The sequence below is a fragment of the Arachis hypogaea genome, chromosome 4 (genome assembly GCF_003086295.3).
Source record: "Arachis hypogaea cultivar Tifrunner chromosome 4, arahy.Tifrunner.gnm2.J5K5, whole genome shotgun sequence".
Taxonomy (NCBI): domain Eukaryota; kingdom Viridiplantae; phylum Streptophyta; class Magnoliopsida; order Fabales; family Fabaceae; genus Arachis; species Arachis hypogaea.
Window position 1 is genome coordinate 101,769,579 of NC_092039.1, and position 62,737 is coordinate 101,832,315.

The 62,737-nt window shown below is 36.9% G+C and overlaps 3 protein-coding genes and 1 non-coding gene across 4 annotated transcripts; 3 read left to right on the forward strand and 1 right to left on the reverse strand.

Moving 5' to 3' along the window:
- The first annotated feature begins 568 nt into the window (after positions 1–568).
- Positions 569–2,208, forward strand: LOC112794354 (glycosyl hydrolase 5 family protein-like). The gene is made up of 2 exons (XM_025836403.3): positions 569–1,173; positions 1,669–2,208. The coding sequence occupies exons 1-2, from the start codon at positions 633–635 to the stop codon at positions 2,097–2,099; spliced, it is 972 nt and encodes a 323-aa protein (XP_025692188.1). The 5' UTR covers positions 569–632; the 3' UTR covers positions 2,100–2,208.
- A 12,519-nt stretch (positions 2,209–14,727) lies between these two features.
- Positions 14,728–14,831, forward strand: LOC112798346 (small nucleolar RNA R71). Its single transcript, XR_003199962.1, has one exon. It is a non-coding gene; the product is annotated as a small nucleolar RNA R71 (small nucleolar RNA).
- Positions 14,832–35,794: 20,963 nt separating this feature from the next.
- Positions 35,795–38,252, forward strand: LOC112795088 (MDIS1-interacting receptor like kinase 2-like). The gene is made up of 2 exons (XM_029297607.2): positions 35,795–37,754; positions 37,837–38,252. The coding sequence occupies exons 1-2, from the start codon at positions 37,424–37,426 to the stop codon at positions 38,202–38,204; spliced, it is 699 nt and encodes a 232-aa protein (XP_029153440.1). The 5' UTR covers positions 35,795–37,423; the 3' UTR covers positions 38,205–38,252.
- A 19,756-nt stretch (positions 38,253–58,008) lies between these two features.
- Positions 58,009–60,445, reverse strand: LOC112795090 (uncharacterized). Its single transcript, XM_025837048.1, has 6 exons — positions 60,298–60,445; positions 59,515–59,604; positions 59,269–59,323; positions 59,017–59,139; positions 58,244–58,300; positions 58,009–58,142 (listed from the first exon to the last, which is right to left on the reverse strand). The coding sequence occupies exons 1-6, from the start codon at positions 60,424–60,426 to the stop codon at positions 58,009–58,011; spliced, it is 588 nt and encodes a 195-aa protein (XP_025692833.1). The 5' UTR covers positions 60,427–60,445.
- Positions 60,446–62,737: the final 2,292 nt, after the last annotated feature.

Genomic DNA, 62,737 nt, shown 5'->3' on the forward strand with positions numbered 1-62,737 from the left:
TCATTTTAACATTTTTTAACAATTAAAAATATTTTTATTTTATTAATTCAAAAATAATTTAAATATACAATTAATTAGTAACAATTTATTTTTATACTAGTGTCAAAAATATTTAGTATATGAATAGTATTTTTCAATATATTTAAAGTGTTCAACATGCATATGTAATTTAATTAATGATTGCATATAATTTTAACTAACCGTCTTAAATCTAATGAGTTTGAATTGGTTTTTAAAAAAAATACTTATTTTTTTATTTTAAAAAAAATGAACAGATAAAAATTATTTTATATTTGAATAGATTTTTAAATTTTTTTAAATATTAAAAACATCTTTTACTTTTATTTTTTTCTAAAATAAGGTATTATTAATTTTTAAAAATAAAAATAATTTTTTAAAAAGATGTATTTAAATAAGTTTTAAATTGAATAAAAGTATTTTATTTAAAAAAAGTATTTTTTTTTTTACTAGAAAAATCAGTGCAAACTAGCACTACATCCCTGATAAATTAGCATAACATATAAACTTTGATTAATGCGTACACTAATGTGTTTTGCTAACAGGTTGTAGCACAGAGCTTAAGGAATGAATTGCATGGTCCAAGACAGAATGAAGCGGATTGGTACAAATACATGAGCCAAGCAGCAATGGCAATCCACCAAGAAAATCCAAATGTGTTAGTCCTAATCTCAGGTTTAAACTTTGATACTGAGCTCCAATTCTTGAAGAGAAAACCATTGAACATAAACATAGGCAACAAACTTGTGTATGAGACACATCTGTATTCTTGGACTGGAATTGGGACACTGAAATTGAAAGACATTTGGATCAAGCAACCATTGAACAGAATCTGTGCATTGAGCATTAGAGGGTTGGATTCTAGCGCTGGATTCCTTACAATGGGAGAGAATGCAGCACCATTGATCTTCACTGAGTTTGGCTTTGACCAAACTGGTGTGTCAATTCAAGATAACAGGTTCTTGACATGTCTTCAGACATATCTTGCTGGAAGGGACATGGATTGGGGTTTGTGGGCATTCCAAGGTGGATACTATGTTAGAGGTGGTAATGTTCATGTTGATGAGACATTTGGGGTTTTGAATTCAGATTGGAATCATTTGAGGTACCCTAATTTCACTGACAAGTTTCAACTTTTGCAGATGAAGATTCAAGGTAATTAAAGTGCTTTCTCTTTCTTGTCATTAAATAAATTAATTTATTTAGCAATTGGAGTTATGTGATTTAAAAACCCTTTTGCTGTTTGGCACTGAAAAAATATATTATTGTCCACATCATCTAGTAATAATTTAATGATACAAATCTTATTATATTTTATACCAACAATAATATATATTGAAAAACTATTGGATTTTTTAGTAACTTAATTGTCTAAACTATTAGGGTCTAAACTCTAAAATACTTGTACATACTTTCTTTTATTTTATTTATGTTTTGTTTTAATCAACAAGACTTTCTTTTGGTCTAGGCTCTACATTTAAGAAAAATACTACAAATTCAAGGGAAAAGTTATACCAAAAAAATTACATTAAACTACAATTTTTCTTCTAATTTTTTTTCTCAAATTTTTTTTTCCACCAAACTCATAGAATGTGTGTTCAAGGTGATTTTTATAATGATCTACACAAATTAAATCATGTTTGAATGCAGATCCTACTTCCAAGGCAGGGAATGCTAACATAATGTACTACCCTCTAAGTGGTCAATGTACAAAAGTGAATCAAAAGAATGAACTTGAGCTTGGTACTTGTGAGAAGAATCACCACAATAGATGGATCTACAACAGTGGCTCTCAAATAATTCTGAATGGCACCAATAAGTGCTTAACATCTTCAGGTGAAGGCCTTCCAGTAACTGTTTCTAATGATTGCAAAAGCAAGAACAATTCTTGGAGACAAGTGTCACTTTCCAAGCTTCATTTGGCCACATTTGATGACAAGAGTGGCAAAACGCTTTGCTTGAATAAGGATACTAACTCATCAACGATTGTGACATCAAAATGTATTTGCATAACCGATGATTCTCAATGTCTTGATGATCCTCAAAGCCAGTGGTTCCAGCTTGTTCCCACCAATGTGTAGATTAGGGTCAATGGGATTTTTATGTTTAATATTGCTAATAAGAAACTTTATATATAGAGAAAGAGTTGTGTTTTATTTGAATTTATAAGAAGCTTTACTCTTTCTTTTATAGTTGACTTGTTGAATTAATCTGTCATTACATAGCATTTAGTTTTAGCAAATCTTATTAATTTTATTCAACAATACAAGATTTACCCTTATTCAATGAGATATATAATGCATGCAATACAGCAATAGTGTAGCTTGTAATGTCAAATATAATCTTTTTTCAGTTTTTAAAGTAATATTCTAAATCGGTCTTCAAAAACTTTTTAGTTGGACAATTTAATCTTTAATAAATTTTAATTACTAAATTAGTCTCTGATCTTTTAGGTTTTTATTTTTTCAAACAAATTAATTTTTACATTAAATTTTAATAAAAAAATTAGACAAATTAACCTCTATTGTTATTTAATTTAATTACTTTGTTGGTCCTATAGTTTCGTAAAATTTTTAATTAGGTCTTTATACTTTTTTCTTTTTAATTGGGTCTCTGCACTAATTTTTTTTTCAATTAAGTCCATCTTAGTAGTAATTGGCTTAATTTTATAGGGACCCAATTAAAAAAAGAATTGGTATAGGGACTTAATGTTGAGTTGGGAAATTAACAATATTAATTAGTGATGACAAACATTATTTTTGGGCAAAATAAATAATTAGTGTTGATCAATTTTAATGACATATTACAAATTATTTATTTCATGTTGCAGGCCAAATTCATTTAAGCAGCCCAAATGGTATAAAGACAATATAACAAGGCTGATGGATAAAGCCCAAACAAAAGCAAAAAGATAGAAGCCAAAGAAATTAGATGGGCCAAAGGGTTACACACCAACACCCGATCCAAGCTCGATCTGGCTTCTTAATTTCAATTCCCTCCATGTTGCTCCAACCAAAGCAACGTTACCCTCCTCTCAGATCAAGTCAAATCAGCTTCAAAAAAAGTAAGAAAGAGAAAGAGAGAAAGAGCTTCTTCACCAAGCAAAACACCAAAGAAGCAAGAGAGAGAAAGGTTAAGCTTGATACACAGAAATCTAATCACAAAATTCAAACCAAATCAAGCTTAGGTTAAAGGTATTCCATCTCATCTTGCTCACATCAAATCTTCTTCTCTTCATCCATACTCTCTGTTCTATCCGAAAATGGCATTCAAAGAAAAAGTTGATCTCTGTTCTTCACTGCTACAAATCCACGGTCACAAGAGATTCTTGGGGACCAAGTTGCATCTCTATGGTTCAGATTTGGTTGACCATTGGAAAACAATTTCGGTTACTCCTTCATGGCTTTCGGTCAAGTTGGAAAAGTCAGAAGGAAAGGTTCCACTTTGATGATTGAGAAGAAAAAGTGAGCTTGTGGGTTGGTGAAGCTCAAGGCTCAAGATGTTGACCTTGGAAGAAGAACCAACGAACATGCAAGGAGATAAAAAGAAGCTTGTTGTTCATTCTGAAGGAAGGAGAGATAACCAGAAAACTTGAGGTGTTTGTTCTGATAGAGCTCTTTGAAGAAGTTCAACTAACTGGACAGTGTAACCTATTCAAAGGTGCATTCCGCCAGTATGAAGAACTAAATCAGAGGCTTGCTAATCTGGTTTTTCGCATAGCACAGAGGCTGTAGATGAAGTCAATATCCTTCATGTTTTACTGTTTGTAATGTGCTTTTCTAAGCTTATCCTTCTGTAATTTCTTGAGAGAAAAGGCAAAGTGAGAAAGCTTAAGAAAAAGCCATGAATTGAAAAAGGCTGAGAGATACACTTGAAAGAAAATCCTAGAGTTATTTTCAGATTTCTTTAGGTTAGTTAAGTGTCTTGTATCTTGTACCTGTTTGGTATCCCTTTCTTAGTTGGGTTAGCACTAAGGGTGAATAGTTAGGAGTTAGCATAGCCAATGTCAAGTTAGGATAGAACTTGAGTGTGAAATTGGTGTATGTAATTCTGTTAAATAAAGTGAAATTCCTCCATAATTGTGGAGGAGACTGGATGTAGGTTGCATAGCACAAGGCAACCGAACCAGGATACATGCTGGTGTTCTCTTTCCTCTTCTCTGCTAAGTTCTATTTTCTGATATTCATGAGACAAAAATAAATTGTCTCATAAATTTCCGCTGCTGAGTTCAAACAGAATCAGAATTGTAATTTTCTCTAAAAAGGTTCATAACAGCAATGTAAAAAGGAAGGCATAGATTCAACCCCCCATTCTCTAAGCCTACCACAACCTTCAATTGGTATCAGGAGCTAAGGTCTCAAGAATCAAGCTTAACCGCTTGGAGCAAAGATCCAATGGCGAACAACTTGGGCACAACCACAATTGCCTACACCCTCACTGAAGGTCAGTCAAACAACCGACCACCTTTCTTCAACGGGAAGAACTATTCCTACTGGAAAGAAAGGATAAAGATCTTCATCCAATCCATTGACTACAACCTATGGAAGATCGTTGTGAGCGGTCCAAAGATCCCAACAAAAATAAGTGCTGATGGAGTGGTGACTCCAAAAGAAGAAGCTGAATAGAATGAAGATGATAAGAAGAAGATAGAGCTGAACGCTAAAGCAATCAACCTTCTTCATTGTGCTATCAGCTTTGAAGAGTACCGGAAGGTGTCTAGATGCAAGACAGCCAAAGAAATCTGGGAAAAACTCCAGGTTACACATGAAGGCACCAAACAAGTCAAAGAAAAGAGGATTGATATGCTGCGAAAAGAGTACGAGATGTTTAGCATGAAGGATGGAGAAAGCATTGATAAAGCATTTGAGAGATTCTCAATCATAATCAACAACCTTGATGCTATGGGTACAAACTATGCAGAACAAACCTTGGTGAGAAAACTCCTTAGAAGCCTCACAAAAGAGTGGGAAAACACTGCCACTGTCCTAACCGAGAGTAACAATATAAGTCCCATAACCTATGATGAGCTGAGAGGAAAACTCCTTGCCTATGAAGCCACACACACAAACACAGACTCAAAGAAAAAGGGAATAGCCCTCAAGTCACAAATAGAACCGAAAGAGAGTGCGTCTAGTGATGGTATTTCAGATGACGAGCTTTTGTTTTTTGCTAGGAAATTTAGAAGGATGATGAAAAGCAAAGGCAAATACAAAGGTTCAAGTTCAAAGGAGCAAAAGATAGACTTGAGCAAGGTGACGTGTCATCATTGCAAGGAAACTGGACACTTCAAGTCAAACTGCCCAAAGCTCAAAAAGGAGGACAAAGAAAAGAAGGAAAGGAAGAGAGTACTCATGGCAGCTTGGGAGGATCTTGAAAATGACTCAAATGAAGAAGAAGAATCTGAAGGAGATGACAAGGACTGTTTCATGGCTGGAAACAACAATCTTGATGAGGTAAACTATTATGATTTGACCATTGAGGACTTGCATGCTATTATTGATGATCTTACCTTAAACACCTCAAAACTGCTTGACAAATACAATGAATGCAGATCTGAAAGAGATGTGTTAAGAGCTGAAAATGAGTTTTTAAAAGAAAAAGTGAAGGAAACTGAATGTGCTTTAGACATCATTGAAGAAAACAGATTTCTAAAATCTGAACTTGAAAAATTAAAAGGAAAGCACATTGTGGATCCTTCACATGAGTTAATTGCTGAAAATGAAAGATTAAATGACAAAATTAAAAGGCTGAATGGTGACTTAGCAAAATTTGCTTAAGGTTCTAGTAACTTGGACAAATTACTTGCAAGTCAAAAACCATTGTTTAAAAATCTGGTTTAGGCTACATAGCCAAGGAAGAAGTAGTTTCTAATATTTCCTCTATAAAGTTTGTGGCTTCTTCATCAAATACCAAAACTATACCAAACAAAGTTGGTGTTGAAAATGCTCCAACATTTGAAAAAAAATTTGATGAAGTATACACAAGTGAAACTGAGCATTCAAAAAAAACTGAACCGAGTTCAAACCGGCCAGGTTTGGGTTACATTTCGAAAAATGAGGATGCTTTCAAGAAACCACCATTTTACAACAAAACCTCATTTTCGAAAGGTAAAAATATTCAAAAAAAATTCTCGTGAAAAAGTTTTTGCAAAGAGGAATAATTATAACAAAAATCAGTTTGTCAGAAGAAATGCATCTCCTCCAAAAACCAGAAAATTCCAACCATTTAATCATTTCAAGCAATATAACTCACCTAAATTTCAGCAGCACACATCAGAAAATCATTGTGTTAATTGCAAGAAATTTGGTCACTCATATGCACAATGCTTCATTGAAAAGAGAGTTGTAGGAAACAAAGTTTACAATGTTGTTTGTGATTTCAATGCACTTGGGCAACCAAGATGGATTAACTTCAAAGGATCCAAATTAGTTTGGATACCTAAGGCTACTTGAAACTCTTCATGCAGATTTGCCTAGCATCCAAGAACAAAAAGGACATGTGGTACATGGATAGTGGATGTTCAAGGCACATGACTGGAAGGTCAACCTACTTCATCAAACTAAATAAGTATGATGGAGGTTTTGTGACCTTTGGAGATGATGGTAAAGGTAAAATCATTGCTGTTGAAAAAGTAGGTAATGAGCAATCTACTTTCATTGATGATGTACTTTTGGTTTGTGGTTTAAAGCACAATCTTTTAAGTATAAGTCAGCTGTGTGATTTAGGATATTTAGTTGTTTTCAAAAGGCTTGAATGCTGTGTTGTTAATGAAAAAACAAATGAAGTGATGTTTGTTGCCAAGCGTTTCAATAATATGTATGGACTTACTCTTGATGAACTAAAGGATCAAAATGTAGCTTGTCTTCACTCTAAAGAATCTGAAAAGTGGTTATGGCACAAGAGATTGGGCCATGCAAGTATGTTTCAAATAAACAAACTTGTAAAGAAAGAATTAGTAAGAGATCTTCCTTTGATAAAGTTTGACAAAGACATCACTTGTGATGCTTGCCAAATGGGAAAACAAACAAAAAGTTCTTTTAAACCAAAGGAAGACATCTCTACTAAAAGACCACTTGAGTTGCTACACATTGATTTATTTGGTCCAACAAGAACTCAAAGCCTAGGTGGTAAACATTATGGTTTAGTAATTGTGGATGACTACACTAGGTTTGGTTGGGTTTTATTTCTTGCACACAAAAATGAAGCCTTTTCGGCCTTTGAACCTTTTTGCAAGAAAATTCAAAATAAAAAGGATTTGAAAATCTCTTCTATAAGAAGTGATCATAGAACTGAATTTGAAAATAATTTATTTGAATCCTTTTGTGAGGAATTTGGAATATCTCACAACTTCTCTTGTCCAAGGACACCATAACAAAATGGTGTTGTGGAAAGAAGAAATAAAAGCATACAAGAGATGACAAGAGCTATGCTTTGTGAGAGTAATGTTCCAAAATTCCTTTGGGCTGAAGCGGTTAACACGGCTTGCCACATTTTGAATAGAACAATCATACGAAAATTTTTGAAGAAAACCCTTTATGAACTTTGGAAAGGCTACCCACCAAACTTAGATTACTTGCACATCTTTGGATGCAAATGTTTTGTTTTAAATAACAAAGAAAATTTGGAAAAATTTGATCCAAAGGCTTATGAGTGTTTGTTTGTAGGATATTCCACAACTAGTAAAGCATATAGGGTTTATCATCAAGATGCTAGAATTATTGAGGAGTCCATGCATGTTACATTTTGTGACACTAACTTGGTGCAAAGCATTTTGGAAGATTGTGATGCAGGAAATCAAGCTCAAAAGGAGGATGAAACTGCTCAAGATCATGGAAAAGAAAATTCTAGACAAGCTGAACTAGAAACAGCAGATGCTGAAAATTCAAGAGACAATTCCATTTTGTCTCATGAATCTGAAGGAAATTCTGCAGACAGCAGCACACGGAATCCCTTGTTGACTGAATCTGCCTCCAAGTCCACCAGACCTCGTGAATGGAGATTCTTGTAGAATTATCCTGAGGAATTTGTCATTGGAAACGTCTCTCATGGAGTGCAAACAAGGTCTTCCACTAGGAAGGCAAATGAAGGATCAAACATTGCCCTTCTTTCACAAATAGAGCCTCAAAACGTCAAGGAAGCACTAAATGACCCTTCTTGGGTTAAAGCTATAGAGGATGAGCTTCTTGAGTTTGAAAAGAACCAAGTATGGACTTTGGTTCCAAGGCCAAGTGGAAAGAAAGTAACCGGCACCAAGTGGATATTTCGGAACAAGTTGGGAGAAGATGGTAGCATTGCAAGAAACAAGGCAAGGCTAGTGGCACAAGGATATGACCAAGAAGAAGGAATAGACTTTGATGAATCCTTTGCCCTTGTTGCCCGAATGGAAGCCATACGACTTCTCTTAGCCTATGCTGCATATTGTGGTTTTAAATTATACCAAATGGATGTGAAATGTGCATTTTTGAATGGAGTGATAGATAGAGAAGTGTATGTGGAGCAACCTCCTGGTTTTGAAAATAAAGAGCATTTTAATCATGTTTTTAAATTATCTAAAGCTCTCTATGGTTTGAGACAAGCTCCTAGAGCTTGGTATGAGAGACTTAGCTCTTTCCTTTTAAAAAATGGGTTTCAAAGAGGCACCACTGACACAACTCTATTCATCAAGAACTCTGATGATTCTTTTATTCTAGTCCAAATATATGTTGATGACATTATTTTTGGATCAGCCAATGAATCCCTTTGTTCTGAATTTGGAAAACTCATGACAAGCGAATTTGACATGAGTATGATGGGTGAACTTAATTTTTTCCTTGGGCTGCAAATTAAACAAACTGAAAATGGTATTTTCATTCATCAAGAAAAGTATGCCAAGGAATTAGTTAAGAAATTTGGTATGGAAAATGCCAAACCCATGGGAACTCCCATGCATCCTAGTTCTAAATTAGATAAGGGAGAAAATGAGAAAGATGTTGATGAGACTAGGTATAGAGGGATGATCGGTTCTCTTATGTACCTGGTGGACGAAATTGTGATTTATACTTTCACACAACTCGAATAATTATACTCCTTGTGCTCGTATGGAATTTAGAAATTGGCACGAGTGGTCACAACTCCGTTCAACTAACCAGCAAGTGTACTGGGTCGTCCAAGTAATAAACCTTACGTGAGTAAGGGTCGATCCCACAGAGATTGTTGGTATGAAGCAAGCTATGGTTACCTTGTAAATCTCAGTTAGGCATATTAAATTTGTTTATGGGTTTCGAAAATAGAAATAAGAAAATAAATAATAAAAGGGATAGAATACTTATGCAGATTCATTGGTGAGAATTTCAGATAAGCATATGGAGATACTGTATGGCTCAAGGACGCCTACTCTCCCACTGCTTCAACCCAATCCTTCTTACTCCTTTCCATGGCAAGCTGTGTATAGGGGTTCACCATCAGCGGTGGCTACTTTCAATCCTCTCGGGAAAATGATCCTATGCGGCTGTCACTCGCACGGCTAATCGTCTGGAGGCATCACCCATGGTTGATGGCTACATCCCATCCTCGCAGTGAAAACTACGCTCACGCACTCTGTCACAGCACGGCTAATCACTGGTTGGTTCCTGCGCCTACTGGAATAGAATCCCTTGATTCTTTTGCGTCTGTCACTAACGCCCAGTACTTGCAAGTCTGAAGCACGTCACAGTCATTCATTACCGGAATCCTACTCGGAATACCACAGACAAGGTGAGACTTTCCGGATTCCCAGGATCCTACTCGGAATACCACAGACAAGGTGAGACTTTCCGGATCCTCATAAATGCCGCCATCTATCTAGCTTATACCACGAAGATTCTGTTGGGGAATCTAAGAGATACACATTCAAGCTCGGTTGCATGTAGAACGGAAGTGGTTGTCAATCACGTGCGCTCATAAGTGAGAATGATAATAATCGTCACTTTCATCATTACACTCATCATGTTCTTGGGTACGAATGAATATCTTGGAATAAGAATAAGAGAGATTTGAATAAAAGAGAATAGAATTGCATTAATACTTGAGGTACAGCAGAGCTCCACACCCTTAATCTATGGTGTGCAGAAACTCCACCGTTGAAAATACATAAGTGAAAGAGGTTCAGGCATGGCCGAATGGCCAGCCCTCTCCATGATCAAGTGACCGAATATTCAAGAGATTAAACTGTCAAAAGATGTCTAATACAATAGTAACTTATCCTATTTATACTAGACTAGCTACTAGGGTTTACATGAGTAAGTATTTGATGCATAAATTCACTTCCGGGGCCCACTTGGTGTATGCATGGGCTGAGCTTGATCAATCCACGAGCTGAGGCTTTTCTTGGAGTTGAACTCCGAATTATGACGTGTTTTGGGCGTTCAACTCCGGATCATGACGTTTTTCTGGCGTTTAACTCCAGACAGCAGCATGAACTTGGCGTTCAACGCCAAGTTACGTCGTCATTCTTCGAATAAAGTATGGACTATTATATATTGCTGGAAAGCTCTGGATGTCTACTTTCCAACGCCGTTGAGAGCGCGCCAATTGGAGTTATGTAGCTCCAGAAAATCCATTTCGAGTGCAGGGAGGTCAGATTCCAACAGCATCAGCAGTCCTTTTGTCAGCCTTCTTCAGAGTTTTGCTCAAATCCCTCAATTTCAGCCAGAATTTACCTGAAATCACAGAAAAACACACAAACTCATAGTAAAGTACAGAAATGTGAATTTAACATAAAAACTAATGAAAACATCCCTAAAAGTAGCTCAAACTTACTAAAAACTATCTAAAAACAATGCCAAAAAGCGTATAAATTATCCGCTCATCACAACACCAAACTTAAATTGTTGCTTGTCCCCAAGCAACTGAAAATCAAATAGGATAAAAGAAGAGAATATACTATAAATCTCAGAATATCAATGAATATTAATTTAATTAGATGAGCGGGACTTGTAGCTTTTTGCTTCTGAACAGTTTTGGCATCTCACTTTCTCCTTTGTAGTTTAGAGTGATTGGCGTCTCTAGGAACTTAGAATTTCGGATAGTGTTATTGACTCTCCTAGTTAAGCATGTTGATTCTTGAACACAGCTACTTATGAGTCTTGGCCGTGGCCCTAAGCACTTTGTTTTCCAGTATTACCACCGGATACACAAATGCCACAGACACATAACTGGGTGAACCTTTTCAGATTGTGACTCAGCTTTGCTAGAGTCCCCAGTTAGTGGTGTCCAGAGCTCTTAAGCACACTCTTTTGCTTTGGATCACGACTTTAACCACTCAGTCTCAAGCTTTTCACTTGGACCTTCATGACACAAGCACATGGTTAGGGACAGCTTGATTTAGCCGCTTAGGCCTGGATTTAATTTCCTTGGGCCCTCCTATCCATTGATGCTCAAAGCCTTGGATCCTTTTTACCCTTGCCTTTTGGTTTTAAGGGCTATTGGCTTTTTCTACTGCTCTTTCTTTTTCTTTCTATTTTTTTTTCGCCATTTTTTTTACTGCTTTCTCTTGCTTCAAGAATCAATTTCATGATTTTTTTCAAATCATCAATAACATTTCTCTTTGTTCATCATTCTTTCAAGAGCCAACAATTTTAACACTCATAAACAACAAGATCAAAAATATGCACTGTTCAAGCATTCATTCAGAAAACAAAAAGTATTGTCACCACATCAATATAATTAAATTAAATTCAAGGATAAATTCGAAATTCATGTACTTCTTGTTCTTTTGAATTAAAACATTCTTCGTTTAAGAGAGGTGAAGGATTAATGGGTTTTATTCATAGCTTTAAGGCATGGTTACATACTAATGATCATGAAGTAGAGACACAAAACATAGATAAGCACAATATTAAAAACCGAAAACAGGAAGAAATAAAGAACAAGGAATGGATCCACCTGAGTGAGGGTGGCGCCTTCTTGAAGGTCCAATGGTGCTTTTTGAGCTCCTCTATGTCTCTTCCTTGCTTCTGTTGAATGATTCCTAGTAATTTTGGTGTTTCTTCCCTTAGTTGCTTCCAATATTTGTGTGGAGGATAACTTATTCCCTGAGGTATCTCAGGGATCTCTTGATTTGCAGCCATATGTTCTACCACTGAGCTATGACGGCTTATATTTTTTTCCATCTCCCAAGACTCAGAGGTGGAAGCTTTTGTCTTCCCTTTGAGGTTTCTCTGGCCTTAGGTGCCATTAATGGTAATGGAAAAGCAAAAAAAAAAAGCTATGCTTTTACCACACCAAACTTAAAATATTGCTCGCCCTCGAGCAAGAAAGAAAAGAAGAGGAGAAGAAGAAGAAGAAGAGAATGGAGGTGAGTGAGGGGAGATGGATTCGGCTATATGGGTGGGATTGGGTGGGAAAGAGAAGTTGAATTGTAAAGGTAGGTGGGGTGTATGGGGAAGAGTGGATAGATGTAGGTGGTGAATGAAAAATAGAAGGGATGACCATGAATGGAAAGAGAGAGGGCGAGGTAGGTGGGGATCCTGTGGGGTCCACAGATCCTGAGGTGAAAAGAAATACCATTCCTTCACCATATAGGCATGTAAAATGCCTTCGTGCATCATTCTGGCGTTTAAACGCCCATTGGTGCACGTTCTGGGCGTTCAACGCCCATGTAATGCATGTTTCTGGCGTTGAACGCCAGTTTCATGCTTGTTACTGGCGTTCAGCGCCAGTTTGTCCTCTCTGGGCACATTCCTGGCGTTCAGCGCCAGGATGTTGCTTGTTTCTGGCGTTCAGCGCCATAATAGTGCTCTGTTCTGGCGTTGAACGCCGGCCAGATGCACCTTACTGGCGTTGAATGCCAGCCCGTGCGTCCTCCAGGGTGAAAAATTTTTTTCTTCTGTTTTTGACTCTGTTTTTAATTTTTTTGAATTTTTTCGTGACTCCTCATGATCATGTACCTAATAAAACACAAAATAACAATAAAATAAAAATTAGATAAATAAAATTGGGTTGCCTCCCAACAATCGCTTCTTTAATGTCAATAGCTTGACAGTGGCTCTCATGGAGCCACAAGGTGATCAGGTCAATGTTAGTGTAGTCCCAACACCAAACTTAGAGTTTGGATATGGGGTCTTAACACCAAACTTAGAGTTTGGTTGTGGCCTCACAACACCAAACTTAGAGTTTGACTGTGTGGGCTCTTCTTGACTCTGAACTGAGAGAAGCTCTTCATGTTTACTCTCTTCTGTCACAGAGGGATGGCCATGTGCTTTAAACACAAGGTAGTCCCCATTCAATTGAAGGACTAACTCACCTCTGTTGACATCTATCACAGCTTCTGCTGTGGCTAGGAAAGGTCTTCCAAGGATGATGCAATCATCCTCTTCCTTCCTAGTGTCTAAGATTATGAAATCAGCAGGGATGTAAAGGCCTTCAACCTTTACTAGCACGTCCTCTACTATTCCATAAGCTTGTCTCAATGACTTATCTGCCAATTGCAATGAGAACAAGGCAGGTTGTACCTCAATGATTCCCAGCTTCTCCATTACAGAGAGTGGCATAAGATTTATCCCTGACCCCAGATCACATAGAGCTTTTTCAAAGCTCATGGTGCCAATGGTACAAGGTATTAAGAATTTCCCAGGATCTTGTTTCTTTTGAGGTAGAGTTTTCTGAATCCAAGCATCTAGTTCACTAATGAGCAAGGGAGGTTCACTTTCCCAAGTCTCATTACCAAACAACTTGGCATTCAGCTTCATGATAGCTCCTAAGTATTGAGCAACTTGCTCTCCAGTCACATCTTCATCCTCTTCAGAGGAAGAATAGTCTTCAGAGCTCATGAATGGCAGAAGGAGATTTAATGGAATCTCTATGGTCTCTAGATGAGCCTCAGAGTCCTCTGGATCCTTAATAGGAAACTCCTTCTTGCTTGAAGGACGTCCCAGGGGGTCTTCCTCACTAGGATTTTCGTCCTCTTCCTCCCTAGTGCATTCGGCCACTTTGATTAAATCAATGGCCTTGCACTCTCCTTTTGGATTCTCTTCTGTATTGCTTGGGAGAATACTGGGAGGAGTTTCAATGACTTTCTTACTCAGCTGGCCCACTTGTGCCTCCAAATTTCTAATGGAGGATCTTGTTTCATTCATGAAACTGAAAGTGGCTTTTGACAGATCAGAGACAATATTGGCTAAATTAGAAGTGTTTTGTTCTGAATTCTCTGTCTGTTGCTGAGAAGATGATGGATATGGCTTACTATTACTCAGCCTATTGCGTCCACCATTGTTAAAGCCTTGTTGAGGCTTTTGTTGATCCTTCCAGGAGAAATTTGGGTGATTTCTCCATGTTGGGTTATAGGTGTTTCCATAAGGTTCACCCATGTAATTAACCTCTGCCATGGCAGGGTTCTCAAGATCATAAGCTTCTTCAGAAGCTACCTCTCTAGTACTGTTGGATGCATGTTGCAATCCATTCAGATTTTGAGAGATTATGTTGACCTGTTGAGTCAACATTTTGTTCTGAGCCAATATGGCATTCAGAGCATCAATTTCAAGAACTCCTTTCTTCTGAGGTATCCCATTATTTACGGAATTCCTCTCAGAGGTATACATGAACTGGTTGTTTGCAACCATGTCAATGAGTTCTTGAGCCTCTTTAGGCGTTTTCTTCAGGTGAATAGATCCACCTGCAGAGTGGTCCAGTGACATTTTCGAAAATTCAGAGAGACCATAATAGAAGATATCTAATAGGGTCCATTCTGAAAACATGTCAGATGGACATCTTTTGGTCAACTGCTTGTATCTTTCCCAAGCTTCATAGAGGGATTCACCATCTTTTTGTTTGAAGGTTTGAACATCCACTCTCAGCTTGCTCAGCTTTTGAAGAGGAAAGAATTTATCCAAGAAGGCAGTGACCAGCTTATCCCAGGAGTCCAGGCTATCCTTAGGTTGTGAATCCAACCATATTCTAGCTCTGTCTCTTACAGCAAAAGGGAAAAGCATGAGTCTGTAGACTTCAGGATCAACTCCATTCGTCTTTACAGTCTCACAGATCTGCAAGAACTCAGTTAAGAACTGATAAGGATCTTCAGATGGAAGTCCATAAAACTTGCAGTTTTGTTGCATTAAAGCAACTAGCTGAGGTTTCAGCTCAAAGTTATTGGCTCCAATGGCAGGAATGGAGATGCTTCTTCCATCAAACTTGGACGTTGGCTTTGTGAAGTCACCAAGCATTCTCCTTGCATTATTATTATTATTTTCGGCTGCCATCTCCTTCTCTTGTTCGAAAATTTCTGAAAGGTTATTTCTGGATTGTTGTAATTTAGCTTCTCTTAATTTTCTCTTCAGAGTCCTTTCAGGTTCTGGATCAACTTCAACAAGAGTGCCCTTTTCCCTGTTCATGCTCATATGAAAGAGAAGAAAACAAGAAAAGAAAGAGGAATCCTCTATGTCACAGTATAGAGATTCCCTTATGTTAGTAGAAGAAGAAAGGGGTATAAGAAAGAAGAAGGATGGATTCGGATTTTTGGATGAGGAGAGGTGAAGAGAAGTGTTAGTAATTAAATAATTAAATAGAAAAAGAAAAGAGAGGGAGAAATTCGAAAATAATTTTTGAAAAAGAGGTTAGTAATTTTCGAAAATTAAAGATAAGATAAGTTTAAAATTAAAATTTAAAACAAAATAATTTTTTTGAAAAAGAGAGGGAGAATTTTCGAAAATTAGAGAGGGATAGGTAGTTAGTTGATTGAAAAAGATTTGGAATCAAATTTTGAAAAAGATAAGAAGATAAGAGGTTAGATAAGATATTTTGAAATCAAATTTTGAAAAAGATAAAATTTTTGAAAAAGATAAGATAAAAGATAAAAAGATATATTTGAAAAAGATATTTTGAAAAAGATTTAATTTTAAAAATTACTTAACTAACAAGAAACTACAAGATAGGATTCTAGAATTTAAAGATTGAACCTTTCTTAACAAGAAAGTAACAAACTTCAAATTTTTGAACCAATCACATTAATTGTTAGCTTAATTTTCGAAAATTTGATAAAAAGATAAGAAAAAGATTTTGAAAATATTTTGAAAAATAATTTTTGAAATTTTCGAAAATTATATAAAAAATGAAAAAGATATGATTTTTGAAAAAGATTTTGAAAAGATAAGATTTTTAAAATTGAAATTTTGACTTGACTTGTAAGAAACAACTAATTTTGAAAATTTTTGACCAAGTCAACCCAAAATTTCGAAAATTTGGAGGAAAATAAGGAAAAGATATTTTAATTTTTAATTATGAGAGAGAAAAACAACAAAAATACTCAATGCATGAAATTTTTAGATCAAAACAATGAATGCATGCAAGAATGCTATGAATGTCAAGATGAACACCAAGAACACTTTGAAGATCATGATGAACATCAAGAACATAATTTTGAAAAATTTTTGATGCAAAGAAAACATGCAAGACACCAAACTTAGAAATCTTTAATGCATGAAAAATATGAATGCAAAAATGCACATGAAAAACAACAAAAGACACAAAACAAGAAATCATCAAGATCAAACAAGAAGACTTGTCAAGAACAACTTGAAGATCATGAAGAACACTATGAATGCATGAGATTTTTGAAAAATGCAAGAAAAATTTTAAAAACATGCAATTGACACCAAACTTAAAAATTGACTCAAGACTCAAACAAGAAACACAAAATATTTTTGATTTTTATGATTTTCTAATTTTTTTGTATTTTTATTAATTTTTTTGTTTTCGAAAATATTTTTGGAAAAACGAAAAATAAAAGAAAAATTTTGAAAAAGATTTTTGAAAAGAAAATTACCTAATCTGAGCAACAAGATGAACCGTCAGTTGTCCATACTCGAACAATCCCCGGCAACGGCGCCAAAAACTTGGTGGACGAAATTGTGATTTATACTTTCACACAACTCGAATAATTATACTCCTTGTGCTCGTATGGAATTTAGAAATTGGCACGAGTGGTCACAACTCCGTTCAACTAACCAGCAAGTGTACTGGGTCGTCCAAGTAATAAACCTTACGTGAGTAAGGGTCGATCCCACAGAGATTGTTGGTATGAAGCAAGCTATGGTTACCTTGTAAATCTCAGTTAGGCATATTAAATTTGTTTATGGGTTTCAAAAATAGAAATAAGAAAATAAATAATAAAAGGGATAGAATACTTATGCAGATTCATTGGTGAGAATTTCAGATAAGCATATGGAGATACTGTATGGCTCAAGGACGCCTACTCTCCCACTGCTTCAACCCAATCCTTCTTACTCCTTTCCATGGCAAGCTGTGTATAGGGGTTCACCATCAGCGGTGGCTACTTTCAATCCTCTCGGGAAAATGATCCTATGCGGCTGTCACTCGCACGGCTAATCGTCTGGAGGCATCACCCATGGTTGATGGCTACATCCCATCCTCGCAGTGAAAACTACGCTCACGCACTCTGTCACAGCACGGCTAATCACTGGTTGGTTCCTGCGCCTACTGGAATAGAATCCCTTGATTCTTTTGCGTCTGTCACTAACGCCCAGCACTTGCAAGTCTGAAGCACGTCACAGTCATTCATTACCGGAATCCTACTCGGAATACCACAGACAAGGTGAGACTTTCCGGATTCCCAGGATCCTACTCAGAATACCACAGACAAGGTGAGACTTTCCGGATCCTCATAAATGCCGCCATCTATCTAGCTTATACCACGAAGATTCTGTTGGGGAATCTAAGAGATACACATTCAAGCTCGGTTGCATGTAGAACGGAAGTGGTTGTCAATCACGTGCGCTCATAAGTGAGAATGATAATAATCGTCACTTTCATCATTACACTCATCATGTTCTTGGGTACGAATGACTATCTTGGAATAAGAATAAGAGAGATTTGAATAAAAGAGAATAGAATTGCATTAATACTTGAGGTACAGCAGAGCTCCACACCCTTAATCTATGGTGTGCAGAAACTCCACCGTTGAAAATACATAAGTGAAAGAGGTTCAGGCATGGCCGAATGGCCAGCCCTCTCCATGATCAAGTGACCGAATATTCAAGAGATTAAACTGTCAAAAGATGTCTAATACAATAGTAACTTATCCTATTTATACTAGACTAGCTACTAGGGTTTACATGAGTAAGTATTTGATGCATAAATTCACTTCCGGGGCCCACTTGGTGTATGCATGGGCTGAGCTTGATCAATCCACGAGCTGAGGCTTTTCTTGGAGTTGAACTTCGAATTATGACGTGTTTTGGGCGTTCAACTCCGGATCATGACATTTTTCTGGCGTTTAACTCCAGACAGCAGCATGAACTTGGCGTTCAACGCCAAGTTACGTCGTCATTCTTCGAATAAAGTATGGACTATTATATATTGCTGGAAAGCCTGGATGTCTACTTTCCAACGCCGTTGAGAGCGCGCCAATTGGAGTTCTGTAGCTCCAGAAAATCCATTTCGAGTGCAGGGAGGTCAGATTCCAACAGCATCAGCAGTCCTTTTGTCAGCCTTCTTCAGAGTTTTGCTCAAATCCCTCAATTTCAGCCAGAATTTACCTGAAATCACAGAAAAACACACAAATTCATAGTAAAGTCCAGAAATATGAATTTAACATAAAAACTAATGAAAACATCCCTAAAAGTAGCTCAAACTTACTAAAAACTATCTAAAAACAATGCCAAAAAGCGTATAAATTATCCGCTCATCAGTACCTAACTTCCTCTAGACCCGATATTGTGCAAAGTGTTGGATTGTGTTCTAGGTTCCAATCCAAACCTAAAGAGTCACATTTTTCTGCAGTTAAAAGGATCATTAGATATGTTCATGGCACATCCAATTTTGGTCTATGGTATCCTAAGACTGATGATTTTCCTGCAGTTGGTTATTGTGATGCAGATTTTGCTGGTGATAGAGTTGATAGAAGGAGCACTTCTGGTTTATGTTGCTTCCTTGGAAAGTCCTTAAATGTTTGGTCAAGTAAGAAGCAACCAACAGTGGCCTTATCCACTGCAGAGGCTGAGTATATAGCTACTTCTTCTTGTTGTTCTAAGCTTTTATGGTTAAAAACACAGCTTGCAGATTACAAATTAAATGTTGAAAATATTCCCTTGATGTGTGATAATATGAGTGCCATCAATATTTCTAAAAATCCAGTTTTGCACTCTAGGACTAAGCATATTGAAGTGAAATTTCACTCAATAAGAGAGCATGTCCAAAAGGGGGATATTAGTATTCAATTTGTTGCAATTAGCAAATATTTTTACAAAACCATTAGCTGAGGATAGATTCTGCATGCTTAGGACTTGTCTAGGCATTTTGAGCTATGATTTTCTGTTTGAAAAGTGCTGATGTATTTGCTGGAGATTTTTTGTCTCATAAGCAGGTATGAGACAATTCTGGGCAGATGATGAATGTTTCCTTCAAGACAGCGTGTTCTGGGCTTATTGCAAGTGAAAAATCAATCTGGGCCAACCTCAATTCAGATCTGGGTAGTCCTATATGTTCCATTAATTCAAACCACATCTGGGCCCAATTTGAATGTTACATTCTTGCTTGCTTATATTCTTACTTGTGTGTTTAAGTTTTCATTAAAAGTTTTTTTTTGGCCCGAAAAAGTTTTTTTGCTAACTTAATTTTTGACTTTGGTCCAAAAGGAGCTTCAATTTAATTCTGATTGCCATTCAAAATTTAAAATTATTTTTTAAATCAAATCAAATCTTTCTTTTATGAGGTCATGTCTTTTCAAGTCTTTTCAAATGGTGATGCAGTTGCATGGTTTTGGAAATTTGCTTTTGGGTACGGTTACCAACACTCCCTCTCTTCCCTCCATAACTTCTCCTCAACCCTTCGGTTTCTTCCCTCTCACACCACTATCTCTCTTCCATCAAAAGCATCAATTTAACCAAAATAGGGAAGAAAGTCATTGCCAAAAGAGCACCTCGTGAGAAAATCCATAAACTTCCAGGTTTTCCTAGACCATCAACCCGTTCTCAAGACACCACCTTCACTCCCTCACCTTCTCCTCCTACCTCTCCTCCTCGCTGTGACCCCATGGCTCGGACCAAGAACACTCCAAGGTATCCTGCTCCTGCCAAACCAACGCCACCATCGAAGGCAACACCATCCAAACCAAGCTCCACAAAACCTAGTTCATCCAAGGGTAAGCGTCCTGCTGTTAAAGAACCTGTTCCTGAGCCTGCAAAACCTAAGTCAAGGTCTGTTCCTGTGCGTTCACAAAGAGGTAACCCTTATCACCCTCTCAAATCTGTTAGCGAACCAGACATTGATCCCTTTGCTCACAAATCACACTTCATGACATCTCACTCAGACTATAACCCTCATCGTTTCAAATCTGCCATGAACCATGACTTTTATGAGGGAGTTATTCAGTACCGTCATCTATGTCCCTCTTTTCTTGTTGATTTACCTGATTTGAAAAAGAAAGGATTTCCTTTTGTTGAAAATCTGGAATTTTTATACTGGAATCACCTTTTCAAAATAAAAAAACCAGTATATCCTAAGTTAGTCAAAAAATTTTATGCAAACATGACTTACCATGAAGGAAGTGTGCATTTTTATGTTAAGGGCAGGGACATTATCTTGAATAATGAGACAATCAGTGACTCCTTGAAGTACACTGATGTAGGGCCGTGTGCTTATACATCTGTGAAGTGGGATGAAGGTGTTGGTATCTCTTACCATGATGCTCTTGCTCACATTTGTGAACATGTTTCTTTAATTGATGGCATCACACCCACTCACAAAGCCCTAGGATATGAACGTGCTCAGTTGCATCATATTATCAACCACATTTTAATTCCTCAAAGTGGTTCATATCAAAGGGTTTCTTACACGGACACACTTGTTTTGTATGCCCTAATCACTAAAACAGAAATCTCTTTTGCCTATTTGATGGCTAGATACATGTTTGATTCTGTTAGAAGTGTGAAGGATAAAGCACTACCTTATGGCATATTTTTGACTTGCATATTTGAGACTTTTGGTGTTGACTTGTCAAATGAGGCTTATGAAAATAAACATTCATACCTAAAAGGGGGTGGTTCAGTGAAACAGCAAAAAGGGCCAACTAGATCTGAGAGAGTGGTCTTAGATGATGATGATGATGAAGAGTATATACCAGATGACTCTCCTCCTCCTTCCACTGAGGGTACTTCTATTTCCACTGGGAAGAAATCAGCTCTGCTGAATGTGGTCAAAGATGTTGCTCAAGAGTTTGTCTCCCAATCAAATCATTTGATTGCCATGAGTAAGGAACAAAGAAAGCTAACTAGCAAGCATGAGAACTTCCTGAAGAAATCAAGAGATAGGGTGGTTGTGCTTATGAAATTCATTGATAACATGAATGAGGATGAAAATTAGGCCACTGAGGATGAAGAGGAAGCTGGATCAGAAGGGAATAATTCTGATGCCTAAGATTTGTCTCATGAAAACTGCTACTGCTGCTCTCTTTTTGTCTCATGAATTCTATTTATTTTGCAACTGTTGAACTGTTTTTATTTTGGATGACTGTAATAACTCTAAATACTGTTGCACTTTTGTTGGTTTAACTAGAACTTTGGACTGTGATCTAACCTTTTCTTGCAGGAGTTGTATTGATGTTTTTGTTGATTTTGTTTATTTTCCACCCTTGATGACAAAAGGGGGAGTAATAGCACTAGAATGAATGATGGTATTATGTTGATGCTAATAGCACTAGAATGAATGATGGTATTGTGTTGATGCAGCTACTAGTAATTATTTCAGATTTTTATCTAAATCGCTGCACTAAAATTTGATTTCACATGATGAATCCTTTTGCTGCTGATATTAGATTAATGTTGGGCTGATTATGTGATGTTGCTCATTTGATATCTCTTAGACAAGATGTGCATAGCTCTTTATTGTGCTTTCTTTAAGTACAATGCATAAATAGGAACAAAGAGGAAAGCATAAATCAAGGGGGAGCTAACATTGAAAAGGAAAGGGGGAGCAACATAAAAGCAAATGAAAAAATATCAAAGGGAGTTTCTAAACCTTACTCAAATTCACTTCCTTTTGATTATTGCTTAAATCATGTTTGTCATCAAGGGGGAGATTGTTGAGTTGGGAAATTAACAATATTAATTAGTGATGACAAACATTATTTTTGGGCAAAATAAATAATTAGTGTTGATCAATTTTAATGGCATATTACAAATTATTTATTTCATGTTGCAGACCAAATTCATTTAAGCAGCCCAAATGGTATAAAGACAATATAACAAGGCTGATGGATAAAGCCCAAACAAAAACAAAAAGATAGAAGCCAAAGAAATTAGATGGGCCAAACGGGTTACACACCAACACCCGATCCAAGCCCAATCTGGCTTCTTAATTTCAATTTCCTCCATGTTGCTCCAACCAAAGCAACGTTACCCTCCTCTCAGATCAAGTCAAATCAGCTTCAGAAAAAGTAAGAAAGAGAAAGAGAGAAAGAACTTCTTCACAAAGCAAAACACCAAAGAAGCAAGAGAGAGAAAGGTTAAGCTTGATACACAGAAATCTAATCACAAAATTCAAACCAAATCAAGCTTAGGTTAAAGGTATTCCATCTCATCTTGCTCACATCAAATCTTCTTCTCTTCATCCCTACTCTCTATTCTATCCGAAAATGGCATTCAAAGAAAAAGTTTATCTCTGTTCTTCACTGCTACAAATCCATGGTCACAAGAGATTCTTGGGGACCAAGTTGCATCTCTATGGTTCAGATTTGGTTGACCATTGGAAAACAATTTCGGTTACTCCTTCATGGCTTTCGGTCAAGTTGGAAAAGTCATAAGGAAAAGTTCCACTTTGATGATTGAGAAGAAAAAGTGAGCTTGTGGGTTGGTGAAGCTCAAGGCTCAAGATGTTGACCTTGGAAGAAGAACCAAGGAACATGCAAGGAGATAAAAAGAAGCTTGTTGTTCATTCTGAAGGAAGGAGAGATAACCAGAAAACTTGAGGTGTTTGTTCTGATAGAGCTCTTTGAAGAAGTTTAACTAACTGGACAGTGTAACCTATTCAAAGGTGCATTCCGCCAGTATGAAGAACTAAATCAGAGGCTTGCTAATCTGGTTTTTCACATAGCACAGAGGCTGTAGATGAAGTCAATCTCCTTTATGTTTTACTGTTTGTAATGTACTTTTCTAAGCTTATCCTTCTGTAATTTCTTGAGAGAAAAGGCAAAGTGAGAAAGCTTAAGAAAAAGCCATGAATTGAAAAAGGCTGAGAGATACACTTGAGAGAAAATCCTAGAGTTATTTTCAGATTTCTTTAGGTTAGCTAAGTGTCTTGTATCTTGTACCTGTTTGGTATCCCTTTCTTAGTTGGGTTAGCACTAAGGGTGAATAGTTAGGAGTTAGCATAGCCAATATCAAGTTAGGATAGAACTTGAGTGTGAAATTGGTGTATGTAATTCTGTTAACTATAGTGAAATTCCTCCATAATTGTGGAGGAGACTGGATGTAGGTTGCATAGCACAAGGCAACTGAACCAGGATACATGCTGGTGTTCTCTTTCCTCTTCTCTGCTAAGTTCTATTTTCTGATATTCATGAGACAAAAATAAATTGTCTCATAAATTTCTGCTGCTGAGTTCAAACAGAATCAGAATTGTAATTTTCTCTAAAAAGGTTCATAACAGCAACGTAAAAAGGAAGGCATAGATTCAACCCCCTTCTCTAAGCCTACCACAACCTTCAATTGGTATCAGGAGCTAAGGTCTCAAGAATCAAGCTTAACCGCTTGGAGCAAAGATCCAATGGCGAACAACTTGGGCACAACCACAATTGCGTACACCCTCACTGAAGGTCAGTCAAACAACCGACCACCTTTCTTCAACGGGAAGAACTATTCCTACTGGAAAGAAAGGATAAGGATCTTCATCCAATTCATTGACTACAACCTATGGAAGATCGTTGTGAGCGGTCCAAAGATCCCAACAAAAATAAGTGCTGATGGAGTGGTGACTCCAAAAGAAGAAGCTGAATGGAATGAAGATGATAAGAAGAAGATAGAGCTGAACGCTAAAGCAATCAAGCTTCTTTATTGTGCTATCAACTTTGAAGAGTACTGATGAGCGGATAATTTATATGCTTTTTGGCATTGTTTTTAGGTAGTTTTTAGTAAGTTTAAGCTACTTTTAGGGATGTTTTCATTAGTTTTTATGTTAAATTCACATTTCTGGACTTTACTATGAGTTTGTGTGTTTTTCTGTGATTTCAGGTAAATTCTGGCTGAAATTGAGGGACTTGAGCAAAACTCTGAAAAAGGCTGACAAAAAGGACTGCTGATGCTGTTGGAATCTGACCTCCCTGCACTCAAAATGGATTTTCTGGAGCTACAGAACTCCAACTGGCGCGCTCTCAACGGCGTTGGAAAGTAGACATCCAGAGCTTTCCAGAAATATATAATAGTCCATACTTTATTCGGAAATTGACGATGTAACTTGGCGTTAAACGCCAAGTACATGCTGCTGTCTGGAGTTAAACGCCAGAAACACGTCATGATCCGGAGTTGAACGCCCAAAACACGTTATAACTTGGAGTTCAACTCCAATAAACGCCTCAGCTCGTGGATAGATCAAGCTCAGCCCAAACATACACCAAGTGGGCCCCGGAAGTGGATTTATGCATCAATTACTTACTCATGTAAACCCTAGTAGCTAGTTTATTATAAATAGGACTTTTTACTAGTGTATTTGATCATCTTGGGACGATTAGTTCTCAGATCATGGGGGCTGGCCATTCGGCCATACCTGAACCTTTTACTTATGTATTTTCAACGGTGGAGTTTCTGCATACCATAGATTAAGGGTGTGGAGCTCTGCTGTACCTCAAGCACTAATGCAATTCTACTGTCTTTCATTCAAATCCCTATTATTCTTATTCCAAGATATTCATTCGTACCCAAGAACATGATGAATGTGATGATAAGTAACCCTCATTATCATTCTCACTTATGAACGCACGTGATTGACAACCACTTCCGTTCTACATGCAACAAGAGCTTGAATGTGTATCTCTTAGATTCCCCAACAGAATCTTCGTGGTATAAGTTAGATAGATGGCGGCATTCATGAGGATCCGGAAAGTCTAAACCTTGTCTGTGGTATTCCGAGTAGGACTCTATGATTGAATGACTGTGACAAGCTTCAAACTCCTGAAGGCTGGGCGTGATGACAAGCGCAAAAGAATCAAGGGATTCTATTCCAACCTGATTGAGAACCGACAGATGATTAGCCGTGCTGTGACAGAGCATAGGAACGTTTTCACTGAGAGGATGGGATGTAGCCATTGACAACGGTGATGCCCTACATACAGCTTGCCATGGAAAGGAGTAAGAAGGATTGAGTTGAAGCAGTGGGAGAGCAGGCGTCCTTGAGCCATACAGTATCTCCATTCGCTTATCTGAAATTCCCACCAATGAATCTACATGAGTACTCTATCCCTTTTATTATTTCTATTTTCTTATCTTTATTTTCGAAAACCCATAAACAGATCTAATCTGCCTAACTGAGATTTACAAGGTGACCATAGCTTGCTTCATACCAACAATCTCTGTGGGATCGACCCTTACTCACGTAAGGTTTATTACTTGGACGACCCAGTACACTTGCTGGTTAGTTGAACGGAGTTGTGAATTCAACTGGTGTCACAATAATAATTTCATACAACTTAAAGAATAGTGATCACAATTTCGTCCACCAAGTTTTTGGCGCCGTTGCCGGGGATTGTTCGAGTATGGACAACTGACGGTTCATCTTGTTGCTCAGATTAGGTAATTTTCTTTTCAAAAACTTTTTCAAAAATTTTCTTTTCTTTTTCGTTTTTCCAAAAATGTTTTTCGAAAAAAAAAAATAAAAATACAAAAAAATTAGAAAATAAAAAAAAATCAAAAATATTTTGTGTTCTTGTTTGAGTCTTGTGTTAATTTTTAAGTTTGGTGTCAATTGCATGCTTTTAAAATTTTCCTTGCATTTTTTCGAAAATCCCATGCATTCATAGTGTTCTTCATGATCTTCAAGTTGTTCTTGACAAGTCTTCTTGTTTGATCTTGATGGTTTCTTGTTTTGTGTCTTTTCTTGTTTTTCATGTGCATCTTTGCATTCATATTTTTCATACATTAAAAATTTCTAAGTTTGGTGTCTTGCATGTTTTCTTTGCATAAAAAAATTTTTCAAAAATATGTTCTTGATGTTCATCATGATCTTCAAAGTGTTCTTGGTGTTCATCTTGACATTCATAGCATTCATGCATGCATCTTGTGTCTTGATCCAAAATTTTCATATTTTGGGTCATTTTTGTGTTTTTCTTTAAAAATTCAAAAACCAAAAAAATATCTTTTCCTTATTTCCCTCCAAAATTTCGAAATTTTGGGTTGACTTGGTCAAAAATTTTAAAAATTAGTTGTTTCTTACAAGTCAAGTCAAAATTTCAATTTTAAAAATCTTATCTTTTTAAAATCTTTTTCAAAAATCATATCTTTTTCTTAATTTCGAAAATTTTAAAAATTAATTTTCAAAAATCTTTTTCTTATCTTTATATCATATTTTTGAAATTAGCTAATAATTAATGTGATTGGTTCAAAAATTTGAAGTTTGTTACTTTCTTGTTAAGAAAGGTTCAATCTTTAAATTCTAGAATCTTATCTTGTAGTTTCTTGTTAGTTAAGTCAATTTTAAAATTTAATCTTTTTACCTTTTATCTTATCTTTTTCAAAAATTTTATCTTTTTCAAAATTTGATTTCAAAATATCTTATCTAACTTCGTATCTTCCTATCTTTTTCAAAATTTGATTTCAAAACTTTCTCAATCAACTAACTAACTTTTTGTTTATTTCTTATTTTTTTCAAAACCAACTAACTACCTATCCCTCTCTAATTTTCGAAAATTCTCCCTCTCTTTTTCAAAAATTCTTTTTGTTTTAAATTTTAATCTTAATTATATTTTGTCTTTGATTTTCAAAAATTACTAACCTCTTTTTCAAAAATTATTTTCGAAATTTCTCTTCCCTTCTCTTATTCTATTTAATTAATTAATTACTAACACTTCTCTTCACCTCTCTTCATCCAAAAATCCGAATCCACCCTTCTTCATTCTCTTCCCCCTTTCTCCTTCTACTAACATAAAGGAAGCTCTATACTGTGACATAGAGGATTCCTCTTTCTTTTCTTGTTTTCTTCTCTTTCATATGAGCAGAAACAAGGGAAAAGGCACTCTTGTTGAAGTTGATCCAGAACCTGAAAGGACTCTAAAGAGAAAATTAAGAGAAGCTAAATTACAACAATCCAGAAACAACCTTTCAGAAATTTTCGAACAAGAGAAGGACATGGCAGCCGAAAATAATAATAATAATAATGCAAGGAGAATGCTTGGTGACTTCACAAAGCCAACATCCAAGTTTGATGGAAGAAGCATCTCCATTCCTGCCATTGGAGCCAATAACTTTGAGCTTAAGCCTCAACTAGTTGCATTAATGCAACAAAACTGCAAGTTTTATGGACTTCCATCTGAAGATCCTTATCAGTTTTTAACTGAGTTCTTGCAGATCTATGAGACTGTAAAGACGAATGGAGTTGATCCTGAAGTCTACAGACTCATGCTTTTCCCGTTTGCTGTAAGAGACAGAGCTAGAATTTGGTTGGATTCACAACCTAAGGATAGCCTGGACTCCTGGGATAAGCTGGTCACTGCCTTCTTGGATAAATTCTTTCCTCCTCAAAAGCCGAGCAAGCTGAGAGTGGATGTTCAAACCTTCAAACAAAAAGATGGTGAATCCCTCTATGAAGCTTGGGAAAGATACAAGCAGCTGACCAAAAGATGTCCATCTGACATGTTTTCAGAATGGACCCTATTAGATATATTCTATTATGGTCTCTCTGAATTTTCGAAAATGTCATTGGACCATTCTGCAGGTGGATCTATTCACCTGAAGAAAACGCCTGAAGAGGCTCAAGAACTCATTGACATGGTTGCAAACAACCAGTTCATGTACACCTCTGAGAGGAATTCCGTGAATAATGGGATACCTCAGAAGAAAGGAGTTCTTGAAATTGATGCTCTGAATGCCATATTGGCTCAGAACAAAATATTGACTCAATAGGTCAACATGATCTCTCAAAATCTGAATGGATTGCAACATGCATCCAACAGTACTAGAGAGGCAGCTTCTGAAGAAGCTTATGATCCTGAGAACCCTGCCATGGCAGAGGTTAATTACATGGGTGAACCTTATGGAAACACCTATAATCCATCATGGAGAAATCATCCAAATTTCTCCTGGAAGGATCAACAAAAGCCTCAATAAGGCTTTAACAATGGTGGACGCAATAGGCTAAGCAATAGTAAGCCATATCCATCATCTTCTCAGCAACAGACAGAGAATTCTGAACAAAACACTTCTAATTTAGCCAATATAGTCTCTGATCTGTCAAAGGCCACTTTCAGTTTCATGAATGAAACAAGATCCTCCATTAGAAATTTGGAGGCACAAGTGGGCCAGCTGAGTAAGAAAGTCATTGAAACTCCTCCCAGTATTCTCCCAAGCAATACAGAAGAGAATCCAAAAGGAGAGTGCAAGGCCATTGATGTGATCAATGTGGCCGAATGCACCAAGGAGGAGGAGGACGAAAATCCTAGTGAGGAAGACCTCCTGGGACGTCCTTCAAGCAAGAAGGAGTTTCCTATTAAGGATCCAAAGGAATCTGAGGCTCATATAGAGACCATAGAGATTCCATTAAATCTCCTTCTGCCATTCATGAGCTCTGAAGACTATTCTTCCTCTGAAGAGGATGAAGATGTGACTGGAGAGCAAGTTGCTCAATATTTAGGAGCTATCATGAAGCTGAATGCCAAGCTGTTTGGTAATGAGACTTGGGAAAGTGAACCTCCCTTGCTCATTAGTGAACTAGATACTTGGATTCAGAAAACTCTACCTCAAAAGAAACAAGATCCTGGCAAGTTCTTACTACCTTGTACCATTGGCACCATGAGCTTTGAAAAAGCTCTATGTGATCAGGGGTCAGGGATAAATCTTATGCCCCTCTCTGTAATGGAGAAGCTGGGAATCATTGAGGTACAACCTGCCTTGTTCTCATTACAATTGGCAGATAAGTCATTGAGACAAGCCTATGGAATAGTAGAGGACGTGTTAGTAAAGGTTGAAGGCCTTTACATCCCTACTGATTTCATAATCTTAGACACTAGGAAGGAAGAGGATGATTGCATCATCCTTGGAAGACCTTTCCTAGCCACAGCAGGAGCTGTGATAGATGTCAACAGAGGTGAGTTAGTCCTTCAATTGAATGGGGACTACCTTGTGTTTAAGGCACATGGCCATCCCTCTGTGACAAAAGAGAGTAAGCATGAAGAGCTTCTCTCAGTTCAGAGTCAAGAAGAGCCCACACAGTCAAACTCTAAGTTTGGTGTTGTGAAGCCACAACCAAACTCTAAGTTTGGTGTTCAGACCCCATATCCAAACTCTAAGTTTGGTGTTGGGACTACACACTAACATTGACCTGATCACCTTGTGGCTCCATGAGAGCCACTGTCAAGCTATTGACATTAAAGAAGCGCTTGTTGGGAGGCAACCCAATTTTAATTATCTAATTTTTTTATTTTATTGTTATTTTATGTTTTATTAGGTACATGATCATGAGGAGTCACGAAAAAAATCAAAAAAATTAAAAACAGAGTCAAAAACAGAAGAAAAAAATTTTTCACCCTGGAGGACGCACGGGCTGGTGTTCAACGCCAGTAAGGTGCATCTGGCCGGCGTTCAACGCCAGAACAGAGCACCATTCTGGCGCTGAACGCCAGAAACAAGCAACATCCTGGCGCTGAACGCCAGGAATGTGCCCAGAGAGGAAAAACTGGCGCTGAACGCCAGTAACAAGCATGAAACTGGCGTTCAACGCCAGAAACATGCTTTACATGGGCGTTGAACGCCCAGAACGTGCACCAATGGGCGTTTAAATGCCAGAATGGTGTGCCAAGGCAATTTACATGCCTATTTGGTGCAGGGATGGAATTCCTTGACACCTCAGGATCTGTGGACCCCACAGGATCCCCACCTACCTCGCCCTCTCTCTTTCCATTCATGGTCATCCCTTCTATTTTTCATTCACCACCTACATCTACCCACTCCTCCCCATACACCCCACCTACCTTTACAATTCAACTTCTCTTTCCCACCCAATCCCACCCATATAGCCGAATCCATCTCCCCTCACTCACCTCCATTTTCTTCTTCTTCTTCTTCCTCTCTTCTTTCTTCTCTTGCTCGAGGGCGAGCAATATTTTAAGTTTGGTGTGGTAAAAGCATAGCTTTTTTTGCTTTTCCATTACCATTAATGGCACCTACGGCCAGAGAAACCTTAAAGGGAAGACAAAAGCTTCCACCTCTGAGTCTTGGGAGATGGAAAGAATATAAGCCGTCATAGCTCAGTGGTAGAACATGTGGCTGCAAATCAAGAGATCCCTGAGATAACTCAGGGAATAAGTTATCCTCCACACAAATATTGGAAGCAACTAAGGGGAGAAACACCAAAATTACTAGGAATCATTCAACAGAAGCAAGGAAGAGACATAGAGGAGCTCAAAAAGCACCATTGGACCTTCAAGAAGGCGCCACCCTCACTCAGGTGGATTCATTTCTTGTTCTTTATTTCTTTCTGTTTTCGGTTTTTAATATTGTGTTTATCTATGTTTTGTGTCTCTACTTCATGATCATTAGTATGTAACCATGCCTTAAAGCTATGAATAAAATCCATTAATCCTTTACCTCTCTTAAATGAAAAATGTTTTAATTCAAAAGAACAAGAAGTACATGAATTTCGAATTTATCCTTGAATTTAATTTAATTATATTGATGTGGTGGCAATACTTTTTATTTTCTGAATGAATGCTTGAACAGTGCATATTTTTGATCTTGTTGTTTATGAGTGTTAAAATTGTTGGCTCTTGAAAGAATGATGAACAAAGAGAAATGTTATTGATGATTTGAAAAAAATCATGAAATTGATTCTTGAAGCAAGAGAAAGCAGTGAAAAAGGAAGCTGGCGAAAAAAAAATGGCGAAAAAAATATAGAAAGAAAAAGAAGGAGCAGTAGAAAAAGCCAATAGCCCTTAAAACCAAAAGGCAAGGGTAAAAAGGATCCAAGGCTTTGAGCATCAATGGATAGGAGGGCCCAAGGAAATAAAATCCAGGCCTAAGCGGCTAAATCAAGCTGTCCCTAACCATGTGCTTGTGTCATGAAGGTCCAAGTGAAAAGCTTGAGACTGAGTGGTTAAAGTCGTGATCCAAAGCAAAGAGTGTGCTTAAGAGCTCTGGACACCACTAACTGGGGACTCTAGCAAAGCTGAGTCACAATCTGAAAAGGTTCACCCAGTCACGTGTCTGTGGCATTTGTGTATCCGGTGGTAATACTGGAAAACAAAGTGCTTAGGGCCACGGCCAAGACTCATAAGTAGCTGTGTTCAAGAATCAACATGCTTAACTAGGAAAGTCAATAACACTATCCGAAATTCCGAGTTCCTAGAGAAGCCAATCACTCTAAACTTCAAAGGAAAAAGTGAGATGCCAAAACTGTTCAGAAGCAAAAAGCTACAAGTCCCGCTCATCTAATTATAATTAATATTCATTGATATTCTGGAATTTATAATATATTCTCTTCTTTTTATCCTAATTGATTTTCAGTTGCTTGGGGACAAGCAACAATTTAAGTTTGGTGTTGTGATGAGCGGATAATTTATACGCTTTTTGGCATTGTTTTTAGGTAGTTTTTAGTAAGTTTAAGCTACTTTTAGGGATGTTTTCATTAGTTTTTATGTTAAATTCACATTTCTGGACTTTACTATGAGTTTGTGTGTTTTTCTGTGATTTCAGGTAAATTCTGGCTGAAATTGAGGGACTTGAGCAAAACTCTGAAAAAGGCTGACAAAAAGGACTGCTGATGCTGTTGGAATCTGACCTCCCTGCACTCAAAATGGATTTTCTGGAGCTACAAAACTCCAAATGGCGCGCTCTCAACGGCGTTGGAAAGTAGACATCCAGAGCTTTACAGCAATATATAATAGTTCATACTTTATTCGGAAATTGACGACGTAACTTGGCGTTAAATGCCAAGTACATGCTGCTGTCTGGAGTTAAACGCCAGAAACACGTCATGATCCGGAGTTGAACGCCCAAAACACGTTATAACTTGGAGTTCAACTCCAATAAACGCCTCAGCTCGTGGATAGATCAAGCTCAGCCCAAACATACACCAAGTGGGCCCCGGAAGTGGATTTATGCATCAATTACTTACTCATGTAAACCCTAGTAGCTAGTTTATTATAAATAGGACTTTTTACTAGTGTATTTGATCATCTTGGGACGATTAGTTCTCAGATCATGGGGGCTGGCCATTCGGCCATGCCTGAACTTTTTACTTATGTATTTTCAACGGTGGAGTTTCTGCATACCATAGATTAAGGGTGTGGAGCTCTGCTGTACCTCAAGCACTAATGCAATTCTATTGTCTTTCATTCAAATCCCTATTATTCTTATTCCAAGATATTCATTCGTACCCAAGAACATGATGAATGTGATGATAAGTAACCCTCATTATCATTCTCACTTATGAACGCACGTGATTGACAACCACTTCCGTTCTACATGCAACAAGAGCTTGAATGTGTATCTCTTAGATTCCCCAACAGAATCTTCGTGGTATAAGTTAGATAGATGGCGGCATTCATGAGGATCCGGAAAGTCTAAACCTTGTCTGTGGTATTCCGAGTAGGACTCTATGATTGAATGACTGTGACAAGCTTCAAACTCCTGAAGGCTGGGCGTGATGACAAGCGCAAAAGAATCAAGGGATTCTATTCCAACCTGATTGAGAACCGACAGATGATTAGCCGTGCTGTGACAGAGCATAGGAACGTTTTCACTGAGAGGATGGGATGTAGCCATTGACAACGGTGATGCCCTACATACAGCTTGCCATGGAAAGGAGTAAGAAGGATTGAGTTGAAGCAGTGGGAGAGCAGGCGTCCTTGAGCCATACAGTATCTCCATTCGCTTATCTGAAATTCCCACCAATGAATCTACATGAGTACTCTATCCCTTTTATTATTTCTATTTTCTTATCTTTATTTTCGAAAACCCATAAACAGATCTAATCTGCCTAACTGAGATTTACAAGGTGACCATAGCTTGCTTCATACCAACAATCTCTGTGGGATCGACCCTTACTCACGTAAGGTTTATTACTTGGACGACCCAGTACACTTGCTGGTTAGTTGAACGGAGTTGTGAATTCAACTGGTGTCACAATAATAATTTCATACAACTTAAAGAATAGTGATCACAATTTCGTCCACCAAGTATCGGAAGGTGTCTAGATGCAAGACAGCCAAAGAAATCTGGGAAAAACTCCAGGTTACACATGAAGGCACCAAACAAGTCAAAGAAACGAGGATTGATATGCTGCGAAAAGAGTACGAGATGTTTAGCATGAAGGATGGAGAAAGCATTGATAAAGCATTTGAGAGATTCTCAATCATAATCAACAACCTTGATGCTATGGGTACAAACTATGTAGAACAAACCTTGGTGAGAAAACTCCTTAGAAGCCTCACAAAAGAGTGGGAAAACACTGCCACTGTCCTAACCGAGAGTAACAATATAAGTCCCATAACCTATGATGAGCTGAGAGGAAAACTCCTTGCCTATGAAGCCACACACACAAACACAGACTCAAAGAAAAAGGGAATAGCCCTCAAGTCACAAGTAGAACCGAAAGAGAGTGAGTCTAGTGATGGTATTTCAGATGACGAGCTTTTGTTTTTTGCTAGGAAATTTAGAAGGATGATGAAAAGCAAGGGCAAATACAAAGGTTCAAGTTCAAAGGAGCAAAAGATAGACTTGAGCAAGGTGACGTGTCATCATTGCAAGAAAACTGGACACTTCAAGTCAAACTGCCCAAAGCTCAAAAAGGAGGACAAAGGAAAGAAGGAAAGGAAGAGAGTACTCATGGCAGCTTGGGAGGATCTTGAAAATGACTCAAATGAAGAAGAAGAATCTGAAGGAGATGACAAGGACTGTTTCATGGCTGGAAACAACAATCTTGATGAGGTAAACTATTATGATTTGACCATTGAGGACTTGCATGCTATTATTGATGATCTTACCTTAAACACCTCAAAACTGCTTGACAAATACAATGAATGCAGATCTGAAAGAGATGTGTTAAGAGCTGAAAATGAGTTTTTAAAAGAAAAAGTGAAGGAAACTGAATGTGCTTTAGACATCATTGAAGAAAACAGATTTCTAAAATCTGAACTTGAAAAATTAAAAGGAAAGCACATTGTGGATCCTTCACATGAGTTAATTGCTGAAAATGAAAGATTAAATGACAAAATTAAAAGGCTGAATGGTGACTTAGCAAAATTTGCTCAAGGTTCTAGTAACTTGGACAAATTACTTGCAAGTCAAAAACCATTGTTTGAAAAATCTGGTTTAGGCTACATAGCCAAGGAAGAAGCAGTTTCTAATATTTCCTCTATAAAGTTTGTGGCTTCTTCATCAAATACCAAAACTATACCAAACAAAGTTGGTGTTGAAAATGCTCCAACATTTGAAAAAAAATTTGATGAAGTATACACAAGTGAAACTGAGCATTCAAAAAAAACTGAACCGAGTTCAAACCGGCCAGGTTTGGGTTACATTTCGAAAAATGAGGATGCTTTCAAGAAACCACCATTTTACTACAAAACCTCATTTTTGAAAGGTAAAAATATTCAAAAAAATTCTGGTGAAAACATTTTTGCAAAGAGGAATAATTATAACAAAAATCAGTTTGTCAGAAGAAATGCATCTCCTCCAAAAACCAGAAAATTCCAACCATTTAATCATTTCAAGCAATATAACTCACCTAAATTTCAGCGGCACACATCAGAATAATTAAAAATTTCGCGAAACTATACGGACCAACAGAATAATTAAACCTTAAAAATACCATACAATCCCTAAAAAAATTTTAAATTTTTAGTTTAGTTCCTTTATTTGAGGAACAATAAGATGTACGACGAACTCATTTGTTTAAATAATTAAAATTATTTATTTATATAATTTTTCAAAAAATATGTATAAAAATAACATTAGTATTCTAGCTAGTCTAAATCTAGTTCATTATAAGTTTTAGCCTTTTAGGTGACGAAGAACTCGATATATGAAAAATATTAGAATAGTTAGTTAATAATGTTTAAAAATACAGACTAAAAATATATTATTTAATTATTAAATTAAAGAAATTAAACTAATAAATAAAAATAATAAAAAAAATAGTAAATCATGCTAGGATTGACTTTTTCTCTTTGGTATATGTCTCTCTCTCTCACTGTGTCTGCGTGCATGCACGCGTGTGTAGTATATATGACTATATATTTCGCAGAATTTAATATGCCCAACTTACACGTTCATTCTATGTTCCACCAACGAATTGAGAATCCCATCGTGGAAAGACCAAAGTTCTACGTTCCACTTTAACGGAACAGAAATTCACAGAGATAACTTCATTCTACCTTTGATTTTCATGGCCTATATAAGTCATAGGTCATCTCCAAAAGAGAGACTTTGACCTTGTAGAAAATGACATTAGTTATTGATCGCTGAAGAAACCTTGCAACTTCTCTGAGGTAATATTGTAATAATTTGCTGACAAAGCCAAAAGCCTTGTTCCACTTATCCTGAGGCTTTAAGTTGTGGAATTAGTGAAGAATACATTACATTCATCATACACTAGCTACCATGGCCTTATCATTCACTTGCGTTGTTTTCATATTAGTGCCACTTGTATTTGTTGGCAGCATCACCACCAATGCTGAAACTCACAAATCCAAATTGTCACCCTTAGATAAAGAAGCCAATGCTCTGTTTTCAATCAGTGAATTGTGGGGTATCCAATATAATAATGTCTCATACCGTTGCCACCGGCCCGGAATTAAGTGCAACAAAGCTGGAAGCATAACAACGCTTTCACCTCCAACTCCAAGGAATTACAGCTCTGACTTCTTCCCACAACTATGCAATATGCAACTAAAATTTTTAGTTTTTCCAAATCTAGTCCGTCTAGATTTCAGTGAAATGGGGTTATGTGAATTCCCTAAACTAAGGGGTCTCGAGAAGCTACAACATCTCAACCTATCATACAACCATTTTTCAGGTGAGGCTCCTTTAACATTATTGACAAATCTAACTCAACTTGTGGTGTTGGACATTTCCAATAACCAATACATTAGTGGTCCAATTCCACAAGAACTAAGCAAACTGGAGAGACTTGTCACGTTGGACTTGAGTGCCAACGTGCTCAGCGAAGGCATTCCATTGATCTTGGGTCAAATGAGCAGTCTCACACACATGAAACTTTCCAATAATCTCCTGTATGGGGATCTTCCTTTCACACTGGCAAATCTAACTCAACTTCTTGTGTTGGACCTTTCCCAAAACAAACTTAGTGGCTTCATTCCTCATGAAATAGGGAAATTAACAAATTTATTAACCTTAGACCTGAGTTCAAATTCCCTATCTGGTCCAATTCCTGAGTAAATTGGGTACTTGAACCGTTTGACAAGTCTCCACCTTCATTCAAATTGGCTTAGTGGCTATATACCTTCAAATATAGGACTTTTGACCCGTTTGGAAGTGCCACCATTGGATCCAACATGATAGACGGTTGTATCCCAAAGAAATAGAGCATTTGTTGCATCTAAAAGTTTTAGATCTCTCTCATAATGCTATTTCTGGTGTTATCCCATCTTCTATCTTTATTCACTCTAGTTATGTGGACCTCAGCTATAACAATTTAAGTGGAAGCATTCCTTCTCAAATTGGAAACCTTTCATATTTAGACCTTCGTTACAATAACCTTAGTATCAAAAACACAAAGGGATTTGAGTCTATTACAGTGTGCTATCTGCATCGCAATCCCTTTCTTCCTGATGGAAATTATGACTGCGATGATCCACAAGATCAATTAGAAGACCATCACAATAAGCATTCTAGTCGATCATTGGTTTTGGTCATAATCGTGGTCTGCATTACCATTTCATTGGGTTCTGTTGGGATTGGAATATGCATTTTCCATGCCAGGCATCATGACAAGCTTGAAAATAAGGCCACAAAAAATGGAGACTTGTTCTCAATTTGGAACTATGATGACAAAATTGCATTTGAGGACATCATTCAAGCCACACAGGGCTTCGATATCGGATATTGCATTGGAACCGGTGCTTATGGTAGCGTCTACGAAGCGCGACTTCCAAATGGCAAAACTGTTGCATTGAAGAAGCTTCACAAAACAGAATCAGAAAATCCATCCTTTTACAAAAGCTTCTGCAATGAAGTTGAGGTCTTGACAGAGATTCGCCACCGCAACATCATTAGGCTTTATGGCTATTGTTTTGCATAACCGATGCATGTTTTTTGTGTACGAATACTTGGAAAGAGGAAGCTTGTACTGTAACTTGGCCGACGAGATGGAAGCACAAGAGTTGAAGTGGAGCAAGAGGGTGAACATCATCAAAGGGACAGCTTATGCTCTTGCTCACATGCATCATCACTGCCTTTCTCCTATTGTTCATCGAGATGTCAGCAGCAACAATGTTCTGCTGAATTCAGAGTTAGAAGCTTGTGTCTCAGATTTCGGTATAGCAAGACTTCTTGATCCTGATTCATCTAACCAAACTCTTCTAGTTGGCACTTATGGATATGTTGCTCCAGGTAATTTCTAATTCTAATTATCCAAATAAATTACTATCCTCATCATCATTTATATAACTCTCTATGGTTGTTTTTGATGTAGAATTGGCATACACCATGAGTGTGACTACAAAATGTGATGTTTATAGTTTCGGAGGGGTGGCATTAGAAACAATGATGGGTCAGCACCCAGGAGAATTCATGTCCACTATGTCAAAGCCATCTACGCAACAATTATTGGTGAAATATGTGTTGGATCCGCGGATTCCACTTCCGAAATCTCGAAAAGATATGCAAGATGTTGTGCATGTTGTAAAGCTAGCATTAGCATGCCTCTCCTCTGACCCAAAATCCAGACCATCAATGCAGGATGTGGCTAATGAGTTTTTAGCTCCCAAGGCTTCCACGAATTCTTCTTTTTATGATGTCTCAATCTACCAATTGATACAATATCAAGTACATGTCATATGATTGAATTTTATCAGCATATAAATGCAAGATTGAAGGTTGTAACTTTTAGTGAATCACAAAATAATGCATGACTGAAAGTTTTAAGCATATAACTATGACATCCCTCAATGTTCTAATTATATAGAAAGGAAAAATATTCTGTGTGTAGATTCCTTTAATGGTAACGCTATGGTTTCAAAACAAATTTAGTTTAAATTGATCAAATTGTTTGATTACATTATTTTTTTAAGGCAAAAAAATTTCTTTTGGCTATCAGATTAGACTCTTGAACCGTTGGCCCAACTAAAAGATCCAAAGAGTTCAACAACTGAAGGAGCCTCAACATTTCTCCCAGCTTAGTTGGATGTCCTCGGTTTTACAAAACATTTTTTTTCCATTTTGAAAAGCATTATTTAAAGTCATATTAACACTTCTTAATTCTATAGTCTCATAATAATTACCTTGTACACCAAAATTCTCTTCGCTCATGTACAAATATTCCTTCTTATTTATTTACTAATATATCTATACTAACTTAGCCAAACTAAATATTTGGAGCATTAAAACGTCATTTAAATGTTCCTTTTATAAAAAAAGAAAAAAGAAAAAAGAAAAATTGTAATAGAGAAACTTACATAGCTTCTCTACTCTCTGGACGTACACTGAGGTTAAGATCTTGTCAACTTGAGCTGCTTGGGGACCACATTTCGTGCTTAACTAGGGTGAGACTCGCATGATACGTTCATTCGTTGAATGGGAAATCAATGATAGTATATAGCATATTTTAATAAGTATTATATTATTTAAAAATTAATTAAAATATATACAAATTAAACTAATATTAAATTTGATGTAATTTTTTATTTAAAATATTTTATAATACAAAATTTTTTTATATTGAAATTATACGAAATAACATCTTTATTTGTTCTTTTTATTTTTGTATTTATTTTAATTGACAGACTTAATCTTTTTGTGTGGTGTTTGTTCTTTTTTTTTATTTTTGATTGTGTACTGGAGTTACTTTTTTCTTCTTCCTATTATATGTTATTGTGAAGACATGTTCTTTCTGAATTCTTGACTTGTATATATTTTCTAGACGAAATTATTATTTCTACCCACGAAAGTTGAAGACGTTGGCATATCTACCTATAGAAAAAAGAAATTATCATTTGTACTCATGAAATATGGGTTCCACACAACAAAATTATTCAAACACTAAAAAATTACCTAAAATCCTTAAATTACCCTTATCTTCACCACCACTTTTCTAATCTTAAATCCCACCACCACCCCCTTCACCCAGCCACCCTAAATGGAAGAGTTTCTAACCCTAACCTTCTTCACCCAGCCACCACCTTCTTTCCCTCCAAAACTCACACACGGAGCCATTACACACACACCCCCACCCGAGGAAGAAGAAGAGAAGAGGAGGGAGAGGGAGACCGCACTAGCAACGTGGGGACTCGCCGCCGCTATCGCATCATCGTCGCCGTTGTTGAGGGAGCCCGAAGAGGAGATGCGAGCCAGAACCGAGGAAGGAGGAGCTGTCGCCGCCATCGGCCCTTGCTACTACCGGCTCCGTCGCGTCTGTCGCCACCATTGATTGAGTCCATCGCTGTCGTTGTCGCTGGTTTAGAAGGAAGAGAGCACGCAAGAGATCGGAGAAGGAGGAAAGGGCGACAGCGCCGATGGATGTCACTGTCATCATCGTCGTCAATGCTGTTCAGTGTAGGAGGAAGAACCGTTTTTTTTCTCTTTACTTTTTCTATTGTTGTTGTTGCTGCTGTTGCTTTATGTGAAGAAGATGATGATGGAGGTATAGTGGTGGGGGTGGTGATGGTAGTGATGAAGGAAATGAGGCAGTGGTGCTCTTGAACTCAGAGTTTGGCTCAGACGAGGGTGAGACAGGGAAAGAGAGAATGAGAGTTGGATGATGCGTATGATGATAAGGGTAATTTGGAGATTTTATGTAATTTTTTAGTGTTTGGATAATTTTGTTATATGGAACTCATGTTTTATGAGTACAAATGGTAATTTCCTTTTTCTATGGATAGATATATCAGCGTCTTCAACTTTCGTGGATAGAAATGGTAATTTATTCTATTTTCTATTATTTTTTTTGTTCTATCTTTTTATATATATTATTCATCTGAAGATATGTCTTAGATTCGTTTATTTTTCTTTCTACTTAATAACTTGATTTGCATGTCATCTAAATCTGATGATATTATTGTTGGTGAAGTTGGTTCCTAATTTTCTATAATTAATGAATAATATAGATGTGCAATATAAATGATGTTTTAAATAAATGAAATTTTGGTAGTATTACTTATTTTATTTGTTGTAACAGGAGTTTGAGTTTCAGTATTTTTTTGTTGGGACAAATGTCTTAGTAATAATGTATTGTTGAGAACATAGTTAAAATCATTTACTTTGACTTCAAATATAAGTGTGAGGTTGTATAAATTTTTCAATTAGGATGGTACTTCAGTATCATTACTATCTTGGAGTATAATTAGATTTAAGATAGTTGTGCCTAATAATTTTTTCTTTCTCTATCAAATAACACAAAAGTTGTTGTAATACTATGATCTAAAACCTTTAATTTAATTTGAATCTATAATAATTATTGAGGTAGTAATTTATAATTTGATAATTTTTTTTACGATAAAGTATAATTTGATGAAGTTTGATGAAATTTTTTATAATTTGAATCCGTAATAATTGTTATGTTGTAGCACAAAAAAATTATTTTTTTGTATTTTTGTGGATTTTTTTTTGATATCTATTTATTCTTCTTTTTCTATTGCATATAGTTTTTTAATGACATCTATAATGGTAAGAATGAAATTTTTTACACTATTTATTGTGTGTGTATATATATATTGAATAAGTTATTTTTAAAAAGAATAATTTAAATAGCATAAAATAAAAATATCTGTTAACATTTTTTTGTAATTTACTCTATCAGACAATGTCTCAAGTGATACAAACTCAAATAATATTAAAAAATAATCAAAATTGATTCTTTGATTTATATAGCATATTGAAATAAGTATAATTATAAGAATATAATTATATGTAAAGTATTACAAATAATAGAAAAAATATAAATAATAAAATTAATAAATGTTTTTTTCGTAAATTTGTTTTAAAAATATAATAAATATTTTTATTTTGTATCTAATCATTTAATAGAATCATTTTTAAGTAAATAGGTTTATGTATAATATATAAGTATATCAAATAGTATGAAATTTGAATAATTTATAATTTAAAATTTATTATGATAATATTATTATGACACTTTTAATGTAGATGTTTATTATATTTAATTAATTATTTATATTTTCATTAAATAATAATATGTAATAAAATAATTAATTATGGGAGTTATGATTTTAATTTTTTTAAATATTTTACTAAAAGTTGATTGATTAATTTTTAAGTTTTGCCAAGTAATTAAATTTGATGATGTGACATCATTAGAGAAAAAAAATATGGCTTAAATCTAATGTACAAAGAATTAGTATCAACTTTTATATAGTAGAAATAGATAGATCGTTAATACTTAATAGTCATACTTTTCAATAGTATTTTTCAAATGATATATAGAAAAGGTGATAATAGTTAAGCATTCATTATAAGCCTCTGGTGCACGAAATTGCAATCACACTTTGCAATCCCGCACAACTAACCAGCAAGTGCACTGGGTCGTCCAAGTAATACCTTACGTGAGTAAGGGTCGATCCCACAGAGATTGCCGGCTTGAAGCAAGCTATGGTTATCTTGTAACTCTTAGTCAGGATATCAAAGATTATCAGGATTGATTGTAAAAAGCAAAAGAACATAAAACAGGTACTTGAATTGCAGTGATGGAGAATAGGTTGAGGTTTTGGAGATGCTCTGTCTTCTGAACCTCTGCTTTCCTACTGTCTTCTTCTTCAAACACGCAAGGCTCCTTCCATGGCGAGCTGTATGCAAGGGTTTCACCGTTGTCAGTGGCTACCTCCCATCCTCTCAGTGGAAATGTTCAACGCACCCTGTCACGGCACGGCTATCCATCTGTCGGTTCTCAATCAGGTTGGAATAGAATCCAATGATTCTTTTGCGTCTGTCACTAACGCCCAGCCCTCAGGAGTTTGAAACTCGTCACAGTCATTCAATCATTGAATCCTACTCAGAATACCACAGACAAGGTTTAGACCTTCCGGATTCTCTTGAATGCCGCCATCAGTTCTAGCTTATACCACGAAGATTCTGATTAAAGAATCCAAGAGATATCTACTTAATCTATGGTAGAACGGAGGTGGTTGTCAGGCACACGTTCATAGTTGAGAATGATGATGAGTGTCACGGATCATCACATTCATCCGGTTTAAGAACAAGTAATATCTTAGAATGGAAGCAAGCATGATTGAATGAAAAACAGTAGTAATTGCATTAATCCATCAAGACACAGCAGAGCTCCTCACCCCCAACCATGGGGTTTAGAGACTCATGCCGTGGAAGATACACAAAGAAACGTGTAAAGTGTCATGATGTCTAGATACAATGTCAAAAGATCCTATTAATAGTGAACTAGCAACCTAGGGTATACAGAAATGAGTAAGTGACATAAAAATCCACTTCCGGGCCCACTTGGTGTGTGCTTGGGCTGAGCATTGAAGCATTTTCGTATAGAGACTCTTTCTGGAGTTAAACGCCAGCTTTGGTGCCAGTTTGGGCGTTTAACTTCAATTTTTATGCCAGTTCCGGCGTTTAACACTGGGAATTTTGAGGGTGACTTTGAATGCCGGTTTGGGCCATCAAATCTTGGGCAAAGTATGGACTATCATATATTGCTGGAAAGCTCAGGATGTCTACTTTCCAACGCCGTTGAGAGCGCGTCAATTGGGCTTCTGTAGCTCCAGAAAATCCACTTAGAGTGCAGGGAGGTCAGAATCCAACAGCATCTGCAGTCCTTTTCAGCCTCTGAATCAGATTTTTGCTCAGAACCCTCAATTTCAGCCAGAAAATACCTGAAATCACAGAAAAACACACAAACTCATAGTAAAGTCCAAAAAAGTGAATTTTAACTAAAAACTAATAAAAGTATACTAAAAACTAACTGAAATATACTAAAAACATACTAAAAACAATGCCAAAAAGCGTACAAATTATCCGCTCATCACAACACCAAACTTAAATTGTTGCTTGTCCCCAAGCAACTGAAAATCAGAATAAGATAAAAAGAAGAGAATATACTATAGACTCCAAAATATCAAGGAAACTCAGCTCCAATTAGATGAGCGGGACTAGTAGCTTTTTGCTTCCGAACAATTTTGGCACCTCACTCTATCCTTTGAAGTTCAGAATGATTGGCATCTATAGGAACTCAGAACTCAGATAGTGTTATTGATTCTCCTAGTTAAGTATAATGATTCTTGAACATAGCTATGTCATGAGTCTTGGCTGTGGCCCAAAGCACTCTGTCATCCAGTACTACCACCGGATACATACATGCCACAGACACATACTTGGGTGAACCTTTTCAGATTATGACCCAGCTTTGCTAGAGTCCCCAATTAGAGGTGTCCAGGGTTCTTAAGCACACTCTTTTTTCCTTGGATCACAACTTTATTTCTTTCTTTTTCTTCTATTTCTTCTCCCCTTTTTTTTCGTTTTTTTTTTGAATCACTGCTTTTTCTTGCTTCAAGAATCAATCTGATAATTTTTTAGATCCTCAATAACAGTTCTCTTTTTCCTTCATTCTTTCAAGAGCCAACATTTTTAACATTCTCAAAACAACAAATTCAAAAGACATATGCACTGTTCAAGCATTCATTCGGAAAACAAAAAGTATTGTCACCACATCAAACTAATTCAACTGGTTTCAAGGATAAATTCGAAATCCTGTACTTCTTGTTCTTTTGTGATTAAAGCATTTTTCATTTAAGAGAGGTGATGGATTCATAGGACATTCATAGCTTTAAGACATAAATTTTAAATTTTATTAATTATGAATTAAGAACAAGACTCAAAAATAGATATAAGATGAGACTAAAAAAATAGAAAACAAAAAATTTAAATAGGCTCCTAATGATAGAGGTTTTCACAGAGTTAGGACTCAACAACCTTGATTTTGAGAAGTGGATGCTCCCTCAAATTGAGGGGAGAACTTTTGGCGTTTCAGTTCTTGAAGTTCACGCCCCTGCTTCTCTTGTTCCTTCAGCAATTTGCAGAGCATGCAGTTCTGATTCTGCTGTTCTTCCTTAAGTTGCTCCATAGTTTCTTGTAACTTGGTGATAGATGCTTCTAGGCTGGCCCAGTAGCCAATTTCAGGAAATTCAGGGAGGAACTCCTGCGCCCTCCTTTTGATAGAGTTGTCTTGCATTTGTCCTTCCATTGACTTCTTAGTGATTGGATGTTCAATGGGTATGAATTCATCTACTCCCATCTTTACCCCAGCCTCTTTACAGAGCAAGGAGATCAAGCTTGGGTAAGCCAGTTTGGCCTCAGTGGAATTCTTATTTGCAATTGTGTAGATCTCACAAGCAATCAGATGATGAACCTCCACTTCTTTTCCAAGCATAATGCAATGAATCATCAATGCTCTCTTGATAGTGACCTCAGAACGGTTGCTAGTGGGCAATATGGAACGCCCAATAAAGTCTAGCCAACCTCTTGCAATTGGTTTGAGGTCTCCCCTCTTGAGTTGGTTTGGGACACCCTTTGAATTGGTTATCCACTTAGTTCCAGGGAGGCATATGTCCTCTAGAACTTGATCCAACCCTTTATCTGCTCTCACCATTCTCCTATTAAAGGATTCAGGATCATCTTGCAGTTGAGGCAATTTGAAGATTTCTCTTATTTTGTCCAGATGGAAGTAGATAACTTTCCCTCTGACCATGGTTCTGTAAGTATGGTAAGCAGTTCCAGTCATTCTCTGCTTATCTGTTAGCCACAGATTTGAGTAGAATTCCTGAACCATATTTCTTCCAACCTTTATCTCAGGATTGGTTAGAACTTCCCATCCTCTGTTTCGGATTTGCTCTTGGATCCCCGGATATTCATCTTCTTTCAGATCAAATTTAACTTCCGGGATCACTGACCTCAGACCCATTATTTTGTGATAATGGTCTTCATGTTCTTTGGTTGAGAACTTCTCTTGATTCCAAAGATTCTTTGGATTATTCTCTTTCTTTCCTCTTAAATTGGTTTGTTTTCCCTTAGGAGCCATGATCTTGATGAATCTTGACTTAGTGATCACGGAAAAGCACACCAAACTTAGAGGTTTGCTTGTCCTCAAGCAAAAGAAAGGAAAGAAGAGAGAGAAGAGAAGAGCAAATTCGAATGGTATGGGTGTGGGAGAATAGAGAGGCCGAACGTGTATATATAAGGGGGGAAGGAGAGATTTCGAAAATTTGGAAGGAGATTTGAGAAGATATGGAAAGAAATTGAGAGAAAGTTGAGTTTTTGAACAAGATTTGGGAAGGATTTGAAAGAGATTTGAAGAATGATTTTGATTTTTGAAGATTTGAAGATGAATGATGAAAGTTTGAAATGTGTTTGTGTAGAAAAGTATGGTTCAAAAAAGGAAAATTTGAAAAAATTTAATCAGAAAGCAAAATCTCTGTCCTCCACCTTTCTGGCGTTAAACGCCCAGAATGGTATCCATTCTGGCGTTTAACGCCCATTTGTTAGCCAATGTGGGCGTTTAACGCCCAGCCAGGTGCCCTGGCTGGCGTTAAACGCCAGAATTCCCTTTGTCACTGGGCGTTTTGCTAAACGCCCAAGATGCTGCACACCTGGCGTTAAACGCCCAGAATGGTGCCCATTCTGGCGTTTAACGCCCAAAATGGCACCCTTACTGGCGTTAAACGCCCAGAATGGTGCCCATTCTGGCGTTTAACACCCAAAATGCCCCTTACTTGCGTTTTTTCGCCAGTAAGCTCTTTTTCTCTGCTTTTTGCACTGAATCCTTCTGTAACTCTGTGAATTCCTTCAATTTTGATAATTGCCTCTGTAGAAATAAAACATATAACCTGATAATGACTGGGTTGCCTCCCAGCAAGCGCTTCTTTATTGTCTTTAGCTGGACCTTTACTGAGGATCATTCCAGCCTCAGTTTTGAGCATTCCTGCTCAAAATTGCTCTCAAGATAATGCTTGATCCTTTGTCCATTAACAATGAACTTTTTGTCAGAATCAATATCCTGAAGCTCAACATATCCATATGGTGACACTTCTGTGATCACATACGGACCCCTCCACCGGGATTTAAGTTTTCCTGGGAACAATCTGAGCCTAGAGTTGAAGAGCAGAACTTTTTGTCCTGGCTCAAAGACTCTGGATGACAACTTCTTGTCATGCCACTTCTTTGCCTTTTCCTTATAGATCTTTGCATTTTCAAAGGCACTGAGTCTAAATTCATCTAGCTCATTTAGCTGGAGTAGTCTCTTTTCACCAGCTAACTTAGCATCCAGGTTTAGGAATCTGGTTGCCCAGTAGGCTTTATGTTCCAGTTCCACGGGCAGATGACAGGCCTTGCCATACACAATTTGGTATGGTGAGGTTCCTACTGGGGTCTTAAATGTTGTTCTGTATGCCCACAGAGCATCATCCAAGCTCCTTGCCCAATCCTTTCTTCGGGCCATCACAGTCCGTTCTAGGATTCTTTTTAGTTCTCTGTTAGAGACTTCAGCTTGCCCATTTGTCTGTGGATGATACGGGGTAGCCACTTTGTGGCTAATTCCATATCGGACCATGGCAGAGTACATCTGTTTATTGCAGAAATGAGTGCCCCCATCACTGATTATGACTCTGGGAACACCAAATCTGCTAAAGATGTGTTTCTGGAGGAATTTTAGCACGGTCTTAGTATCATTAGTGGGTGTGGCAATTGCTTCTACCCACTTGGATACATAGTCCACTGCCACCAGAATGTAAGTGTTTGAGTATGATGGTGGGAATGGACCCATAAAGTCAATTCCCCATACATCAAACAACTCAATCTCTAATATCCCTTGTTGAGGCATGTCATATCCGTGAGGCAAGTTACCAGCTCTTTGGCAACTGTCACAGTTACGCACAAACTCTCGGGCATCTCTATAGAGAGTAGGCCAGTAGAAGCCACATTGGAGGACTTTAGTGGCTGTTCGCTCACTTCCAAAATGTCCTCCATACTGTGATCCATGGCAGTGCCATAGGATCCGTTGTGCTTCTTCTCTGGGTACACATCTGCGGATCATTCCGTCTGCACATCTCTTAAAGAGATATGGTTCATCCCATAGGTAGTACTTGGCATCTGAAATTAATTTCTTTCTTTGCACTCTGCTGTACTCCTGGGGTATGAACCTCACAGCTTTATAATTTGCAATATCTGCAAACCATGGAGCTTCCTGGATGGCAAAGAGTTGCTCATCTGGGAAAGTCTCAGAAATCTCAGTAGAAGGGAGGGACGCCCCAGCTACTGGTTCTATTCGGGACAGATGATCAGCTACCTGGTTCTCTGTCCCTTTTCTGTCTCTTATTTCTATATCAAACTCTTGCAGAAGCAACACCCATCTTATAAGCCTGGGTTTTGAATCCTGCTTTGTGAGTAAGTATTTAAGAGCAGCATGGTCAGTGTACACAATCACTTTGGATCCCACTAGATAGGATCTAAACTTGTCAATGGCATAGACCACTGCAAGTAACTCTTTTTCTGTGGTTGTGTAATTCTTCTGTGCATCATTTAGAACAGGGCTGGCATAATAAATGACGTGCAGAAGCTTGTTATGCCTCTGTCCCAACACTGCACCAATGGCATGGTCACTGGCATCACACATTAGTTCAAATGGCAATGTCCAATCTGGTGCAGAGATGACTGGTGCTGTGACCAACTTAGCTTTCAGGGTCTCAAATGCCTGCAGACACTGTGTATCAAACACAAATGGTGTGTCAGCAGCTAGCAGGTTGCTCAAAGGTTTTGCAATTTTCGAAAAATTCTTTATGAACCTTCTGTAGAATCCTGCATGCCCCAGAAAGCTTCTGATTGCCTTAACATTGGCAGGTGGTGGTAATTTTTCAATTACCTCTACCTTTGCCTTATCCACCTCTATTCCCCTGCTTGAAATTTTGTGTCCAAGGACAATTCCTTCAGTCACCATAAAGTGACATTTCTCCCAGTTTAAAACCAGGTTAGTCTCTTGGCACCTTTTCAGGACAAGTGCTAGGTGGTTAAGGCAGGAGCCGAATGAGTCTCCATATACTGAGAATTCATCCATGAAGACTTCTAGGAATTTCTCCACCATGTCAGAGAAGATGGATAGCATGCATCTCTGAAAGGTTGCAGGAGCATTACACAGACCAAAAGGCATTCTCCTGTAGGCAAACACGCCAGAAGGGCAAGTAAATGTTGTTTTCTCTTGGTCCTGAGGATCTACTGCAATTTGGTTGTAACCTGAATAGCCATCCAAAAAGCAGTAATAATCATGACCAGCTAGTCTTTCCAGCATTTGGTTTATGAATGGTAAAGGAAAATGATCCTTTCTGGTGGCTGTATTGAGCCTTCTGTAGTCAATACACATACGCCACCCTGTGACTGTTCTTGTAGGAACCAGTTCATTTTTTTCATTATGAACCACTGTCATACCTCCCTTTTTGGGGACAACTTGGACAGGGCTCACCCAGGGGCTATTAGAAATAGGATAAATAATCCCAGCCTCTAGTAATTTAGTGACCTCTTTCTGCACCACCTCCTTCATGGCTGGATTTAGCCTCCTTTGTGGTTGGACCACTGGTTTGGCATTATCCTCCAACAGGATCTTGTGCATGCATCTAGCTGGGCTAATGCCCTTAAGATCACTTATGGACCACCCAAGAGCTGTCTTGTGTGTCCTTAGCACTTGAATCAGTGCTTCCTTTTCCTGTGGATTTAAAGCAGAGCTTATAATCACTGGAAAAGTGTCACCCTCTCCCAGAAATGCATACTTCAGGGATGGTGGTAGTGGTTTGAGTTCAGGTTTGGGAGGCTTATCCTCCTCCTGAGGAATTTTCGAAAATTCCTTTGTTTTCTCTGGTTCTTCTTGATCAGGTTGAGCATCCTTGAAGATGTCCTCAAGCTCTGATTCTAGGCTTTCAGTCATATTGATCTCTTCCACCAAAGAGTCAATAATATCAGCGCCCATGCAGTCATTTGGTGTGTCTGGATGCTGCATAGCTTTTACAGCATTCAACTTGAACTCATCCTCATTGACTCTCAGGGTTACTTCCCCTTTTTGTACATCAATAAGAGTTCGTCCAGTTGCTAGGAAAGGTCTTCCTAGAATGAGAGTTGCACTCTTGTGCTCCTCTATTTCCAGCACCACAAAGTCAGTTGGAAAGGCGAATGGCCCAACCTTGACAATCATGTCCTCTATTATGCCTGATGGATGTTTAATGGAGCCATCAGCAAGTTGGAGGCATATCCGGGTTGGTTTGACTTCTTCAGTCAACCCAAGCTTTCTGATAGTGGATGCAGGTATTAGATTGATACTTGCTCCAAGATCACATAGGGCTGTCTTGGTGCAAGCACCTTCTAATGTGCATGGTATCATAAAGCTTCTTGGATCTTGAAGCTTTTCTGGTAAGCTTTTCAAGATGACTGCACTGCATTCTTCAGTGAGAAAAACTTTTTCAGTTTCTCTCCAATCCTTCTTATGACTTAAGATCTCTTTCATGAATTTAGCATAAGAAGGTATTTGCTCAAGTGCTTCTGCAAACGGAATCTTTATTTCAAGAGTCCTTAGATAGTCTGCAAAGCGGGCAAATTGCTTATCCTGTTCCGCTTGGCGGAGTTTCTGAGGATAAGGCATCTTGGCTTTATATTCTTCAACCTTAATTGCTGCAGTTTTATTCCTTACAGAAGTGGTTGGAGAAGTCTTTTTAGAGGGGTTACTATCAGCACTCTCAGGTGTCTGGTTCCCCTTTTGCGTTTGAACACCAGGATTGGGTGGAAAATGGGCGTTTAACGCCAACTTTTCCCCCTTTTCTGGCATTTGAACGCCAGAACTGGGCAGGGAATGGGCGTTTAACGCCAGCTTTCCCTCCTTTTCTGGCGTTTGAACGCCAATAGTATTCCTCTCTGGGCTCTTACTGTCCTCAGAGGGATTTTGGATAGTGGTTTTGCTATCCTCTGTCAATTGTTCCTTTACTGACTTTTTGCTACTTTGAGCAGTGTTATTCAGTGTCTTTCCACTCCTCAGTTGAACTGCTTGGCATTCTTTTGTTATCTGTTTAGATAGCTGCTGTTTTGCCTGATTCAACTGTGATTCCATGTTCTTGTTAGCAATTTTAGTCTCTTGGAGCATCTCTTTAAATTCTGCTAACTGTTTGGTCATCAGGAGCAATTGTTGATTAAGCTCAATCATCTGTTCTTGAAGATTAGGATCAGTGGCTACTGCTATAACTTCCTCTTTTGGGGAGAATTCATTGCCAGAGTACAAATATTGATTTCTAGCAACAGTGTCTATGAGCTCTTGAGCCTCTTCAATTGTCTTCCTCATGTGTATAGATCCACCAACTGAGTGGTCTAAAGACATCTGAGCTTTTTCTGTAAGCCCATAGTAGAAGATGTCTAATTGTACCCACTCTGAAAACATTTCAGAGGGGCATTTTCTTAGCATACCTCTATACCTCTCCCAGGCATTATAAAGGGATTCATTATCCTCTTGTTAAAAGCCTTGGATGTCCAGCCTTAGCTGTGTCATCCTCTTTGGAGGGTAAAAGTGATTCAGAAATTTGTCTGATAACTGTTTCCATGTCCTTATGCTTGCTGTAGGTTGGTTATTCAACCACCTCTTAGCTTGATCTTTTACAGCAAATGGAAACAGTAATAGTCTGTAGACATCCTGATCCACCTCTTTATCACGTACTGTGTCAGCAATTTGTAAGAACTGTGCCAGAAACTCAGTAGGCTCTTCCTGTGGAAGACCGGAATACTGGCAATTTTGCTGCAATATGATAATGAGTTGAGGATTTAGCTCAAAGCTGCTTGCTTTGATGGGAGGTGTACAGATGCTACTCCCATATGCAGCTGTAATGGGGTTAGCATATGACCCCAGAGTCCTTCTGGACTGCTCAATTCCACTTAGGTCCATGATGGAAAAAGGGAATATGATATGAATTCACAAGCAAAGTATATATATATATATATATATATATATATATATATATATATATATATATATATATATATATATATATATTAAGGTGATCGAAAAATAAAATAAAATAATTGGAAAATAAAATAAAATTTTGAAAATTAAAAGAAAATAGGATCAAAGCAAATTGAAAACTGAATCAATTAGTTAATTAAAAAGATTTTGAAATCAGCAATTAAAAAGATATGATTGAAAACTTTTTTGAAAAAGATTTGATTTTTAAAAAGAGGAGAGAGAAAAACAACAAAATGACACCAAACTTAAAATTTTTAGAAAATCAAACATTAATTTTCGAAAATTTTAAGGGAAAAACACAAAGAGGACACCAAACTTAGAATTTTTAAGGATCAAAAAGGGACTAAGAACATGCAAATTCGAAAATTAAAAGAAAAGCAAAAGCATGCAATTGACACCAAACTTAAGATATGAAACTAGACTCAACTAAAAGACTCTAAACCAACAAAAATAAAACAGTCCTAATCTAAGCAACAAGATAAGCCGTCAGTTGTCCAAACTCGAACAATCCCCGGCAATGGCGCCAAAAACTTGGTGCACGAAATTGCAATCACACTTTGCAATCCCGCACAACTAACCAGCAAGTGCACTGGGTCGTCCAAGTAATACCTTACGTGAGTAAGGGTCGATCCCACGGAGATTGTCGGCTTGAAGCAAGCTATGGTTATCTTGTAACTCTTAGTTAGGATATCAAAGATTATCATGATTGATTGTAAAAAGAAAAAGAACATAAAACAGGTACTTGAATTGCAGTGATGGAGAATAGGTTGAGGTTTTGGAGATGCTCTGTCTTCTGAACCTCTGCTTTCCTACTGTCTTCTTCTTCAAACACGCAAGGCTCCTTCCATGGCGAGCTGTATGCAAGGGTTTCACCGTTGTCAGTGGCTACCTCCCATCCTCTCAGTGAAAATGTTCAACGCACCCTGTCACGGCACGGCTATCCATCTGTCGGTTCTCAATCAGGTTGGAATAGAATCCAATGATTCTTTTGCGTCTGTCACTAACGCCCAGCCCTCAGGAGTTTGAAGCTCGTCACAGTCATTCAATCATTGAATCCTACTCAGAATACCACAGACAAGGTTTAGACCTTCCGGATTCTCTTGAATGCCGCCATCAGTTCTAGCTTATACCACGAAGATTCTGATTAAAGAATCCAAGAGATATCTACTTAATCTAAGGTAGAACGGAGGTGGTTGTCAGGCACACGTTCATAGTTGAGAATGATGATGAGTGTCACGGATCATCACATTCATCCGGTTTAAGAACAAGTAATATCTTAGAATGGAAGCAAGCATGATTGAATGAAAAACAGTAGTAATTGCATTAATCCATCAAGACACAGCAGAGCTCCTCACCCCCAACCATGGGGTTTAGAGACTCATGCCGTGGAAGGTACACAAAGAAACGTGTAAAGTGTCATGATGTCTAGATACAATGTCAAAAGATCCTATTAATAGTGAACTAGCAACCTAGGGTATACAGAAATGAGTAAGTGACATAAAAATCCACTTCCGGGCCCACTTGGTGTGTGCTTGGGCTGAGCATTGAAGCATTTTCGTGTAGAGACTCTTTCTGGAGTTAAACGCCAGCTTTGGTGCCAGTTTGGGCGTTTAACTCCAATTTTTATGCCAGTTCCGGCGTTTAACGCTGGGAATTATGAGGGTGACTTTGAACGCCGGTTTGGGCCATCAAATCTTGGGCAAAGTATGGACTATCATATATTTCTGGAAAGCCCAGGATGTCTACTTTCCAACGCCGTTGAGAGCGCGCGAATTGGGCTTCTGTAGCTCCAGAAAATCCACTTAGAGTGCAGGGAGGTCAGAATCCAACAGCATCTGCAGTCCTTTTCAGCCTCTGAATCAGATTTTTGCTCAGAACCCTCAATTTCAGCCAGAAAATACCTGAAATCACAGAAAAACACACAAACTCATAGTAAAGTCCAGAAAAGTGAATTTTAACTAAAAACTAATAAAAGTATACTAAAAACTAACTGAAATATACTAAAAACATACTAAAAACAATGCCAAAAAGCGTACAAATTATCCGCTCATCAGCCTCACAAGGTGACCAAGAACACTTCAAGAAAATGATGGAAGGATAAAAAGTCATCTTCTTGAATTCTATTTTAAATTTTAATTTTACCTTAGGCAATAATGACTATATATTTGCCAGAATTTGATTTGCGCTACTTACACGTTTATTTTATGTTCCACCAACGACTTGAGAATTCCATTGTGGAAAGACTATAATTCCATGTTCCACTTTATTTCCTTTCTACGATTATAGTCCTTAAGGTTTTGTTGGGTTAGTGAAAAGGAAAATGATAGTTCTGAACTTTTATTGCTTATTCTATTTCCAATGTAGTGCTATAACCTATTATAACTTTTGGTATATTTTGTTCTTTTACTACCCAAACTGTAGTTATAGTGAGTGTAGTTACCTCAAACTACAAACCAGAGTTTTTCCTTCTCATTTTTCTCTTCCAAGATCAAAACTCTAAACACATCCTTAATCCTTAATGAAGTCGCAAAAGCTAGTATAATTAACTAACATTGCTATATATTCATCAATCTCTAGGCCTAGTAATGGAGCTGAAGTTCATGACCATGTTTTTACGTTGATAGATTCAGTTATAGAGAAAACTTGATTCCATGATTGATTCTCGTGGCCTATAAGTCATCTCCAAAAGCGAGATTTTGAACAAGTAGAAAATGGCATTTATTATTAGTCATAGTCATTCTCTTATGTGATTGCTGAAGGAACCTAGCAACTTCTCTAACCATAGTGATTCTATATATGTCACATTCTCACACTTTCTTTCAATCAATCAAATGTAAGTTTAACGGCAAATAATGAAGTGGTACATACAAGGAACCTAGGGCTGCACAGACCCGGCCCGGTCCCGAACACTTTAGGGACTAATTTGGTGTGATTTCATCGGGTTTAGGGTCGGGTACGGTCTCAAAAATAGATCCGGTCATTATTTCGGGTCGGGTCCGGACCATAGCTTGGGTCACCCGAAGTCGGCCCGGTGACCCGGTCATCACACACAATTAATATTTTGTGTTATTAGTGATGGATCATGACTATTCTTATGTGGAATTTAAGTATTGTAAATCTTAATATTTTGTGTTATTAGTCATTATAAGACTATAAGTTAATGTTTTATGTTTAGAATGCATAAGACTTTAGACTATTACATAAGATTGTGTTATTTGTATTGATTTAAATATTTGGTATTATTAGACAATATTAGTATTGATTGTGGTTATGCTTTAGTATTGATTGTGGTTATGCTTTAATTTTGAAGAAGGGTTGATTCTTGTTATATTTTTCTAAGTGAATTTTACCATGTTAACTAATGGTTGGAATCTTAGAAATTTGGATATTTTTACATGCTAGCTTACAAGAAGGTATCAACGTAATGTAATGTTAACAGCCCGATTTTTACCCGGTATAATTGTGGCCCGAAAGTGTATTGGTTTCATCGGGTCTAGGGCCGGGTTTGGGTCTAATAAATAGACCCGGTGTATATTTCAGATCGGGTCTGAGTCACATCAAACCCGGCTTCACCCGACCCATGTGCACCCCTAAGGAAGACTAAAATATAAAGATTAAACTCTTATAAATAAATGTGCAGCACCAATAGAGTGTATAGTATACAACACAATTCAGTGAAATTAAGATACACACATGGCAAACTCAGGTTGCAGTTCATTAGCATTATTGAGGCTTATGTTTGTTGAAACTTTGTTTCCATTAGTCCTCCTAACTGTTATGAGTGCCAACATAATGGTGGCAGCATCAAATTCCTCGTCCTTGAACGAGGAACAAAAGGCCCTGCTCTGTAGCAGCTGGACGGAAGGTCGCAACATCTCAAAACATTGCGATTGGACTGGGATTGTGTGCATTGTGCAATGAAGCTGGTAGTGTCACCGACATTTCAACAAGGCATTATTTTTTTATCCCTCCATCTGAATTGAGGAACTTTAATTTTACTGCATTCCCCAATTTAATTCGTCTCGAACTTAGTGGTTTGGGACTCAAGGGTATCATTCCAACTGAAATAAGCTCTCTTACAAAGCTTATGTATCTTGATCTCTCCTCTAACTATCTTGAAGGTGAGTTGCCTGCTTCACTTTCAAGTCTCACTCAACTTAGGATTTTTAATGTTTCAAGCAATTTTCTTATTGGTATGATCCCTTCCTCTTTTAATCACTTTAAGTATTTGTTTCATCTCTCCCTTGACTCAAACAACTTTAAAGGCCCCATTCCTGTAGAATTGAAGAATTTAAAAGGTTTGAAGCAGTTAACTCTTTCAAATAATTCATTCAATGGTTCAATACCACCCACTCTGGGACAACTGGAGAACTTGGAATGTCTCTCCTTTGGTTTAAACCATATAGAAGGTCCCATCCCTATTGAACTAGGGCACTTGATCCATCTGGAAGTTTTAGACCTTTCTAACAACAAGATTTCTGGTGTCATACCATATGGGATTGGCCAACTCTCTAGGCTTTCAACTTTAGATATTTCCAACAATAACTTTGAGGGACCAATTCCATTTGTTATTCTAAACCATTGCAGAGTTGTGCAACTAAGTAACAACTCCTTATGTGGTGGCATTCCTTCTCAAATTGGCAATCTTTTTTCTCTAGACCTCAGTTATAATAACCTCTCTGAAAACATACCTAAGGGACTCCATTCTGTACCTTACCTCAATATGTCTTACAATTACTTTGTTGTGGATCACAACTATTGTGGCTTTCCAAAAGACTCATTGATCGGTAATAAGATACCAGGTCCCCCTTGCCCTTCTACTCATGATTATAATTATATTCCTTTACCTGTACTAATCTTAGGGTCAATCTTTAATGGCACATGGATTTCACTCATTTTTGTATGTTGGGGAATTCATGTTTTTTGTCCATACGAGGTCAAATACGAGCAAAGAAGAAGGAATGGAGATATCTTCTCAATTTGAAACTATGATGGTAAAATTGCATTTGAAGACATAATCAAAGCAACAGAAGACTTTGGTATGAGGTATTGCATTGGAACAGGTGCTTATGGAAGTGTTTACAAAGCAAAACTTCCTAGTGGCAAAAGTGTGGCACTAAAGAAACTTCACAGAACAGAATCTGAAAACCCATTATTTTACAAGTGTTTCAAAAATGAGGTCAAGATCTTAAGTGAAATACGCCACCGGAACATCATTAGGCTTTACGGTTATTGTTTGCACAATAAGTGCATGTTTTTGATATATGAGTATATGGAAAAAGGAAGCCTGTTCTATAACCTAGTCATTGATGAAGAAGTTCAAGAGTTGAATTGGAACAAGAGAGTAAACATCATTAAAGGAACTGCATTTGCTCTCACTCATATGCACCATCATTGTTCCCCACCCATTGTCCATCGAGATGTAACTAGTTCCAATGTTTTGTTGAGTTCAAATTTAGAGGCTTGTCTATTAGATTTTGGTACAGCTAAACTACTTAATCCTGATTCATCTAATCAAACTCTACTAGTTGGCACTTGTGGATATGTTGCACCAGGTAAAAGTGTGAACTTTTTCCTTCCCATAAAAATGATTAGTTCCAATCCTAATTTCTATATGATTTATTACTGAAGTCTTGTATTCAATTTTGGTTTATTTATTGGAATTTACTGATAATCTATTTAATGTTTGGACATATTGTAGAGTTGGCTTATAGCATCAATGTGACAACAAAATGTGATGTTTATAGCTTCAGAGTGGTGACGTTGGAAACAATAATGGGGGAATATCCTAAGGAACTGCTTTCCAATATGTCAAAACCATCTGCTCCTAAGATCATGCTCAAAGATATATTGGATTCACGTATCCCATTGCCCTTTCTTCGAAAAGACATACGGGATATTGTACTTGTTCTAACATTAGCACTTGCATGCTTGCATCCCAACTCAAAATTAAGACCTTCAATGCAGGACATAGCTAAAGAGCTTTTGTTTTCAAACTCGCCATTGCTTTGGCATTTTGATGGTATTTCAATTCACCAACTTGTGAACCAAGAAATATATGTAATAGCTAAAAATTAGGATTTTTTTTAATCAAATTTTCTTATGTGATTGCCCTAATTTTTTTGTATGAAAGTCATCTTCTGTTTTGTTTTCAACTTAGTATGTCTTCCAGTTCAAATATTATTATGTATGTATTATGTTTTTTTATCACTTATAGCATTGCCTTTCAAATTATGTAGTTTTCTCACTCGAATAACTAAATCTTAATGGTAATCAATATCATGTAAGGCTTTCAAATAGAAAGTTTATGGACCATTAACCTACCTGAAATCATACGTTAAACATTTTTCTTGGTCTAATATATAGAACATGCAAAAAACTTGAAACTTCAGAAAAACTTTGTTAACAATTCACAGGATGAGTTAGACTTCGGAAAAACCATTTTGTTTTAAATTCAACAAGTGTATAAAACATCCATGCTGAAGAAACAATGACAGTTTCTTGAGCCAGACTATTGAATTTCTAATAAGAAAGTTCAAATAATGGTGGTGAAGACTGAAAAGACTGCCATTGTTTACACAACCAATCAGGCAAGCAGTAATCCACACACTTCAATCCTAAACCAGTAATAAACAACTACGACTAATTATTTTGGAGAAGAATAGGTTGTCTACGAGACCATGATTCTATCTTTTTTAAATACTTGGGGGGAACAACTCCATCAAAACCTTCTGTCAAGATCACCTTATTGTCAGAAATGAAAAGCTTCATACCTTCTGCAATAAGATTGCAAAAGGAATATATCTTTAGTTACTATTAACAACAAACAACTAAGAAGTTCAGCATTTTAAGAATTGTGATTGGAATATTATCATACCCTCTAATGCTTTTCTAACATCTAAAAAGATCATAATATTTACATCTCGCCTCATACCTGGGAATCAAAATGGAAAACTAGGTAAGAAACAAGGACAAGAACTAAGTAAATCAAACTTAACTAGAAATGGTTGCATACAAGGGAATAACTAAAACTAAAGGGATGCTAGATGTAGTTATTCAATAGAAAAGACATTCTCAAAAAAATGAGTAAAATAGTCCAAGCTAGTACTTTAATATCCATAAAAATATCTCATGTTACCCTGATTGCTAAGAGATTTCCAATTCTGACAAAAAAAAGAGATTTCCAATCAATTGCCACCACCACCCCCAACAAATGATCAAGGGTAAACAAATGCTTAAAAATGCAAACCATTATTAGTTATGGTACTTGTGAGGGTAATATTGAATGGCTCAATTGCATAATTGATTTACTAATAAATAAGTGAAGTTTACAGGCATTTTATTCCAAGTAACCAGTTTATTCAGACTATGGATCATTGACTAATTATTATTTGAATTACTTTCATGTTAACATGTTTAGTGATTATACTATACCAGGCTCTTGTAAATAAGCACAAGTAAAGAGTAAAGACATCCAAATTCCAAAGTGAAAGTGCTTAAGTGGTTAATCACAATAGACAAGACATCCGTATTCCTTTGCTACTGTATAACATAACTGCCAGTCTTAATACTGGAGGAGGAAATTGACCAAACCTAAACAAATAGGGGGGGGAAATATCCAAATGAATTTTTGATAGCTAATCACATTACCGCTTATTATTTCTCCATCTGTTGGTAAACCACAAGAGAAATGAACATGCAATCTCTTCATGCGCTTGAGGGCAGATTCTAGAATTGAATCAAAGTTCTTTCTGTAGGTTCCGTGCACGCAAACTGCATATGGTAGCAAAATCAAGAAAAAACAAAAAATAGAAAGTGGGGGTGAAGAAAAATAACCATTTGGAGAATATGACTTGCAAAGACAGCAAAGTTAACAGAAATATAGCTCCATTGATTATTCACCTGAAACTTTTTCAGCTGAAAGGATTGGTTTCAACAAGCTTTCAGTTTCAACAGTCTGCAGATCAAAAGTTAATCATGTATTTTAATTACTCCACAAATGATCAATTTAACATAAAATGACATGAGAATGTCTACATAATATTCATAACAGAGTACAGATCCAATTACTTAAGGTTTGAATATTTTCTAAAAAACTTCAAAAGCAATTTAAATGTCTCCACATAAAACTAAAACAGAATAGTTTACCGTTATTGTATGGCCTTGGTTAGCTCGTATAAGTAGCTCCCCATTCTGTTCTATAAGGCTGAAGCGCTGCTTATTATCCTTTCGAACGGCCTGAGAATGAACATGAGATCATTTAGAAAAAGGTCTTCAGTTAATAGTTAATTCATATGAAAATGAAACTATGAAAGACATTAAAATCTTTTACTTCAATGACTAAATAAACACAAATAAATACCATATAGATACAGTTTACAGAAAAAAAGTGGTTATAAATACAATAACAATTCATAAAAAAGATAAGCCACAAATATTATGTAGCAGTAAGTAAAGAATTCAGAGTGGGATACACTTGACCAGCTACAATCAACATGTCAATCCTATCCGATTCATTCAACTATTGATTTATACTATTGTTAGTTGCAGAAGGGATGGATCAAGAAATTCTGAAAACCATAATGCGACTTCTTTTACAAGATCAAACTAGTATCACTCTGCAACAAAAGATTTAGAAAAGGAAATTCTATGCAGAGGATACAGGAATAAAATGCTAAACAGAATAACAAGTTGAAAATGTCGATAGACACAATACAATACAATGTATTTATCTTGTATGCTAAACAACAATAGAAGTAGTACCGAAGTTTTTGTCTTGTATCTATGATGTGGCTATTTTCTATTTTGCTATTTTTCCCTAGCCAAATGCTTCTCCAAAATGCAACACAATAATCCAAATTACAATAGAAATGGCAATTATAACAAATAAAAAACAAAAAAAAGAAAAAATATATAAATAATTAAACTGACCTCCCTAACATCATCAATATTGTGGGATCTTAATGGAATATTAGCAAATGTTTTCATATTCAGCTTTAGCAGATCATTAACTTTGATATAACCATTACTTCGCATATCTAAGTTCAATTCGGATGCCATATGACGTAAAATCCTCGTCCTGTAGGTATTACCAGAGAAACATACAAAAATCACTAACTTTGACCTTAGAAAGAAAATGGGTGATATATAATGTTAGTACATTGCATAAACCATGCATACTAATTTCCTTATGAGCAGTTGCTCTACACAAGATAGTTTACACTTTATAAAATAGTTCATTCTATTAGAAAGACAAACATACATAAAATTTTTTCCGAAACTTGTTTTGATGGACTACAATTACAAGAAATCAAGAACTATCCCACAAAAACAAAAATTGAGAGAAAAAATGAGCAAAGAGCAAATTAGTGTTTACAGGAGCCTACCAAGAGCGTCAATTTTATCCTTCTCGGAGCTGCCACCATGATGATTGGATTTTTGACGGTTTAGAATTTCACAAATGAATTCTCGTTGCAAGTATAGTTTCTAAACCAACAATAATTCTTTCATACAAAAGATTGTTTGTCACAAGTAACAAACCCCTAAAATTAATAACCGAAGTATTCAAACCTCGAGTCGTTCTCCCTAGGAATTGTAATGAAGTGTTTTGTTATTGGTTTGAGTTGTTTTGGGGTTTTGATAAGAGGCATGAAAGATAAATGGCAAGAAAGTAAACTAACAACTATAAAAGGCTCTTGGCAAGGTATGAAAATTAGAAGTCCTATCCTAGTTATCCTCCTCAATTGTGATGAGAATTGTTCATTGCTACCACTTAGTTAACCCTTACTAAATAAAGGAAAGTCAAGTGGATAAATTAATTTGATTCCTCAAGTCCTAATCAACTCCTAAAGGAAAGACTAGCTTTAGAGGTGTTCAAATCAATTAGCAACTTCTAATTATCAATCAACAAAGGAATTAGATAACTCAAGAGTCACTAATTACTCTACCTAGGCCAAGAGGAACAAAACCTACACTAAAGTCCAACCAAGCATTTCATCAAACACTTGGAAGGCACATAAGAAAAGCATAGTAATTTTGAGAAGAAAAATAAAATCTAACAACAATTATTGCAAAGAATTAACAACAACAATCAAGGAAATCACAATTATCATGAATTACCTCAAATTGCATTATTGAAAGAAAACAAAGGAACAACAATTTATCCAAAACAAAATGAAGAATTACAATTATTAAAGCACATAACTAGAAAGAGGAAGAGGAGAAGATTAAGAATTGGCGAAGGAAAAGTGAATCAAAGCATGAATTAAACCTAGATCTAAGAAGAGAGATTAACCTAAACCTAATCCTAATTCTAGAGAGAAGTGAGAGCTTCTCTCTCTAAAACTAACTCTAAACTAATCCTAATTATGCTATATGATTCCCTAGATTCAATCATGATGCCTTCCCCTCAATCCTTGATCCTTTTATTCCTTCCTATCAGCAATTGGCGCCAAAAATGGGTTCAGAAACCCTCTCAAATCGCCAGGCACATGTTGCTTTAATGAAGTCATGTGCGGTTATCGACGCGTGCGTGCACGGTACGCGTGCGCGTCCTCGGTCGATTCTGCAATGTGCGCGTGCGCGTGCTTGGCCGAGATCAATTCTTTTATCTTTTGTGCTTCTCTCCATTTGCATGCTTCCTTCCTTGCTCCTTTGATCCATGCCTAGCCTATTTTAATCCTAGAATTACTAGCAAACACATCAAGGCATCTTATGGAATCAAGGAGAAATTAGAATTCATCAAAATAAGGCTTAAAAAGCATGTTTTTACACTTAAGCATAAATATGGGAGAGATAACAAAACTATGCTAATTCATAGGCTAAATTTGACAAAAGGTTATCAAAATACTCTAAATTCAATACAAGATAAACCCTAAAAATGGGGTTTTATCAACCTCCCCACACTTAAACCTTAGCATGTCCTCATGCTAAAATAAGAAGGAACTAAGGGGTATGACATTTATTGAATGCAACTAAACTATATGAGTCCTATCTAAATGCAACTACCTAAAGTGAATGCAAATGCTTAGTTCAAACAAATCAATTCCCAAGAGAACATGTGTAAGCACAATAGTCAGGGCAATAGGAGTTAAGTCCAAACCACAATTGTATTGAATTATCAAAAAGAGTTCAAACTTGCAAGAATATAGATAATATGGGCGAATACATGTAATTGAACTTTTGAACTCTCACCGGATGTGTATCCGCTCTATCCACTCAAGTGTTTAAGGGTTAATACACTCAATTCTCTTATATTCAAACTTTCCAAAATTTGATTTTCTTCTAACAATCTACACTTATTCAATGCATGCATACATTCATCATGAGGTCTTTCATTTAGGTTGTAATGGGGTTAGGGTCAAGGTAGGTT

Bases quoted from the DNA above. Each gene is read 5' to 3' on its own strand.
- LOC112794354 (XM_025836403.3), top strand. From the start codon at position 633: ATGAGCCAAGCAGCAATGGCAATCCACCAAGAAAATCCAAATGTGTTA. The intron at 1,174-1,668 runs GTAATTAAAGTG...GTTTGAATGCAG, and splicing joins TTTGCAGATGAAGATTCAAG to ATCCTACTTCCAAGGCAGGG.
- LOC112795088 (XM_029297607.2), top strand. From the start codon at position 37,424: ATGGCTATTGTTTTGCATAACCGATGCATGTTTTTTGTGTACGAATAC. The intron at 37,755-37,836 runs GTAATTTCTAAT...TTTTTGATGTAG, and splicing joins TTATGGATATGTTGCTCCAG to AATTGGCATACACCATGAGT.
- LOC112795090 (XM_025837048.1), bottom strand. From the start codon at position 60,426: ATGGCATCCGAATTGAACTTAGATATGCGAAGTAATGGTTATATCAAA. The intron at 59,324-59,514 runs GTAAACTATTCT...TTTGATCTGCAG, and splicing joins ACCAAGGCCATACAATAACG to ACTGTTGAAACTGAAAGCTT. The intron at 59,140-59,268 runs GTGAATAATCAA...TACCATATGCAG, and splicing joins TTCAGCTGAAAAAGTTTCAG to TTTGCGTGCACGGAACCTAC.